The 67234-nt window shown below is 35.0% G+C and overlaps 2 protein-coding genes and 2 long non-coding RNA genes across 11 annotated transcripts; 2 read left to right on the forward strand and 2 right to left on the reverse strand.

Moving 5' to 3' along the window:
* Positions 1-13500: 13500 nt before the first annotated feature.
* LOC126755233 (facilitated trehalose transporter Tret1-2 homolog) lies at positions 13501-32824 on the reverse strand. Of its 3 annotated transcripts, none has more exons than XM_050467647.1 (7): positions 32343-32824; positions 18244-18434; positions 18044-18179; positions 15120-15314; positions 14888-15036; positions 14634-14793; positions 13501-14570 (listed from the first exon to the last, which is right to left on the reverse strand). In XM_050467647.1, exons 2-7 carry the CDS (start codon positions 18373-18375, stop codon positions 13681-13683), a joined length of 1662 nt encoding a protein of 553 aa, XP_050323604.1. In that variant the 5' UTR covers positions 18376-18434; positions 32343-32824; the 3' UTR covers positions 13501-13680. The 3 variants fall into 3 exon arrangements, with proteins under 3 accessions (XP_050323604.1, XP_050323602.1, XP_050323605.1); XM_050467645.1 differs by having other exon boundaries at positions 18244-18446; XM_050467648.1 differs by lacking the exon at positions 32343-32824 and adding an exon at positions 22224-22431 and having other exon boundaries at positions 18244-18446.
* A 1082-nt stretch (positions 32825-33906) lies between these two features.
* LOC126755251 (uncharacterized) lies at positions 33907-37696 on the forward strand. Its single transcript, XR_007666473.1, has 3 exons — positions 33907-33997; positions 34059-34290; positions 37460-37696. It is a non-coding gene; the product is annotated as an uncharacterized LOC126755251 (long non-coding RNA).
* A 2531-nt stretch (positions 37697-40227) lies between these two features.
* Positions 40228-53116, reverse strand: LOC126755234 (facilitated trehalose transporter Tret1). Of its 6 annotated transcripts, none has more exons than XM_050467650.1 (5): positions 52951-53116; positions 42272-42552; positions 42020-42211; positions 41413-41721; positions 40228-41240 (listed from the first exon to the last, which is right to left on the reverse strand). In XM_050467650.1, the coding sequence occupies exons 1-5, from the start codon at positions 52977-52979 to the stop codon at positions 40456-40458; spliced, it is 1596 nt and encodes a 531-aa protein (XP_050323607.1). In that variant the 5' UTR covers positions 52980-53116; the 3' UTR covers positions 40228-40455. The 6 variants fall into 6 exon arrangements, with proteins under 6 accessions (XP_050323607.1, XP_050323608.1, XP_050323610.1 ...); XM_050467651.1 differs by having other exon boundaries at positions 42272-42560; XM_050467653.1 differs by having other exon boundaries at positions 52814-53116.
* Positions 53117-53296: 180 nt separating this feature from the next.
* LOC126755253 (uncharacterized) lies at positions 53297-56837 on the forward strand. The gene is made up of 3 exons (XR_007666475.1): positions 53297-53469; positions 53647-53758; positions 56707-56837. It is a non-coding gene; the product is annotated as an uncharacterized LOC126755253 (long non-coding RNA).
* The last annotated feature ends 10397 nt before the right edge of the window (positions 56838-67234 follow it).

Below are 67234 nucleotides of genomic sequence, written 5' to 3' on the forward strand. Positions count from 1 at the left end.
GTGTATCAGGCGTTAAATCTGTAGCACTAAATTTTGTCAAAACATAATCCACTAACCGGGAATTTCGCTCTATTTTACATTTACGCCATTCTTCGAATAACTCCATTTTTGAAATAGAGCAAACTCGATCTGGAAAAAAAATAATTAAAAATAATGGGGGAAAGATGTGGTACTCGATCAAAGGTCATTGTATAGCTTAAGGTTGCCGTTATACAATATTCAAAAATTAGCTTGGATATATGTGGATAAAAAAAGTTGCATACGTTAAAAACTTGAAAATGAAAAGAACACAAACATTTTTATATGAGTTTTCAAAACCCCGTACAACGTATTAGCTAAAAGCAAACCAAGTACTAAACTGCATAAAATATACATACATACCTTCTAAATTAAATTCCATTTCATCAACAGTGGTGTTTTCCTCTCCAAACCGTGTTAAATCACTATTTATATTGTATATTTTATTTAAATTGAAAACATAAAAATGATAACACCGTATCACTTCGATTAAACTTGTTGTAGTTAACCGTATTAAAATATTTTGCGCATTTCTTACTTAAAATTGTGACATATAAAGAGTTGTTATAATCAGAGTACTGTCAATTATTTGATTGTTTACATTGACTTTTGTCCGCCTACTATGATCCAGCGAATCACTGTGCGTAGTTTCTAGGAATTATAGTAATTCGAAATTTCTTTGCACATCTTTTCAGACCGACGAAAGTCAAAAATGTAGCTGCGAAGGGTAGGTGTACAGCTGCAGCCTTTCCTCATTAAAAAACTTCAATAATATATTTTAAACCAAAACTTTGAAACACACCCTTACCAGAAATCAATAATATTATTAACAAAAATTAACAACTTAAGGAATTTTAATTTTTTAAACAACATTTCTAATTAGCTGTGCACTTAATTGACCTTCTACATAAGTATGTACTTACATATATCGTTACGCATTTACTATTTGGGAAAATTAAAAGAACTTTAACTTCACAACTACAAAACAGAGTGATTTTAGTACTAGATAGAGTAACACGAACGATGCAAGATTTTTGGGAATATAAATAACGGTATTTCAAAAATTTTTATAAACATACTCATCAGCCACCTACATACATAAAAGGGAACGTTTCTAATTGCTGTCAATAGTGTATATGATCAGGGTGACGAGAAAAGTTGAAATCCGGTTGACTGTCTGTCTGTCCGTCTCTCCGTCCGTGTAAGTTGTAACTTGAGTAATAATTTATATAACTTAATGAAATTTGGTGTATACATACATACATATGTACACATGTAGGTTTCTTAGCACAAAAAAATTTAGAAGTTCATAGGTCGCTCAAAAATCGCCATTAACAGAAAACCTATAAAGTGCCATAACAAAGCATTGAATTAAGATATAAAACTGTAATTTGGCACAAGAGACACCTGTGGATACAAAATTTTGAAAAAGTGAGCATTGCTCGCCCTCTAATACTATACCTAATAAGGAATAATACTTCTCTTGCAATAGTATAGTGAGCTTCCGGGTGACTTTGTGCCGCATATATGGGCCAATATGTGAGTTATCCTAATGAAAATAAGAAGGTTGTTTTATTCATAAGAGTGTATCCTAAAATAGATAAATTTGAGCGAAAACTTGACCTAGCCCCTAAGTAACTAATATTAGGATTTTCGAACATCCGGCTGACTTTTCTCTATGTGATTGATTTTACACCTTAAAGTGTTTCCCTGGTTTTGATTCTTGCAAGTTGTAAGAGTATACAATGTTCGGTTGCACCCGAACTTAGCCCTTCCTTACTTATTAATCCTTTGTTAAATTTTATTTTTTTCAAATTTGCTTTCATCGACTTGTACTTTTTTGCCAAGGCCACTAATTTTACCTGCCGCATCCTGATGTTCTATAAACGATTTCCTGACTATGTTTTTTTTCAGACATCTTCCTGCGATCAACGTGAAGGGTATCAAAACATCAGATAGAATATTTGCGGCAAAGGTACAAGTTCTTTGGATAGCGATATCGCGCAACGCTTACGGCATCTAAACGCATCGACAGTGCTATTTCTGACGAGAGAGAGAGCACCTTCGACAATTTATGCATTCTACAAAACTTCTCTGTTAAAATAAGCCCTTGCTCTTCAGCAAAGGCTATGCAGCGTCCCCGCGACTGAAACCTTTGGAATATTTTGGCGATGTTCTTTGCTTCAAAAGTAGGAGTATTAATATCCCTTAGAGAACATTGATGTTACAGAGAATGTTATACCTTCATTCCGCAGACTTTCATTCTTGTTTCAGCTGGATTTCAATTCGATTAATAATCAATGTGGTAAATTTTTTAATATTAATTTCTTTTTTATTTTGTATAACAAAGTACTTTTTTATTACGCCAACTTCATAGTGATTTCACAAAAACACTTTTGCTGAACTGTGCTTCCATTATCTGTAGTTTTTTACTTCCCAGAAATGTTTACATATGTATGTATGTATATAACAAATACAAAAACAGCAAACAACAATCAATCATGCGTCACTGTAACATCATCATAGCAGATGAACCAGAAGCAGAGACCTTGTCATAAATTTTCATATTTACATATGTATGTGACTCAGCTATGTTATTTACCATACTGGACATTGCTTATCTCAAAAGTTCAAAAACTATACGTAATACTTAATAAGTATGTATGTATGAATGTTTGTTACATATTTTGCTGAAAATATGGCTAGATCTGAACCAACTCCTCTGACACCCATTACTAGTACTAGTTCTACTAGTTCCAAAAAATGTAATTCGGATCCATACGAGAGCAACTTAATTCTCAAGCTGAAATATTAAAGTAGAAACAGTATATTTCTTATCAAATTATGAAGATTTTTAAAGAGTTTAACAAACAAATGGGGGGAAAGAGTGCGCTCTTGGTTAAGACAGCATTATAAGCGGTTTTTAGAATGATCGGAGTAGAATGGCTACTGGGCACTGGAGCGGGAAAAGTCCGGTATTTGGAACACATTATTGTGAAAAAAAGAAATGATCAGCTCGTGTCAACTGGTGTGGGATTGCTGGAGGATGGTGTTGGTAGAATCTTCGAAGGTCGGTAAAATACTGAAATTGCAAAGTAGATGTGTACGCTGTGCAAAAAAGTAGCTGAAAATTGTAAATAAAACGCAAAATATTTAATTATTCCTCAATATTTATTCTGTCGCCTTCAAAGTGATCCTCACCAGATGTAATATGTACTTATACCAGGGGTGGGCATATTAGCACTCAGTGGCATTTTGCACCGTGCACGCGTGCACATTTTGAGGGCTAGATGAGGGAATAATCGCGGTCAAAAATGAAGACGGAAGTGAGAGCAACGCATTATTGAAATAAATTATTCATAGGTGTAGGTGCTTTTTTGAAGCAAAAAGTTTTAAACCAGAATATTTCTTTAAACAAAGTTCCTTATAAAAAGTAATTTCAATAATAACTTCACTTTATGAACCACTGTTTCTTCAAACACATCCATACGCACAAATGAATCTTAAGAGAGCGCAATGTAATTGATTAGCCAACACCGCTTCTACCGCCCGCTTACCATAGAATTTCCAACGATTTGGAGTTTTTCCCGTAGAAACGAGTCAGCTTATTGCTCTCTCACAATGCAGGGTTGTTCAAATGAAAACGAGAACAAAACGCTTGTCGCTCGTAGCGAAGGGAGAAGCGGAATTCGCTGTTTCCGGCATTAGCGTTCGTATTCTATTTGTGTGCTTAGCCACTCTCAATTAATAATGCCATAACGCGCAAATATATTTTTAATTGGTGATTTCTCATTTTTTTGAAAATATGTGTTCCGTTTCTAAATAATAATACTTTTTAATACATTTCCAGAGCCGACATATGTACATAGATCTTTAAAATTTAACAAAACAATTATAGGAAAAAAACCTCAATTCTTTGAATATTTTTGTAAAACAACCATATCGAAAATATCACAAATCATATATGTACTTATTTATATAAACATTTTCATTAAATGGAACTGCTATATGTTTAAAGAGAATATATATTATAGTCACAAGTATATTTTCTTTTTTATACAGGATGGCACAAAAGTCAGAAAATGATCAGAAGATGATATAAATTTTGCAATTGACCTCTAAGTCAGTTCTGTTTTGACATTTGTGTAGTGAGCACATGCGAAGTACACGCAAATAAACAATGGTACGCTACACTGCGTGCCACAACCGATGTGCTGAAGGATGCATTTCCCGTTTTGGCGATTTGCACTGGCCAGCAAGATCGCCTGATTTGACCGCTCCAGACTTCTTTTTGTGGGACTTTTTGAAGTCGCGGGCTTATGTCAACAAGCCTCAGACTCTTGCAGCTCTTAAAGACAATATCCGTCAAGAATGTGAGGACCTATCGCCGGAAGTTCTGGCCAAAGTGATGGAAAATGCCATAAAAAGGGCTTAAAATGAAATGACAACCAGCTGTGGCGGTGGCCATTTACATGATATCATATTCTCGACTTGATGTAAAAAAAATTAAAAAACTAAATAAAAATAATCCCCAAGCGGAATCAAAGTTTTTCATTTTTTAAAAAAGTTTTTAATTTTCCAAAAACATCGGAAGGTAATTTTTGCGCCACCTGTTATATGTAGATACTTAGATAAAACTGCCTTACATATGTACATACGTACAAAAGTCCACAACTTGAGAAAAGTTTTCCCAATTGTAACTAAAATGAATTTTTACAACTGGCATCACCACCTTTAACTGTTCTATCACATGTACATGTACAGTGGTGTGAACAAAATAGGAACAACCATAAGGTGTTGTGAAGTTTTAAAATGTGCTATTTTCTTATTAAATAAAATTGTTTTTAGATACAAGTATAACTTATATAATTTTTTCCTAACAGTGATTTGAATTTCCCACCATACAAAGGTAAATAAAAAAATATTAATGCGAAACTCTAAAACCTGCAAAATCTTGTTACCTCTTTTTGTTCACACAACTGTATAATTCCGATATGAAGTAAATTTCTGCTCTATAATTTGTGTACTATGTCAGTATTGCCGCAACCATTCCATAGATAACTTGATAGGAATCTCTTTGGTTCGAGAGAGAGCTGTCAAAACTCGCATTTTTTATAACAATTGCCAATGACGCCACTACTGAAAAAAATTAGATTCGGCATTTTATAAACAACTTTTTGGTATTTTTGGTCAAATAATCGTCCTTCGAATATTGGATTCTGAGCCATTTTTGGTCGTCTGTCAACTAGTACTAGATTTCTTCAGAGCTGCATTTACCGCAGGAAATCTTCTGGACCATTTCGTTTTTTTTATATGAAGTTTTTACAATTCTTGAGAGCTGGATACTAAGCTTAAGATGTAAAACGTCAACCAGAGGATCTGAATCTTAGCAGTTTTATATACATATGTATGTATACATACAATATGTACATATGTATAACTTATACACCAACCTACATATTCGGCATACGATTTAGAAAACCCAAAATGATTATACTTAGTATATGGGAGTGGAGTCGATCCGATTTCATCTGTTAACTATCAACATGCCACATACTAAAAAATGTTCCCTGGGGTTCATTAAGGTACCTCACATACAATCACCAATCATACGGAGTAAAGTCAGCCGGATGTTCGAAAATCTTGGTAATAGGTATTAGGGAGGGGGGATGGTTGGTAGGTCAAGTTTTCGTCCACGTTCTGTAATTTTCGTTGCCATATCTGAAATATTGGCCGACAGCATAAAATCAAACTGAAGTTCGAAAATCTTTATTTTACGTAGTATATGGAGGTGTACATTTTTTTTATACACTGAATCACTATTTTCAGGAAAGAACTATACCTGCATAAGGTGGCATACCTTAAAGGGACTATTAGTGCTCAATTTTATCCCGTCATACATATTTATTATTTCGTGTTCTGCGTACTGGAAAGTGAAAGAATCAAAAGGAATTCAAAAATGTGTTATATGGGAAGTAGGCGTAGTTGTAGTCCAATTTCGCCCATTTTCACACTGTGATACAGGAATATGAGAAGAATGCTACATACATACTAAATTTAGTTGAAATCGGTTGGTTGATTGCATCAAAAAGTGGGCGGTGCCACCTCTCATACGATCTCGGATCTAAAATTGATTGTATCTGTCGTCATTAGTTATTGATTTATTGCGGTTTTAGTAGTTTTTAACAGTACCGTTATATAGGGAGTGAGCCGGGTTCTTTTCCGGTTCTTTCTTTTTTTAATTGTGTATATTTATGGTACTTTATACGTTTTCGGTTAATTGCATTTTTTGGGCGTAGCAGTGGTCCGATTACGCCCATCTACGACTCATCATTTGTTTCTCACTCTTTGAAAACAAAGAATAAGGAGCAGATCCGCTGCAATATTCGATTCTATAGGCGTGTAATATTTAAAGATGTATCAAAATTTAATATTACAGTGATGGAAGGGTAAAGATATGGCGCGAGAAAAATAAACACTACACGAACCTTTTGCCCACATTTAAACACGGTGGAAGTTCGATCATGTTCAGAATGTTTTGCTGCAGCTGGATAGGGAAATTTGTCACCTCACCGGAATGATGAACGCTAAGAAATTCATTGATGTGTTAAGAGTAAATTTGAATCTAATACCATGTTCAGACAGAAAATTTGAAGGGATTAGATTACATTCAAACCCTTCACTAATCAGCCCGTTCTCACTGCCGTTGGAAAGATGAAAAAAACAGCTGTTTTTGCCATTCAAGAATTCACATCGCTTAATATTTATAGGTTGGTACGCAGCTCTCAAGTAATTGCTCAAGAAAAAAAATACATTATTTCTCAAGTAATTTTGACAACTGGTTACGCATTGTGAATGATCTACATTAGAAGAGCAAGAGAGAATAAACAAAGAAAACAAACTTTGTGCGTAATATGTATGTGTGTATGTGTATGGTAACATAAATATTTTCATTGAGATTTAAGAAATGTTGTTGATGATTGGTAGGTTTTATATAACATTTCAATATGGAATTTGAATTTCCTTCAAGAAACAATTGTTGATTTGATGTTTCAGGTTTGCCATATTCACATTTTACTGAAAAAACTATCAAAAATTAGTACTAGATTTCTTGAAAGCTGCGTACTAGCACAAGTAAGTTTATCGCAGGAAAGTTTCTTGACCGTTTCTTAAGCGTTTTTTTATATGAAGTTTTTACGTTTCTTGAGAGCTGCGTACTAAGCTTATAAAAAGAAAATATTGTCATATAGTATTTTGTAATAAGAGCAGTCTTCTTTTAAATATTTTCCATATAATGGAAATAATGGACGCATTTTTTTATTTGGGAAGTCGATTTTCATGTGAAATTAGATTCATTGCTTTAAAAAAAAATTGTTTATTAACATTTTTTTTGTTTGTAGTGTCCAAATCAGCTGTGATAATGTAATAGATTTCCAAGGCTGACAAGTAGATGGCGCAAAATCAGAGTCGCACCAAGAGATTTACCGTGCGATTCTGTACTGTGATACAGGCTCAAGTCTCTAAATTTGAGATTTTAAGTTAGAGACAATTTTTGAGACTTGAGACGATTTTGCTATTCTGTAAGTGACAGTCACAAAATCTATTACATTTCATTATTCAGAGATGTTTTTAAACTTGAATGAAAATAAATATGTCGATAACAAATATTAAATTTTCTATAACATAGTCAAAAAACATAATCATCCATAAAAATAAAAATATATGTTGACTTTGTTTCATAATATTTACTAAATTTATGTAAAATTGATTTATTTTTAACCTTTTCGTGTTTGAGTTGCTTACAAAATATAAAAAAAAAACGACAATCGATTAATATCTATGATGATCTCTATTCAGTATATTCAAAATGGCAGACAAGAGTTCTTTTTAGTTTTGTGACCTGCTAACTACCAGGTCTCAATATTTTGAGACTAACGCTAGAGACTGTTTAGTGAATAGTAACTAGTCTCAAATTGAGACTTTGCCTCAAAATGTCTCACATAGAGACTAGAGACTGGTTACAGAATCCCGCTATAAGTGTCGGTCTGAACATGGTATAAGTGAGTATAAGTTTGGATTAGGGGATCGATATCTGTTTCAATAAGATAATGAACTCAAACATATTTCGCTGGATAGTCGTGTATGGATCTTATACAACTGTTCATTTTACCTAAAAACAAAACTGCAAAGCCCGGATATAAACCCAATTGAAAATTTGTGGTCAATTGTTTAAAAAGGGCTTAGAACTTAGATTATTAGGAACGAGAAACAACTAAGAAAAGCACTGCAAAAGGAGTAGAAGAAAACTTACGAAAAAGTTGGTGAAATCTATGCAACAGCAGTTGTACGCTGTTATTAAACAAAAGGATATTCCACTAAATACTAATTTACACTATATTTTAATTTCTGCTACTGCTATATATTTCAATTACTTTTAATATATATATATATATTATATTATATAGACTTTATATGGCACTACGTTTGGCCTTAATTGCCGCTTGGCTATCCACTAGAATGTTTATGGACTTGCTGCTTAGAGCAGAAGCCTACTTGGCACCTTCTGTTACGCCCACAATTTCAGGATTTCGCCCTGCAAAATCGAATTGTAGTCATTTAGTTTGAAACTACATTCCGCGTATGGATTACTACAGAAAATGTCCACTTTGTTCGCGTTTCACCCTTTGTTCTATCAGTGAATATGTGTAGATTTTGCCGTTGGAATGTCGATTACAGAACCGTTAGCCCAATATTCTTTACTGGGGCATGAAAACGATGTGTTTAGTTACTCGCCGGTCTCCTTTATCTAGTTGCATTGCCAGCTAAAGCCAAGCTAATTAACAAGGTCGCGTATGATGCCAGGCCCATAGCGACGCCTAGCTTGGCTCCAGTAGCCTAAAATCAGCCATCATCATCATAGAGCCAAAAGACTATATAGGGTCATAACCCACACTTTGGGCCTATGGCTCTTCTGCAGGAGCCTCAGATTCGAAGGGCTTTGGAAGCCCTGTTCTCTATGTATTTACTCTAGTTTAGTTTTTGTCTAGGATAACACCGAGATATTTGACCGAAATCGATAGTGAAATAGCTCCACCATTTAATGAGGGGAAATTGAATTGCGAAGTTTTCATTATTCTTGTGAAGAGACAGATTTCTGTTTTTCTTTGGATTAAGAGTTAGTCCGTGGCCCTGCGCTTAGCCAGCGGAGATCTCAAGAGCTTTTTCTGTGCCAGAATATGCGATTAAGATTCAACCCTGAACAGAGGACAGCGAGATCGTCCCAATATCCCAATAAAAGAGAAGTAATAATTCGGTGATTAAGGTGACCCACAGTAAGTGATCTTTTGAGTGATTTTTATACCTTGCCCATCTTATATTGCTTGTCTATTACTTAGCACACGACAGGTTCTGATTAATGTCAAAAGAACAACAGTGCAGCCGTGCTAGCGTTGTTGAATGTACCTTCCACGTGAATGAATGCTGCTAGGGTGGATTCTCGTTTTTTTAATAAACTTTCGATTGTCCCCGCTACTTCATGTAGGGCAGTATCAACAGCTTTTCCTTTGATAACATCGTCGCAGATCCTCACCATACTTTTGGTAGGAAAGATGTTAGTGTGACTGGTCTCTAAAATTTTGGCAAGGAGTATTTTGTTTAACGCTTTGATAAGAATTTCATGGGTGAACATGAGACCATCATACTGCCTGGGTAGTATAACAGTTTGAAAATTTCTCTCATCCGACCGTGAAAAATGAGTACATAATAATATCTTTGCATAATCCTCCATGTTACGTACTCTGCACTTCTGGGTGTGAACTATTAGCGCGGACTGCATGTGGTCTTTCTATAAAATTTTTCTTAAATTTTGCTGCACTACTTACGCTGTTTACTTGGAATGTAGTCTTATATGAATCCCAACAATGGTCGTTATTGAATCGCCTGGCTTAGTTCAAAGCCCTGCCGTGACAGGTTTCTTAGGTTTCATGGTTTGTCTATGATGGAACCCCCCCTTCGTAGGGGGCATGCTGTTTCAAACGCACCCATGACGCATTTTGTAAATTTTCCTACTGCTGAGTCTAAATCTGACACGGAACATATTCGGTCAGGTACTGAGAGTGTAGCTATAGAATGAACGAGTTCGGTCACATATTTATTCCAGTTTGTTTTGCATCTATGTATTTCTGTACATCGGTTGCTCTAGGCCTCCGATATTAACTTCGAAGTCAGTGTACCTGCGGTTGGAAAAGGAGTGCTCTAAAGAGACCCGCCAATCCGATATTAGGCCCACCGCACTTCTACTGCATATACATATATATATTTACCTTTATTCAATGTTAGTAGGTTTTTAGTTAATGTAGTTCAACATAGCCATTCCTCTAGCATTACAGCTCGAGCTACCCCTAGCTGTATGTACCAATAATAAGTTACATACCTGTGCTTTCCGCGTACTCCGTTATCTGCCTCAGCTCTTGCCTGGCGGCGAAGGATTGGGGGGAAACCTTCATGCCCCTTAATCTGCGAACTTTATGACATGGCTTCCAGGTGTACTCCCGTTGACATCGTGGCCGATGGCAGTTCCATCTGCCTTTCTTCACTTGCCTTTCCACAGTTGGCAACGACAGGAGGGCAAATCTCCGATGGAAGTGCAGTCGCAACCTGACGGTGACCAACCCTGAAGTGAACGGCGGAGAATAGTAGGTGTGCTCTGCCACCTACAGACTCTAGAAAAGAGGACGAGTCTTGGTCCATACCTCTGACAATACGTCAAACTTTGGGGTGAATATCGAACGAATATCTCCCACAGACTCGTCCTCAATTCCGTATTCTGTTTGGCCAAATACTCAATATCGACTCCGTGGGCATTACAGCCTCCCTGCCTTTAATCAAGATGTGAGCCTTTAGGGGTCTAGGGACCTCTTCGTTACGCAAAAGGCGCAGTTTGGAGCTGTATCATAGCTCCGGGAGACTCTCTCCGATGGAACGGATAGCTGTAACGTCTTTCACGATGTTGATGGCCAACCGGAAGATCCCCCTTTCAAAGCGAGCTATGTTGATTTTGAACACCGACCTGTTTAAGGTCGACGAAAGGATTAGGAACATTTCCGGGGGTTCCATCTGGAGTATTATTTACCTTATGCCTAAAGGTGGAAGGGCCTGTCAGAGGGTATTGTTCGCTTCTGCCTCCTACTTCCCGAGACGCTTACTAGAAGCCAATCCGAATACTTCAACCCTATGCAACCTCTACTCGACACCATTTTTTGCAAAAGATTCAGGTCTTTTGGTAAAACTCTAGCATTGAACGCTTCATACCGAAGCTAATATACCCTTCACAGGTGCATTTCTTTTAGTGTGTTCAGTTTGTATGGAAGCTATATGTAATCCGATCTGAACAATTTTTTCGGAGATTATATTATTACCTTAAGCAGTAATCCATGTCAAATTTCGTGAAGATACCACGTCAAATGCGAAAGTTTTCCATACCAGCCCTTGATTCCGATCGTTCGGTTCCCACTTCGTGGGAGGGTCAGGAAGTTTAAGTCTCCCCTATTGTGCGGACTGACGGATGCCTCATCTGTTGAAAAGTCTCAGTTTTGTCATTATGAAAACAGATGCTTCGCTAACAGCTTTCCATTTCACAGTCGACTGACACATGAGTGTCGTTAGATTCTCGACTGTAAAACTACCACCGAGTGTGGTTTTAAGTTTTTTCCTTATATTTGAAAACCGAGGGCAATAAAATAATACATGTTCAGAGTCTTCCATATACTCTGTACACGTTGACGAGTTCTGACTAATGTCATTGTGGAATCTGTAAAGGTAGCTTCTAAAGCACCCATGTTCATTAAGAATTTGGGTCAGATGGAAATCCTGGTCCCCATGTCGTCTGTCTATCAACGAGGAGTTGTCCGGAATAAGTCTATGAGTCCAGCGCTTTTTGAATGAGGATTGGCACCGCTGCTGCCACATTTTGATGCTCTTGTTCCCTCCTCTGTCTTTGCCGATACTATTTTAGACGCCGATAGCTGATATAATCGCACGAGTTCATCTGCCTGGATGGCAATGGGCGGCATACCAAGTGTGGTGAGTGTGTCAGTGTTGCTTTGTGAGTGCTGTGTTAGGTGGTGTTGTTATTATTTAGCCAGTTTTTCTTTCGATTCAGCTTGCGTACGCAATTCGAATGGACCAGTTTGAATCGAATTTTATATAATATAATAATTTTTTGAATTGCCGAATATGCCGGTTATCAATAAAAACTTAAACTTATGAAGGATAAATAATTTTTCCCACAATAAACATAAGTGATCGGGACAATCAACATTAATCATATAATCATTATAGGTACAGAGCTCTCCTTCTTCGGGTGTAACCGTACCATATATACTCTCGTAATTTTATGCTCTCGCAACTTGCAAGAATCAAAGCCAGGGAAATACTTTAAGGTGTAAAATCAATCATATAGAGTAAAGTCAGCCGGATGTTCGAAAATCCTGATATTAGTTATAAGGGGGCCAAGCCCAAATTTATCTATTTCAGGCACCAAGTTACACTGTCATGAGTAAAGCACGCTCTCTTATTTTCATTGGGATAACTAACATATTGGCCGATATATGCAGCACAAAGTTAAAGTCGAAAATCTTGATATTAAGTATGTATATGGGGGCTAAGGGCAGTATTGGTCCGATTCAACCCATTTTTGACATACAGACATAACATTGTCGGGAAAGGATTATCCTTGACAATCGACAATTTCGTTCAAAAGTCAACTATAGGTACCGGTGTCTAAATATTCGGTATCTAGGGGCTTGAACAGTTTTTATTGGATTTAAACAATTTTTGGTCATAAGATGGCACAGACTCAAGAGGTTATTCGTGCAAAGTTTTATCCCGTTATACTAATTACTTCTTGATTTGTGTACTAGAAACTAACAGAATCAAGTGGAATTTAAAACTGTGCTATATGGGAAGTAGGCGTGGTTGTTGTTCGATTTCGTCCATTTTTACAGTATGCATAGGAATATGAAAATAATGTCACGTACTAAATTTTGTCGAAATCGGTTGGTCGGGTACCGAAATATGGGATTTCACCAAAAAGTGGGCGGTGTCATTATCAAAATCGATTTTTTGAAGCTTCTAAAGCAGGCTCCCCCTTAAATGTACGTCTCACAAAAAACTATAATGCGAATTAAGCATTTTTTTCGATGGTGACCACTGAACTACTGTTTTCCTTGTTGTTTTGAAACTTAATAGTTTGCATCGCTGGTTTGACGTTGACGTTTGAGGCAATCTACTTGGAAATTTTCATTGGTGGAAAAGTAAGGATTCGGTTAAAGCCGGTACAATTATATTTTCGTTTATATTATTATGTATATACTTACATGTACATACATTCATATGTATATACATATATGTAACCTCGTATTCCGTATTTGGTTCTTTTTTCAAATAGATTTTCGTATAAAGTAAAATATCCACAAAATCATGTTGGATTTAAAAAAAGTCCTTTTACTTTTAGACCTTAAGTTTTACATCACAGTCTAATTATTAATACATATATTTACTTGAAGTACAGTTATTCTTATAAAAGATATGGCATTTTAAACTCATATTTAAAAGTTTCGACAAATATACTTATTTCCTGCCGATTTTCACTACTACAGTCTATCACTCTTTGGCGTCTAGTTTGTTTTCGCCGTCTTCGTCTACTTTACTTAATTTCAAGAATACTTCATTAAGTTCCTGTTCGGAACGGTATATTCCGGCAGCTTCCTCCATCGCTATTTGTGACTGCCGACGTGCAACTTCTGCATTACTCACTTTCCGTCCAGTACGGAAGTAGTTTTCAATCTCCAGTAATGTGCGGCCCTTCGTCTCTGGCACAATGAAATAAATGAACGCCACACCCAATAGAGATATCGCACCGAAAAAAGCAAAACAATTGGCTGTTCCTATCCAAGCTTCCGCGGTGGGATACAGCTTCACTACGCTAAAGGAGAACAGAAGGCCAACACACAGTGTGAACCCATTGGCGCTGCCACGTACACGTTGTGGAAAAACCTCTGAGATCATGAAGAATGGCAGGGTTAGCAGACCCATTGTGGAGAAGATTATGTGCAGCACAATGGCAAAAACAGACAATAATGGGACATGCTCGCCGATAACTGGCCACCAACCGTTAGCTGCAAGCAATGTCATGCAAATCGTCATTCCGGTCGCTGAAACTATACCCGCTGGGCGACGTCCCCATTTTTCAAAAATCATGCCCATGAAAAAAGTGGTAATTATACGTGCAACACCAACGAACACAGCCACCAGCAGCGGATCGGCAGAGACACCAGCGCGTGTAGCGATTTGTGCTGCAAATACAATCACAACAACAATTCCAGAGCACTGTTGAAAGAAAAAGAAGCCGATCATCATGAGCAGTGGTTTGTAGACCTCCGGTGCTCTTATGGCCTGTAAAATCGACTCATTGGCAGCGGCTGTCCGACTGCTGTCTGAGTTTTTCTTGATGAGTGCCAATTCTGTTTCGAATTCCTCGTAAATGTTATTATCTGTTTTAGCAAGAAATTAAATCAGAACATTTCATACATATACATAATGACTTTGAAACTAACCATTTTTTGAGAGACCCCGAAAATACTTCAGCGACTTGCGAGCCCGCTCCTCATAGCCCTTCTGTAGCAGCCAACTTGGGGATTCAGGCATGGGAAGGCAACAGCAGAACGCCAAGCATTGATAAACGACGGATATAATGGAGATTAATTTAAAGTTGTTCTGTAACGAAGAAATGTTTCAGTACTCTTTTAATTCGATTTATTATTAATTATTCAAACTAGATACATACTACGAGTATGTACTCAATACTCACCCGTATAAAATAACCTAACAAATACATAAGCAATATACCGCTGGCTATTGCTATCGATGTACCCATAATCAGACGACCCCTTATCCGTGGTAAACTAATTTCCGCCGCATACGAACCAATTGGGGACAGTGATAAGCCAATCATAAGACCTACGTATGTATTTACATTGACGATAATAATATTTGTTAGATGTTTGCATAATGTCTATTTACTTTTCTTTTCAGTAATTTACCACATAGAAATCTGCCAATGAGTAACTGTATATAAATAGCATCACGTGTGGTTTGGTGGGGGGCAGTGACAAGCAGCAATAATCCGATAATACCGACGAAATTCGTGCACAACATCGTATTTCTACGACCGATGCGATCCATGAGATAACCTACTAATAAGCCTCCCAGCGGACAAGCCATACTATTGATAGAAGCTGAAATTGCCGAGAAAGATAACTTAAACGTTAGGAATTAAAATGAATTTGTAACAACAACACTTGACACTTTTATGAATTTTGAGAAAAAAAAGTCCTAAGCCTTTATTTTTTCGTTCGACTGGCCAAATTTAATTTCAGCACTCATACTGTTACTCTCCATTATCATTTCCGTGTTATTTTTTGTAAACTTTGAATAGAGTATATTAAGTTTGCCAAGATGTTTGTAACACTTCAAAGGAAACGTTGAAGACTCTTTAAATTATGTAAACAAATGATCAACAAAACGAGCTGAGCTGATTTAGCCTTGTCCGTCTGTCTATCCGTCCATCTGTATATAACCAAACTAGTCCTTCAAATTTGCATTCGTGCTTTTCTTCCAAAGAAGCTGCTCATTTCTCGGAACCGCCGATGTCGGACCACTATAACATAAGTATATGTAGCTGCCATACAAAATGTACGATTGGAATTAAGTCCTTGTCCGGACAACTTCTTTATTTGCTGAAACATCATCACGTAATTTGGCATGAATTATTGCCAAGTCAACGGTATAGTCCCCAAAGAAATTGTTATAATCGGAACACTATAGTATATACTTTCTATACAATCTGATATTTTATTTGACAAGACATCTTCATGAAATTTGATGTGGATCATTGTCCAAAGCATCTCTAAAATTGTTCAGATCGTACCAATGAATCCTTTATTTCTTTATTTATCTTTTGTATTTGTAAACATACATACATTAGTTCAACTGTTTACGGTTTTTCGTATTTTTACTTCGTTTTTTTATACCCTGAACAGGGTATATTAAGTTTGTCACAAAGTTTGTAACACCCAGAAGGAAGCGTCGGAGACCCTATAAAGTATACTAATATAAATGATCAGTATGTTGAGCTGAGTCGATTTAGCCATGTCCGTCTGTCTGTCTGTCCGTCTGTATATATACGAACTAGTCTTCAAACTTCATTTTCTCTTCAAGAAGCTGCTCATTTGTCGGAACTGTCGATATCGGACCACTATAACATATAGCTGCCATATAAACTGAACGATCGGAATCAAATTCTTGTATGGAAAACTTTCACATTTAACAATGCATCTTCACGAAATTTGGTATAGATTATTTTCTAAAGCCACAATGTAATCTTCGAAGAAATTGTTCAGATCGGTTAACTATAGTAATACCATACAAACTGAACGGTCGGACTCTAGTTCTGGTAATTTGACGGGGTATCTTCAAATTTGGTATAGATTAATATCTAATCTCGGAAGAAAATGTTCAGATTGGTTAAATATAGCATATAGCTGCCATATAAACTGAATGATCGGAATCAAATGCTTGCATGGGAAACTTCCTCATTTGACGATATATCTTCACGAAATTTGGTATGAGTTATTGTTCATAGAAATAATGTAATATGGGAAGAAATTGTTCAGATCGGCTCACTATAGCATATAGCTGCCATACAAACCGAAATGTCACATCAAACTTATCATTAGTGTTTAAATACGCTTGTCTTTCTGAAGTACATAAGTACATACATACATAATTCGGCGATTCTTACGATGAGTGAAATTTTTCAACAAAGAAGTTGCATTAAATTTTGTGCACTGAATCAAATTTCTTGTACCTAAACGTCCAGAAAGTTGGATAAGGTGATAATTGTTTGTCGCGAACAAGTACATATACCTACTTATTTGATTGATATAAATTATTTAAAGAGTATCGAGAACGCGTTGATGACGAACCACGTCCAGGATGGCAATAAACAACAATTGATGATCAGCACGTCAATAAAATAAAGGATTTGGTGCTTGAGAATCGACGATTTACAGTCAGAGATCTTACTGGCATCATTGAAAATAAGAAGGATAAGTGAAACCCATATTGAAATATTATTTCGCATAAACGTCGTGGCACAATGCTTTCCGACTACCAGGAGGTCATGAAACGTCTTATTACTGGCGATGACTGAACCCACGCTTGCGACCTGGAAACAAACGATTAATCGGTCGAATATGGTGGCAAAGTTGAGCCGAAGCCGAAAGAACCATGTCAAAGCAGGTCAAAAATCGAGGTTATGTTGACAGGTTTCTTTGATTATCGAGGTGTGGTGCACTCCGAATTCCTTCCGACTCGAGAAATTGTCAACAAGGAATACTATTTGAGTGTTATGCGTCGTTTGGGCGAAGCTATTCGTAAAAAGAGACCGGAATTATGACAACCTTTGGTTTTAGCACCACGATAATACACCGTCGCATACTGCATTGATTCTTTGTGAGTTTTTCGCCAAATGCTTAACCAATATCGTACAGGTACCACCGTTTTCGTCTGATTTAGCCTCGAGTGACTTCTGGCTATTCAGCAAAGTCAAACGAACACTCCGGTGGAGCCGTTTTGAGTCAATTGAAGACATTAATCGTGAATCGCTATGCGCATTGAAGGCTATTGCAGAAATTGACTTTAACCACTACTTCGTGGATTGAAAAAAACGTCAGCACAAGCGGTTGCTTAGATGGAGACGACATAGACTTTCAAGAATAAATTATGAACAAAGTCTTACTAGTTTTTGCTCATGGTACAAAATACAACGAGTTACTGTATTGCCGAGATTAACGAACGATACAGAAACACCTTTGGATTGCGCTCAAAAAAAAAAAACATATATGTACATAGGTATCATTATTGATTTCCGAATATTTTATTACTACCCATCATATGTACTTACCAAACCAACTACTTTCCTCGGTGTTGAGATGGTAAATATCATTGGGATCTGTTAGTTGAGCGAGCGACACAGAAGGTAGAGCCACGGACATGCCCGATGCTACCACACACGTATTGCCAAGAAGTACCATCAGCTCCTATAACGATATTATTTTCGTACGAATTATCAATGTATTTGATTATTCTTGAGTTTTTAATTACCTGACGCAATACTGCTTTTCTCCGTTCGCCCAACGGTTTCGGTGGCTTTATTTTATCGAGTCCATTCACAATTAAAACTTTTTGTGCTGAACTACCGTTGTGCAATTTCACCAACTCAGAGTGATTCGTCATTTCGAGTGTGACGTTTTAATATTACTTTGATTGATTTACGTATTAACTGCAATGTTTATCTGAAATGATATCTAATAAAATCAGCATATAAATCGTAATGTATATTCAAGTAACATAAGTATGTAATATATGTATGTACATTAGGGTGAATTAAAAAAATTTTTTTTTTTTTTTTCAATTGGTACTCGCAAAAATAGGTTCCTAGACACCTCTAAGAAAGCTTCTCCAAATATGAGTTTTTAATTGTAACGGGAAGGTCCTCCGCCTAACGGTTTTCTATTTTTTCTTATTATCAGATAGAAAAATTTATATCTCGCTTCCAACTACTTGAAAAAATATTTTGTTAATTAGGTTTTGTAGGAAATTGAATGCTCTAAAATATGGTCTCTTATGATTTTTTCGTAAACCCAACCGTTTAAAAGATATTAACGGTTGAAATTTGACTATTTTTGGCAAAATTCTTTATTTCTTATTAATTTTATAACTCAATGAAAAAAAATTATTATGAATAGATTTTTGGAGAGGCTTTCTTAGAGGTGTCTAGGAACCTATTTTTCAGAGTACCAAACGAAAAAAAAAATTTTTTTTTTTGATCCACCCTAATATGCATTGATGTTTGACGATGAATATCTCGTAAACGCTTAACTTAATCGAAATATCATAGTAGACCATTTTTATAGAGCAGTAAATTTCCTACAAATCTATGTGTTTCATCATTCATAGTAATTTTTTTTCATTGAGTTATAAAATTAATAAGAAATAAAGAATTTTGCCAAAAATAGTCAAATTTCAACCGTTAATATCTTTTAAACGGTTGGGTTTACGAAAAAATCATAAGAGACCATATTTTAGAGCATTCAATTTCCTACAAAACCTAATTAACAAAATATTTTTTCAAGTAGTTGGAAGCGAGATATAAATTTTTCTATCTGATAATAAGAAAAAATAGAAAACCGTTAGGCGGAGGACCTTCCCGTTACAATTAAAAACTCATATTTGGAGAGGCTTTCTTAGAGGTGTCTAGGAACCTATTTTTGCGAGTACCAATTGAAAAAAAAAAAAAAATTTTTTTTGAATCACCCTAATGTACATACATATGTATGTATATGTGTGTACAATGTAATAAATCAGTTCATAATTTGGAATTAAAAAGAAAGGTGCAAGGTTTCGGCTGCAAGCGAAATTAAAACAACGGTGAGTACTAGAGAAATTTCAAATAAACCACAAATTTACATAAGTATGTATGTATGTACATATAAAATATTTTGAACTCTTTGTCCCATGAATCTAAGTAGAGCTATAAATGAAGGTTAGACCCTCTGGCGACCACGTTTCATAGCCACTTAGACAGAATTCCTGAACGATCTTATCTACAAGTATATTACATAAGTATATGTATTTCATGATAAGACTTTAAATAATGCCGTTTTGTAAACATTAATTGCTTGGATTTGACTTCAACCACTGTTAGATGTTACGTCTTTTAATGTACTTCATGTAAATTAGTATTCGGTATGACAAATAAGTATGTACATATACATATATATCCAAATTTGCTCCGGACAAATCCCTTAAGCACCCCTACCTACATATATTGTAAAATTAGATGAAATCGGATAATATGACCGACCACTCCACATATACGTAACGGTTTTGTTAAAAAATATTAAAATTGCGATAAATCCATAAATAAATGCGTCAGAGGCATACAATTTTAAGCCCGAGATGATAGAAGAAGGCTTTAAAGGCGAGGTACCGCCCACAATTAGGTGTAAATCCTTATCTCGAGCCTTGCTCGATATACTAACATTATTATATTAAGGCACGAAAATGGGCGATATCGGACCATACAACCACTACTACACCTACTTCCCATATAACAATTAATAATTTCAATTCGTTCTGATTCTTTCAATATCTAGTATACAAAGCAATCACCAATGAATGTAACAGGGTAAACAAACCATTGTCCAAATCGAACTAAAACCCCAGTTCCTCTTGCGAACTTTTTATCGGAGAGTTTCCTTTTCTAATAATCATATGAGTATATGTCAATTGTGGACTGAATCAGATCAATAATTCCCTTAGTCCCCATAACAATTTTTCGTGTTTCCGGCTGATCTTTTACCGCGTATATCGGTCTATATGTAAGCTATGTTAATAAAAAAAGAGTGTTTTTCTAAAAACAATGTAGTATGTATCTTTTTGCTGAAAAAGAAATAATGGTTTGGGCCGCTGTCACCGCAGATGGGCGCTCTCCAATTGTTTTCATCGAGCCGTGGGCAAACAAACATTTCGGTCGCAAGCCATGAACGTTTCAACAAGACTCAGCACCGTCTCACAAAGCGCGAATGGCTGAAAACAACAATCCGAACTTCATTACGACCACACAATGGCTCTCGAATTCACCAGATGCGAATCCAATGGATTATTCTCTCTGGGTCATTTTGGAGAGCAAGGTCCGAAGTAAAAAATACACCAGTCCCGAGATGCTGAAAAAAGCCATTGTCCGTGAGTGGGCCAAAATACCGGCAAGTCACATTCGGGCAGCTTGCGATCCGTTTTTTAACCGTCTCAAGGCCATAGTTAAGGCAAAAGGTGGTCATATCGAGCAAAAGTGAATTTATCCTGAATTTATGATTATTTTCACACATTTTGTACTTCAAAATAAATAAAAATAATTTTCCAAGCCAAATTTATGGCTTTTTTAATTGGTTACACTTCGAGTGTCGGACCCTGTAGTATGAATTTGAGGGCTAGGGGAAGAATGAATAGATGTCAACCATTTTGGGTCATAAATCAGAACCGTTTTTAGTACTCTACTGCATTACATATCTTTATTCTTGAGACATCTATTACAAAGTGAAGTATGCTGATGCATTAATTTTTGTTTTGTATTGAAAGTAGGCGTGATTGTAGACCGATTTTGGTTTTTGTTGTGTCAAGTGAACGATACAATTGCACAATATCAATCACTATTTCGCAAGTGCTGTTTAAATTGATCGGGTAGTTTGAATGAGTTGAATTTCAACATTATTTATTATTTAAAGTGATCACAATTTTTATTTTCTTTTTTTTTAGCTCAAATAAAAGAAAATGCTTTGTAATTTTACTCATAGCGTGTAGTCCTTGTAATTATTATGTTCCGTTTTAAGTATTTCTGTGATAAAATCACAGGCATTGTTTGCACAAAGTTGTAAGCAAATAGAAGCTTTTCTCGCTAAATGGGAAGACGCCGAACGTCCAAATGGTTGTGGACCACTTATGTACATATGTATGTATATTGCATTCAATGAAAGATTATGATCATTCTTTGTATTTACTATAAATGCAATAATTAAATGCAAGCATTTTAAAAAAAAATTTTCAAATCTGCACTTTCCGGTGTGGATTTGATGACCTTTACATAAACAAATTGTGTTTTTTCCGATTTCTTAGAGATTTTAATAAGTTTCTATGTAGTATCTTTGTTGTTGCTTTATTTGGCGTGTTTACTTTGCTTGCATATATGTAAGTACCTACATATTTTTTACATGCGTATGTATGTATGTATGTGTGTGTGCAATTATATGACATTACACTTTGCAAACAATTCTCGTAGAATTTGTTAATTTACGAGTGTCATATCTCAGCGAAAACCATATAATTATTTTAACAAATTATCACTTTTACGTATTTTAACTAACACATACTTACATACATATGTATGTATATAATTGAATAAATTCTTTTTAATAATTATTGTTAATTATTAAAAAACATGTCCGAGTGTTATATGATTTTTATAACTTTGTTACACATTGACGCCACTTTTTATATTTAATTGATTTATTAATTTGTCTCTTTACCGTTATAAGTACGTGAAAAAATTTGAAACTTCAAAATAGTCCAACACACTGAACATGAATTTATGGTCGAATGCGCAATTGTAAAACGGACTTCTACATTTCTACTTCGCCAAATAAGTAGCTATTCAATAGTGAATATCGCGAAGGAGACTCTATTTGTCAGCCGAAGTAAAAACTTTTAAGTTTGATGATTTGCTGAATGCAAGCCGGCTAAATAATATGTGTTACGACTTTGGTTTTCTGACGTAAACGAAGTGCGAAGTGCACACGAAATTCTATTCTTGCTGCTTTTGCATTTGTTTTGATTGGAATTGCTACAGCTAATTGAAACAGCTGTTTCTGTATCAACAAACCGTTACCTGATAATATGCACTTGTGGTAAAGCCATGGGCAGCGAAATAGGAAGATTTAGTTAAGTTGAGTGCATTTTTATTAGGTAGAGCAAAATCAATAATAACAAAAAAATAAATAACTATAATTCTTTCGACTAATGTGGATTATGAATTTTGAATATATATTAGTTTCATATAAAATATATATATTAATCTTGCAAATGCATTAATAAATTAACAAAAATATTTTCTAAATTTCAAAAAATTACTTTAAAACTATTAATCGTCAATCTGAAGTTTGAATAACTATAACAAGTGGCAATAATAAGCCTAATTATACTTAGTTTATGCACACACTTTATGTATGGCGACGGAGGCTTTGTTATAAAAATCTTTTATCTTAACACGTTGACTGCCAGTGTATTACCGGCGATCGCGGGCAAAGAGGTGCCAAGCAAAAAAGTTCATTGGCGTGTATCATCGGTGATACATTGGCACCTATAGGTAATTTGTTGTCGTAATCACCGATGATACTCTGGCAGCCAACGTGTTAAAAATACCTACTAATGAAAATGTACTTTGGATTTAAAATAATATTTAAAGAATACATTAAAAAAATTTAAAAATATACCTTTCCTCATATTATACATAGTAATGTGGTAAGTGCTGTAATAGGTAAAGATATACATATGTACGTACATATGTACATAAGTATGTATACAATATTATTTAACAAACCGCAATTTGAGCAACATGCAAACTACGTGACGTCTCAGAGTGGCTTGAAAATGGCTTATGACAGCTCCTATTACATAATAGAAACAAACTCGTAAAAATGTAAGTATGTAGGTATGTAAGTGTGTTTAACCAATAACAAAAATATTGTGTTTTACATTTTTCATATCATATATGGTAGTACCAAGAAAAGATTCACTAAGCTCATATTTACATAAGTACATAAGTAGTATGTATATACCCCTGTATAGGCTGAATAAAATTGACTATTTTTTCTTTATGATCATACGACATACATACATACAAAAGTATATACTTACATACAAGCATATCACAACTGCAGTCATTAATTTAAACTTCTCCTACAAAAAGGCTAATTTCATTTGCATGTATTTTTCTAATGTGAAAAATGAATTCCGTTCATACATACATAAATTTTTCTTAAAAGACAAATGTAATTGAAATAAATACATACATACGATATATTACATACATATATACATATGTACATATCGTCACCTAAAGTGCAAAAAAACGTAATATTTTCGGAAATTTACAGGAGAAAGAATGAAACACGTTATAAAATGGAACATGAGTTAAACAAAATTTAAATATTGGCAAAAACTGTGTAATATCTGATAGCAGAACCTTAAAATATTGTAGAAATGTACTTACATAAGTATGTATATCTATGTAACTTGAAGTAGTGGGTCGTAATCAATGAAACACTCAATTTCGAATTTTTTGATCATACATACATACATACGTTATTTTGCATTTTAGGTGACAATATGTATATCATTAAATCATTTTTTTATAAAACTCTCCCTCACTTACTTACTCATCTTTATCAACCATGCTGTTAGACGACAATCGACATAAGTATGAACATATGTACATCTTTTTTTAAACATGTGATTTTGAACAGTTTTAATAGTATGGCCAATTATTTAGTTTTATTATAAAGACAAAGGTTGGTCATTATCTTTTATAAATGATATCCAGGAAGTGACTTGCATGGTTGGCTCGAACAAATTCCAGCGAAGAGGCTTAATTTTCCCAGGAATTTCGCGCCAAATATTTTCTTCCAAGATGTCAAACGTCTCGGGCTTGTCTGCAACTTCACATAACCACACAAAAATAGTCTAGCGGCGTTAAGTGGCACGATTTTCCAAGCCACACCACAGACCCACGATACGAGATAAAGCGCTCACCAAAAATTTCCTTCAATAAATTGAATAAGAGGTCGTCTAATCAATATCATTAATTCTGCCAAGAGAAAGTTATTCATTGCCCATTGACTGTCACATTATGGCCGGCTTAATTTTTGAAGAAATATGGAGAAATGATTCCTCTGCCCATAGATATTCAGCATGCGCCAAATCTTGGAAAAGACTCATGAAAAAAGAATCGACACTCACCACCTCTTCATCGATCACGAAGCTGCTTTTGACAACACGAAAGGAAGCTGCCTTTATACCACGATGTCTGAATTTGGTATCCCCACAAAACTAACACGGCAGTGTAAACTGACGTTGAACCATACCAAAAGCTCCGTCAGGATCGGGAAGGACCTCTCCGAGCCGTTGGATATCAAAGGATGTTTCAGACAAGGCGATTGCCTATCGTGCGACTTCTTCAATCTGCTGCTGGAGAAAATAATTCGAGTGGCAGAACTTAATCGAGCAAGTAGAATCTTCTATCAGAGTGTACAACTGCTGGCGTATGTCGATGTTGTTGATATCATTGGCCTCAACAACTGCGCCGTTAGTTCTGCCTTTTCCAGAATGGATAAGGAAGCGAAGCAAATGGGTCTTGTAGTGAACGAGTGCAAGACGAAATATCTTCTGTCATAAAACAAACAGTCGTCGCACTCGCGACTAGGCTCCCACGTCACTATTGACAGTTATAACTTCGAAGTTGTAGATAATTTCGTCTATCTTGGAACCAGTATTAACAGCAATAACAATGTCAGCCTCGAAATCTAACTGGGTAGGCAGTTGAGAAGTAAAGTCTTCTCTCGACGAACAAAAACAAAAAAAGTCACTTAGTCGATGTTACGAGTTTTCGACAGAAAAGTTCGACGAAAGATTTATGGTCCTTTGCCTATTGAATATCGCATTCGATAGAACGATCAGCTGTGTGAGATACATATACTTATGATGACATTGACATAGTTCATCAAATTAAGAAACAGCGGCTAGGTTGGCTAGGTAACGGCGTACGAATGGGCGAAAACATTTGAGCTCTGAAAGTATTCGACGGAGTACCCGTCACTAGGAGGAAGACTGCCACTTCGTTCGAAAGACCAGGTGGAGGAGGACCTGGCTACTCGTGGAATCTCTAATTAGCATCACATTGCGAAAAGAAGAATCGGTGTCTACGCCAGTAAAGAAGAATAACATAAAAATGTCAGAGAAATGCCACGTTTAGTCGAAATCGGTCAGGCGGGTCCCGTGATAAAGCATTTCACTGTAAAGTGTGTGGTACCACGCTTATTGTCCAATTTTTATAACGGCTCCCATAAAACTTTCCCACACCATCTCGGATGTAAAATTTTATGTCTCTGGCATATTTAGTCATTGATATATGGCACTTTTTGTAGTTTTTAGCAGTACCGTTATATGGGGAGTGGACGACGTTATCTTTCGATTCGATAATTCATTCCATCGAGAAGAGTTCTTATCGTATTTGTGCTAGGCAAAATTTGTTGTTGTAACTTTAGTGGTTATGGAGATATGTACATTAAACTTATTGGAGGTGTGACATCTGCCAAATTAGAGTTTTGTATCCTAATTTAGCGCTTTGTTATGACATTTTATAGGTTTGCGGTTATACTATGTTCGGACCGACAACGAAAACATGTTTTCGTAGGAAAAACTGGTTTTCGCACGAAAACTTGTGTTTTCGTCCATGTAAAATTTGTCAAACGAAAACACAGTTTTCGCTGAAAACTACTTGAAAACTTACATTCCACTCATTATAATCGGTGCCTGCTCTAGTTTAATCGATGTTTTTGGAAGACATACATATTTTGCCGGCCCTAAATTGTCACTTGATATTTGTTTACATTTCATATACAAAAACAGCTGTCGCTTGATATTCTCATATTAGGGGGATTCTCTTGCTCTTGCAAAACTTTGCACGGTGCAGAAATTGGAGAATTTTCCTCTCAAATTATTTGCAATGGCTATAAATATGTCAGACCAAAACCCACGTTTATTTTCGTGCCATCATATATCACTAGATTCTGCAATGGGTGCTCTCTTGGCCTTGCATATTTCGGTATAAGATTTTTGCATTTTGTGTCATCGTGCAATCTTGCAAGAGCAAGAGAATGCCGCTATTGATAGTTGTCAGTGAAAACTCATCGAAAACACACATTGTCGGTCCGAACGACTTAGATTCCACAACATACAAAGGTGTTTTCAAAATGTTTTCAATGTCGGTCCGAACATAGTATTAATGGCGTTTTGTGGGCGTGGCAGTGAACCAATTACACCCATCTATGAACTTTTTGTTTTTTACCAAGCAACGCACATACCAAGTTTCATCAAGATATCGCAATTTTTACTCAAGTTACAGCTTACACGGACGTACGGACAGACAGACAAACACCCTGATTTCAACTCGTCTCATCATCCTGTTTGGTGAACAAAATTATTATACTCTGTAGCAACATGTTGCAAGAGTAAAAAATAAAGGTTTCAATGAAGTTTTTGCATTTAAATCCGCTTTCAATGACTTTCTATAAACATAGTCTTTTATGTCAGGACTGGATATACATATTTTTTTTGTCCAAAATTTAGTTTCCTACAACTTTTCTTTGGAAAGTTTTTCGACAAGACCAACCGTTTACTAAGTTTTTCAAAAATCAAATCAAATTTAATGGGTAAATTTTTCAGGTAACTTTTTTTTCAACATAAAATAAACAATTTTTATGTGTCCACAAAGGAATAAAAATGTCTGAAATTGCACATCCTACTACTTACATATATATAAGTATGTACATACAACTAATCGCTAGCCACCTTAAACTGCTGCTTCTTTTCATGATTACAACTTTGTATGTATGTAATTGCATAACCGAACTGATCTATAAGTAGTCATAAACACGTAGGTAATAATGTAAATATTTACATATGTATGTACGTATAATTACGTTTAGAATATTTGTATCCATGTAAGCTAGACTAATTAGTTAAAAGTTATTTATTTTTTGTTTCGTTGATCGCTTTCTCGTGTAACAAAAATGTCAGGTTTTGCACGTAAAAAGTAATGAGGTAACTTCGAAATTATCTCATATTTTCGTCTGAAGAGAGTATCTGAAGTTTGCAATTTCGTATAAAAATATTACTCATTATTCTTTAATTCAATAATTTCTAGAATAAAAGAGTACACAAATTTAAAATAAATATAGTTAAAAATAAACTTCTTCAAACAAAAAAGTGAAAATTAATTACTAATATTGTCAGACAACAATAATAAACGAAAGGTACGCTGAGAAACACGTGTGTTGCCCGATGTGCGCAAATATGGCGTAATAAGAGTACTTTTCGTCAATTATTTTTGTTAGGTGATACAGTAATTATGTCTCTATTTTTAGTGTACTTTGCTTTTTATACCTTGAACAGGGTATATTAAGTTTGTCACGAAGTTTGAAGCACCCAGAAGGAAGCGTCGGAGGCCCTATTAAGTATATACATATGTATGTATATAAATGATCAGTATGGTGAGCTAAGTCGATTTAGCCATGACCGTCTGTCCGTCTGTCTGTATATATACGAGCTAGTCCCTCAGTTTTTAACACTTTGAGCCCCGCGTGCCCACCCGTGGTCATTTTTTTCCTGTACCGGTGGACCGCATGCTGACGAAGGGTTGTGCTTTAGTTGACAAGTTGGTTTGTTTGTTTTTGTTTTATTGATTGTTTACTTAGTTTTATTGATTTTTTGCGATTGAGGTGACTTTGTGATATTTATTTTTGATAAACCAAATGCATTTTTGTTGTTTTTTTTTTTTTTTTTGTGACCACCGGTGGTCACATTGTCCCATAATGAAAATCCACCAATGTCCACGGGTGGTCACATTGTCCCAAATCGTCAAAACATAAATGTCCACCGGTGGTACACGCGGGGCTCAAAGTGTTGAAATATCGTTTTGAAATTTTGCAAAAGTTATTTTATATAAATGTATATGTATATAACATCTAGCTGCCATACAAACTGAACGATCGGAATCAAGTTTTTGTATGGAAAACTTTCACATTTGACAATGTATCTCCACAAAAGTTGGCACATGTTATTTTCTAAGATAATAATGTAATATACGAAGAAATTGTTCAGATCGGCTTACTATAGCATATAGCTGCCATACAAACTGAACGATCGGAAAAAAGTTCTTGTATGGAAAACTTTTGCATTTGACAAGATATATTCACAAAATTTGGTATAGATTATTTTCCAAGGCAACAATGTAATCTCCGAAGAAATTGTTCAGATCGGCTTACTATAGCATATAGCTGCCATACAAATTGAACGATCGGAATCAGAGGCTTGTATTGAAAACTTTCGCATTTGACGTGGTATCTTCACGATATTTGACATGGATGACTGCTTAAGGTAATAATATAATCTGCGAAAAAAATTTTCAGATCGGATTACTATAGCATATAGCTCCCGTATAAACTGAACACATGTGTAGTTACTAAAAGAAATGCGCCTGTGAAGGGTATATTAGCTTCGGTGCAGCCGAAGTTAAATTTTTTCTGGTTTTAAACTAAATTTGTTTTTCACTTATTAGTTTAATGTGCTAAAATATGTCTTTTAGGGCTATTTTGATTATTTTTTCAGCGATATATTCTTTCAGTACAAACATACAGGAGAAGCTAATAAAATCGTTATAAAATCAGCCACATGCACGGGAGTTCAAATATATGGATCCATCAGAATTTATAGTCCGACTTAGACAATTTTTGGGCGTAAGATTAAATATCTTAAGAGGACTTATTTAAGGTTGTGTAAGATAAGGTTGTGTTATATGGGAAATTGACGTAGTTGTTGATTTTCATAGTGTGTGATAGGGTAACCTCTCACGCCAAATTTGGTTCAAATTGGTCAAGTTGTTCCTGAACTTTTTACACCTTTTCCTGTAAAGCTCTTCTCCACCATATTGGTTGTAAAGCTTAATGCTTGTGGCGCATTTATTCAGTAAGTGAGTGCAGTAGTTTCAACATGTCATATGGCGAGTGGGTGTGGTTATAATCTAATTTTGCCTATTGTCTGAGAGTATAGAGAGATGCTAAAGAAACTTCTTCAAAACAAAATATTGAAAACAAGTGCCTCTCATCATTATTAAACGAGTAAGTTAAGTATTAGAGTTGAAATGTCTCAGGGTTATAAGTCATAAGTTGGAGTTTTAATAAACACTGAATCAACACTTCTATTGCATGTACCTTATTCTTTGCATAAATTTAGTTTTTTGCAACGGATTTAACAAATATAATCATTATCTTTGATATCAATTTGGTTACATAAATTTGATTGTAATGAAATGTAAAATTTTTGATTTTGCACCTTTCATTTTTCCTTTAATAACATTGAATCAGCTGTTTCGGAATAAAATTTATCATACAAGAGGTAAGAAAAAAGCAGTTAAGCCTTTTAACGAAGTAAGAAACATATTAACATTTCTGAATACTATTATCTTTGATATCATGGTTACTTGTTGTAATGAAAGTAAAATTAAGTCCTTTCTCCAACGCAAATAAGAAAAGGCAATTCGAAGTAAGAAACTAAGCCATTTTGAAACACTTTGCAGTAGGCAGTCTTCAACGAAAAAGGTAAATGTTATAACTGAACTCGACTCATTAATATTTTTTTTACGGCTCTCGTTATTGTTTGATGGCCGGTTACTTTAGTGGAATAGTGCGAAGAAAGCCATATGGTACTTGATAATGCTCCACAATATGTACTTTGTATTTACTATCAACGAGAGGTTATTCAAACGCAAGTTCTTCAACTTTAAGGATACTCAAGTTTCAAGAGCATTCTTAAAACGCACAACAATTTAAATGTTTAAAGCAAAAAATATAAAACAAATACATATGCAGGGGCTTCATATAGTCTCATAAAGTTATAAGTTATAACGAACCGATAACCTATCGTTGAGAATTGTAATTGCGTAATGTCATTTTTGTAGGTAATCCAACAACATGTTTTTAAACAAGCGTAAAATTTATAATTTTATGATTTTGTGATGCGTTATGACAAGTTGTGTGCCCCGTAAAAAACTATACATCTCTGAGTGTATAAAGCAAGGGTATAAAAAGAAATGTATCTGCATTTTGATCGGTCAGTTGACGTGGTCCGATCTGAACAATATTTTCGGGGATTATATATATCAGATAATAATCTATGTCAAATTTCGTGACGATACCTTGACAAATAAAAAAGTTTTCTATCTATGGGCTTCAATTTGAGCGAGCAGTTTGTATGTCAACTATATGCTATGTATAGTCGTCCGTAATATAATAACATTGAAATCTATACCGACTTTCTTGAAGATACCCTGTCAATTAGAAAGGTTTTCCTTGCAAGGACTTGATTCCGATCGTTCAGTTTGTATGGTAACTATATGCTATAGTGGTCAGATCTCGGCTGGTCCCAAATAAACAGTGTGAAAAATTTTTGGTCGCTATCTCGAAAACTGAGAGAGTTTGGGTATATGCAGACGAACGGCTTGGCTTGTCAGACTGATTATTTTTGCATAAACTTTATACAGCCTTCCACGGCCTTTTGGGTGTTACAAACTTCGAGGAAATATATCAATATATCCTGTTCAGGGTACCAAAAGGAAACATCAAGAGTATTGGATTTTGACATGGGTTGTGCGACAAAAAGAGAGGATATCTCTTTCTGAAAATAATGTCTCTTGGTGCTAAAAATGGATAAAATCAGTTCAACTTCTTCCATAATATAAGGTTTTCCAAACTTTTGGTCGACTGCATACCATACACCCGTATACCCCAAATATATGTATAACGGTCAACGCGCTCAAGCATTGCTGAATGTTATAACAAAATGTAATAAGGTTGGACCTTCTTTTGCCCTCAATACCCTCAATATACTCAACATAGCAATTTTAAATTTTTCACCTTACTTTATCCAGTTCATATTGGTCAATATTTATATTAATTATAATGAATTACTCTGGTTGACTTTTCCTTCAAATAATCTAAAATATTAAATTTCGTTTCTTTATTTGAGTTCATATCGGATATATCTAAATAGCAGTTAGCTCGACAGAATTAAGCGAGAATATGGTAATTAGCATTAGATCAAACGGTACTTAAAATTATTCAATTGCAACGATGAGATCGGATCATTAAGTACGAAAAATCACACAGTGAGAATTAATAAGAGGTCACAAAATAAAATGTTTAATTGAAATTGAAAATCTTTCTAATTATTCTCATATTCAATCCAATTCCATTTTATAAAAGTAGAGTCTTGACTATGTGTGGTTCAAACTGCTTGTTTTGTTTAGCTTTTAAACTCTTAATCAAGACTCGAGTTAACAGCATTCCTACAGCGATAATAAATAAATTAACGTTTGAACGTATACTTAAGTATGTACATTTGTATGTATGTATGTGCATAATTGAATCTAATTTGCAGTTCTTTGGCAAGATTTTGAAGTCTACTTCTGCTGGAAAGATTTGTTAAGAAAATCGTATTTTTATCGGTGGATGGTATGACAAAATCTCCTTTTTGAAATCTCTTCTACTTGAAATCTCGTTTTTCAAATTTTGCTTGCTTCAGCGTCACTTACTAAGCCATATCCCTTTCAGTTTTTTGAGAAATACCGTTTAATGGGTATCATGAAACTTTGTTTGCAACCCTTTGGAATAGCATTTTTTATTCATAAGGATATAAGCAACACTATAATATTAAAAACTTATTTTTTTATTGATATTTCAGTTCGTGATATACAAATAACTAAGTGTATATGACTGCAAAAACTAAAACTTTTCAGTAAAACTAGCAATATTCACCTTCACTTGGTCCTTTAAACTGGTCTGGATCGTAGTAGTATAATAAAACCGTTTACGAGTAAATGCACATTTGAATGAAAAAGCACATGAATTTCTTTGGACTATCACCTAAGTGTAAACACTTTACTTTTAAAAACTTTCCGCGTTAGATATTTAATTTACATTTAATTATAACTTATGTCCTTATATCCTTTATTTGAACATATTTTCATGTAATGTCATTGTACAGTTCAAGTTCAGTGGCAAGAAGTCCTTACTTCGCGGCACTTGTCTAGTCCAACGGATGTGGCAGGATATTAATATCCTTCAGATTCACTTAATTATATTTCCCACACCGAACGCAACAAACTTAAAGGACTTGTGTTAACACACATACAATGTTACAGGAACTTGATACTGTCAGTATAATTATGAACGTTGCCGTTAGCATTTGCCGCTAAGCGTCCGCGTGCTTCGAGCCGTTTTTGAACAATGGCAAGTCGCCTATGAATTGCTGTAGCCAAAGTGCAAATCGAATCGTCAGCCAATACCGGCGAACAAATTCAATTCGAACAATTGAACGATGAACAATGAAACAAATTGCAGAGACACCCTACATAGCGACATACTTAAGTACAATATACACATACTTTTGTATGCACTTGCTGCGGGTTCTTATTAGCCGGACTCACGCGACATAAACGCTACTTTGTTGACCGTTCAATTGCTGCGAATCAAGTCACCAGCCACAAGTCACTCCACCGGTCGATTACATACAGACGCATACACAGTCAAAAATTTAAGACTCACTTTGAAAATTTTGAGCTTCAAAGCAAATTAAAATGCTTCAAACTTAAAATAGGTAAAATAATTACTCAAACATTTTTGAAAAAAAAATATTCGGTTGCACCGAAGATACCTCCACAAATAAGTACAAAATATTCCTTACAGGAACTTGATTTTGATTGGTCGGTGTGTATTGCAGCTATGTCCTATAGTGATCCGATGTGATCAATTTATTCGAAGGTTAGACTTATACCCTATGACAACTTTTGTAACGATATCTCGTTAAGTGAAAAAACTTTCGATAAAAAAGCTTAATTTCGATTGTTCAATTTGTATGACAGCTATATATAGTATTCCGATATCGGCGGTAACGGAAACCGAGCAGCTTCTTAGGGAGAAAATGATGTGTTCAAAATTTCAGACCGATATCTTAAAAACTGAGTTATTAACAAACAGACGGAGGGCTTTAATCGCCTCAGCGCGTCATGCTAATCATTTACAGTGAAGTTTCTCACCGTGTATTATGCACGCTAAATAATATAAAAACACATTTGTATTGAAGTATATATGTATGTGCATAAACAGTCATAAATATAATAGACAAGACGCTGCACTGCTGGCGTACCGGATTGTTCATCCAATAAACAAATTGCAACTTGGTAATTTATGCAATTTCGCGGCTAATAGTCTGTCCGATTTCCCATTCACTTAATATCGCGGTAATCAGTAACGCGTTGCCACGCGAGCCGACGCGCCACTACATTGTACTTTGCTGCGCTTAGCTCTGCTCCGCTGCATTCTCAATTGCTGGAAAATTGCGTCAAACTTACGTTTCGTTTCACAGCCCAATACAAATAATTAATACAACGTGAATATATGTATGTATGTATGTAAGTATACACAAACATTTGTTAGAAAAATTGCAATTTAATGAAATCAAATCATCGTCAGCAATCCTCGTCTCACACGCGGAACACTAGCAACTTTAACTGAAATGTATACAGAAATTTAACAGTTATTGCTTACATTAACAGCAAAGCGGCAATACAATTTGTCACTGCTTCGACACAAAGCAAACACCTACTTGCAATATCGGTGGCATAACGAGCGCCCCACACATTCTGTCCGCTCTGAGTTTTTCGCTGCCTGGGTGTGTGTTGACCGATTCGAACAAGTATCGCACGTATGTAAGTATTTAGACATTATTTAGTAAATATGTACGCGGATGTCGGTTTGTAGCACCGTTCGTTGTCGTTCGTTAGCCAAGTGAACTTGACATTGGCAGCAGCCAAAGCACGAGCGTTCCCTTCGACGCCTATACGCTTGCATGCCGAAGTAGTAAGTGTCTTGGTTTAGAATTAACGCCGATACAAATAATTATGAATATGTATTTCAAGTTAAAATTTTATTTGGGTTAAGCTAAACTTCCTGTCAATTAGAAAAATAGAAGTTCCTATTATATAAGTGAGCACATTTAATGCTGCGCAGCGGAAGAACAACACGGTTAACTTTTGATCAAGTAAAAGTTTCAATGTTTTTCTTTTTGTGTATGATTTTTCATTAAATAAAAAATATTGCGTTCAGAAAACAATTTTTTAAAGCGATTGAGAATGTAATTTTAATTGAATTGGTTTAAGAAAATTGTTTTTAATTTCTACAAATATTGTTATTTTTAAAAAATTAGTAATACCAAATGGAAGAAGACATTTTCATCGATTATAAGAAATCGATTAGGTATGTTAGTTGGTTATTAATTCCAAATGGGAAAAAATATAAATGTTTTTTTGATAATTTTTGAAGTTTTCGAAAGAAAAAACCGCCGAAGTTGTATTTTTTATTTATCGTGTAAAATCAAAAAACGTTTGCTGTACGAGAAAAGCTCGAGCATCGAAAAAAAGCAGTTACACTTAGTAGATTTTGTTCTTGTAGAAATCAATTGCAATAAATATTTATTGGAAAAATTATTTTCCCGCCCCCCAAAAAATGTTCACGAATGTGAATCAAAAAAATCATACTGTGCGCCGATTCGTGGCGGCAGTGTGTTGATTCGAATGTTATAAATTTAGTTTGAACGCCACACAAAACCACAAACGCAACCACCTGCCCCTGCCACCAATGTTCATACCGCGCTGCTCCACATACTACCTGCGCCGCCGATAGCGAAAAACATCGACTTTTGCTTTCCTTCATTTCGATTATATGTTGCTGTATGGTAACAGGTTTTGTTGTTGTATGTTTGTTTTGTTGTATTTATTTTGGTTTCTTATTTTCGTTGCAACTGTAGCTGGGTCTTTGTTGTTCCGTTCTTTAATGACTTTAGTTCGTTTCTTTCCGTTGTTAAACATTAATTAGTGAAACTATGCAACAAAATAAAAAATAACGAAAATTTAAAATATATAGTTTATGTGCACTTTGTTGCAAACTTATAAAACCGATCAAATAATAGCTGTTGAGTGTAACAGTTAAGATTGGTTTAATTTAAAGAAAATTTAGTCCATGAATATTGTATGCTAACATCTAGTGATGCGGAAACATATAAATATGCAACTTTTAAAAAAGGGAAAGAAAGTGCAAAAAACGCGTGTTAAAAAACTGCATATAAGACTTTGCTTTTGCTCTACAGACTCTTATATTTTGCTTTTAGCTTGAGAGCCTCTGGATTCAAAGTCGTAAATAACGATTTATTTGAAACGCTGACGGATAAAGCAGTTATTACAGTATCAAAGTCCAACCCTTCTGACTCCTTGACTATGGGCGCTTTAAGTTCTTCTGTGTTATTAAATTGGCGATTTTGAATTGACGTCTGGCGAACATGCCGGCCACTCGAGTACGGTTATTGAAATCCGGGCGATTCAATCTTTAATTTGCCTACTTACATGAATTGCCGCATTGTCTTACTGAAATATTCGTCATCTTGGATACTCATTGAGACCAAACAAAGCAGCAGTTCCAAATTTTGTTTAGAAGAAATAGCTCTCAAAAAAATCTTAAATTTAAAGTGGTTCTTTTCGAATATCATGACAGTATGGTATTCATTAACGTCCCTAATTTGATCGGTCTTATAATTTTGCAACAGAAATTACAGAGGAGTTTTGCTAAAAGTCAAATTAAAAATTACAGTCACTAAACTTTTGTTTTTTTTTAGAAATCAAGGCGAAAGTAAATCATTAATATAAATTTTTTGCTACAAAGTGTTAGGTTTTTAGTTTGTAGAAGAAGGAGATTTAATAGCGATTTGCCCTGTTATTTTTTCGCTCCAAACATCTTCAAATAATAGAACGAGCAAAGTTCGTTTTAAACCTTTTAATGATATTAAGAAGTGGGCTTGGAATGTGTTGCCCTATTCTTTATTGCTTGAGAATTTTTTTCCAGTTGTAAATAATAAACCTACACTAACAGTGACCGTTAAAACTGACTGCAAAACTTGCCACACTTATATAGACGATTATTACTCTCAACTATTTGCATCATGTGATAACTTAATGATGAGAGATAAATCTAATATTATTCTATTAGCTTTTAGAACTGAACTGGACTTGAGAAACATCCCCAGCCCAATCTAAATCTAATTAACCTTGATGTTAAACTTTAGCGTGGTTTTGAACAGTGCCTTCTTGTACAGCTCCAATTAGATCATAAGCTATTATTAATTAAGTAAATAATAAAAATATATTTGCCCTAACAACCTCATAAACGAATTATTTTAAGAACTCTGTGATGTGAAATTTACGAGGAAAGCTAACTGATTCACTGCCAAGTAATTTATATAATATTATTGAAGACTTATTTCGACCAATTTTTTAACTTCTTTTATAATATATTAAATTATTATGTCCTAGCCAACTGTGAGAAGAATTAAAGAAGGATACTCGCCTTTAATTTTGATGAACACTATAAGGATGTTCTACATAAGTTTTGACATTTTCGATAAATAAATGTTGAATTTGATACTTCTATTCGTTGTCTATATATGTACATAATTGGTTTTAATCGCATTTGTTTCTGAGATCAGAAAAGTTGCCCACTTAGTTTTGGGAAGATCTCAAAACTTAAAAGCCGATAAACCAAAGGATTCCAATTTTTTGGTGGCGCCGCACGAGTGGGAGATTGCGTACGTCGCTTTAAGACTCTGTAGATCACAGTTCATCGTTCTTAAATTATTCTGTTTGGACTTATCAGCCAAGAATTAGGTAATACAGGGAAGCTCCAATATTTTTGTTGCTCTGTGAAAGAATGTTAATAATCTATAACATACTTTAATGGATTCTGTAAGCAGTTTGTTTTCCAATACATATTGTATATTAAACGATTTTTTTTTAATTCTCTTTTCCGATGCAAAAAATGGCACGCAGATCGAACACAGTGTAAGCAACGGGTGTTTCCAAAGAGCGTCCACCACGGTAAATTAGGTAATGAGGCATTTACTTGTTTATGTCCTGCAGAAATATGCAAGTGGAATTCTTTGGTAATATTTGTCAAGGTATTTCCTATTAACTAGTATTTAAGATAATATCACTCCTTATCAATTTAATTAGATTAGTATAAGGGTAATGGCAAACTTATCCACCAATGATATTATTCAAATCATAATTAATGTAAGTATGTAACTACATACATACATTTGTATGTATGTATAGACATGTAGAACCTTATAACTAGTGCTGCGTTTAATAAATTGCCAAATATATTAGCAAATTTATTGAATTATGTTTCCATTTGAATATAATGACGCCAAACGAACGCTAGCTTCTTCATGGTAATCATCGTATTAGTTGGCATTTAGTAATTAGGAAATTACAAATTACTGATCAGCTGTAAGTAAAAGGCTGCCATCCCTGTGAGAATATTTTACCAATAATGCCCAAATTAATTAAGCATCTTTGACTATCCCACGGTAGATGGCGCCTTGATAGAACTAATGTTTTATCATTTTTATTCGAAATTTTTTATTTTCGTTATAGTAAATATAATCTTCAAACAGTGTTGTATAAATGTATTTAGCTTGAACTAATTTAACCCTTTATGTAATGCTATTGTCTAAGATGGTTGTGTCTTCATCGAGAATACATATGTATATACATGTATTTTGATGCAGTTTAAAATAGGACTTCCGTATAAATTTATAGTAAATAGCAGAGGCTCTTTCAACAAAGCTGACAGCATACGAGATGTGAATTGTGAGTCTCGCTCTCAAGTTCATAATATTTTTAGAACCTTTAGATATATTGGAGTAGAATAGAAAACTTTCTCGTAGGAAGAAAGATCTCAAGTGTGACGATCTTTTCGCTTCGAACTAAGATAATATTCGATCAAATATTTATTTGATATAGAAGTTCTGAAGAGATTCATGAATGAACGAAGACTAGATGTACTTATACAACTTGTATCGATGGCAGAATTTTGTGGCTATACCAAAAAGTTGGTATCAGAAGCGCTTTGAAAATTACAAGAAGTGTTTCGGCCAAAGTGTGTGTCGTAATTGAGTGTGCTTAATTACTGCAAAATCATTCATGAAATACGTTAAATACCTACATATGTATGTATATATAAAGTTTTGTACAATGTAAATGTACAAAATTCAAAAACCTCTGAAAAATTGGTTCGGCCCCACTCACTATTTTGTTAAGAAATCATATTACTTAAACAACTTGAGCTGTCTTCGTCATAAGCTTTATTAGAAAATATGTTGTCAAATAAGGATGGTATATAAGGTGTTGCAACTGTTTACTAAAATTGCAAATCTCAAACACGAATTCTAAGTTGTGCATTAATATGTATGAAAAACGAAGTTTGGTGTACCCATTATACTAATGCAACCAGTTGCTCCAGAGTATGATAGTTTTGTTCACCTAACGGTTGTACGTATCACCTAAAACTAATCGAGATAAGTATATGGTTATGTACATATGTATGTATATATGATGATAAAAGTTGAAATCCAGTTGACTGTCTGTTTGTCCTTCCGTCCGTGCAACCTGTAACTTGAGTAAAAATTGAGATATTTCGATGAAACTTTGTAAGTGGGTTTCTTAGTACAAAAAAATTCGAGTTTGTAGATGGACGTAATCGGACCACTGCCACGCCAACAAATAGCCCTTAACCGAAAACATATAAAGTGCCATAACTAAACACTTAATTAAGGTAAAAGCTATAATTTGGTACAGAGGATCACAGTAGCAAAGGGCATCTGTGGGCAAATGTTTTTGTAAAAGTGGGCATGGTCCCGCCCTCTAACAAGTCTAATATACATACATACCTCCACTTAAGCTACAACAACCAAATTTACTGCGTTCAAATTTTATAAGAACCTCTATCGACTCTGTGAAAATGGACGAAATCGGAGGAAAACTCTGCTTACTCCCCATATAACGGTACTGTTAAAAACTACTTAAAGTACTTAGCCCTTCATTACTTGTTCTAATATACATACTTATATACATAAGCTTACTGGATACCGCTTCTAATATTTGATTATCGTATTATATTAAAAAATATGGATTTTTGATTAATTGAATAAAAGTGAGCGTACAAAGCTTAAGGTGTAAAAAAATGAGATCGAGATAAAGTAGGATCTTGCAGTCGCATAAGTTCTGGTTACTGGCCAGCATCTGAAAAACTTGCGGGATGTCCACAGTTCCAAAGCTTGAGCGCAAGAGAACAGCGGTGTACTGTCTTATCCCCAACCTAACCAAATTAGTGTAAGTGGAGCCTCTCATGCTTAGCAGTTTCCAGCGAATCCATTGTAACCCTAACATGTCGGATAACAAAGTAGCTGGATGCTACCGAACTGTAAGCGAGCTCAAGATTCATTTTGCTCTGCTATCGGAGTGAATGCACACCTCTATAAAGGAAGCTGCACTTCGGAGCTGTACATCTGCTGATTCCTTGATGACAGCCATCTACGATTAAATTACAGTCTGGTAGAGTTAATGGAAAGCATCCGGTAGTAGATTTTCCCTCCCGCCTTTCTCCTAGACTTCAATCCGTTAAATATATATTAATTACTATATTGTTGTTTTTTTTATTATATTCTAAATGTATTTAGTTGTATATATTAAATATTAAATTTTAAATCACTAAATGTAATAAAATCTTCTACCAGAACCAAAATCTATCACAGTTTAAGTTTTACATATGTAAATTTTATTCTTTTCGAAAGTTTTTTCTTTTTGTTTGCGTCGAATATTAAATTCAAATTGGTTTCAGTTAACTGTTAAGCTACTTATAGAGATAATTTGTAAAGCGCAACAACTCAATACAAAAGCTTTCATTAACAATTACTTTCACTTCCTTAAATTAAACAAAGAACAAGTAATTAATTAAAGCACTTTCTCTGCACTCGATTGGCTCATTTCACGGACACTTCCTGCATTTCTACTGGAGCGGCTTGATAACGCTGAGATTTAACGCCAGTACGGAACTGGTCTTCAATAGCGAGCAGTGTTCGTCCACGTGTCTCTGGCAGCACGGCGTATACATAAACTGCCGCTATGAATGCCATTATACCGTAAATAACGAAACAGTAGTCTTTATCTAATGCATTCTTCATCGCCGGATATGTTTTAATGCAGATGAAGGCGAAGCACATGCCCACCGCCACTGTCAGGCCCGAAGCTGCTCCGCGCACTTTCTGCGGAAAGAGCTCCGATATCATGAAGAATGGTAACGTGTAGAGCCCGAATGTGCTTAAGATAATGAAGGAAATAATTGCAATGACCGGCAAATATGGTATTAGTTGTAGCCATGAACACCAGTTATAGCCGGCCAATAGGAACATGCATATGCACATACCAAGCGCCGATACAATACCCGAACGACGACGTCCCCATTTCTCCAAAATGATTCCAAGAAGAACTGTGGTTGCGACTCGTCCAACGCCGATCAAGATAGCGCACATAAATGGGTCTATATTGACGCCAGCCTCTTGTGAGATTTGCACAGCGTAAACGACAACAACAAAGATGCCTGTTAACTGTTGGAATGCGAAGAGGCCCATGAGTATTAGAAGTGGCTTGTAGACCTCTGGTTCGCGTATGCTCTTCAAAAATGGCGGTTTCTTTACACCTTCACCCAATTGGATAGATTTCTGCAGTAAGTTATATTCGGCAACCACTTCCGGATGAGTGATTTCGTCTGGAATTTGGGGAGGGAAAGCAATGAAATTAAAACTAAATGTCAAGTCATTAAGACAATTTTATTCACTAAATTTTTAGAGGTTTGTGAAATGCATAATAATGCCTATATTTACGAGTGTCCCTCAACGTCAATTGAGTGATAAGCAAATATGTTCTTTTCAAAATTTTACCTGTTTTTTCCAAGCCTCGAAAATAATTGAGCGCTCTCTTCGCTTCCTCAAAACGCCCCTTAGACACTAGCCAACTGGGCGATTCGGGCATTGGAATAACGCAAAGCATCGCTACTATTTGATAGGCACAGCAAATCATTGAAATTAACTGCCAGTCATTGCGAATGAAATATCCCATTATATACATCACTAGAATACCCGCAGCAATTGATACCGATGTGCCAAGAATGAGTCGTCCACGTATGCGCGGTAAGCTTATTTCGGCGGAGTAGACACCGACTGGTGCGCTGGCGATTCCCATAGCAATACCTTGAAAGAGAAATTCATAACTTTAAATTTAATACCTACATACATATGTACATATATTAGGAGCTCATTTTTAAAAGCAATAAGAACAAAAAACTAGTGTGAATGAATCCTGGAAAATCTTAAGAAAACAAACGGGTGAAGGCCAAATGTCAAATTGTATATTACAATTTTTAAATGATAAAAATGTAAATTATTGATATTTGTTTATTATAGAAACTGTTTTTCATAAGTGAAATTATTTAATTCCTAATTTGTAGTTGGACGATAAAAATATAAGTATGTGGTCACTTCTACTCACCTATACAAAATCGCGACACCATCAGCTGTATAAAAACAGTATCGGCATTACTTTCCACCGCTAAAGCCATCAGAGCCCATGAAGCGAGCGCGATGCCATTCAACACATAGAGTGTGTTTTTGCGACCCATTTTATCCAGTAAAAATCCAGAGAGTAGACCACCGAGTGGGCATGAAAGTGTGTTGATGGAAGCTATAGATTGAAAAAAAAATCGAAAATTGGCCTGTAAGCAATTCATACGAACTATTTTACCGAACCATGAAGCCTGCGACTCGCTGAGATGAACAGCCTCATTGGGGTCCATCAGCTGTCGCAAAGTGACTGTTGGCAAACTCAGCGCCATTCCGGTAGAGAGTAATCCAATATTACCAAGTAGTACCATTAATTCTTGACGTCGTACTGCACGACTCTGTTCGCCCAGCGGTACTTTTTCTGTGGGTCTATTAAGACCTGAAACAATTTGCGCTGTTTTACCATTTTTCGTGGTCAGAGATTCCAGTTCCTCTGATTTGGCGGGATTATGTTCGGTCATACTGTTGTGCTGACATAAAAAGGAAAAAATAAATAAATAACTAAATGATAATCAAATATTACAAAAGTATTAAATTATGTAACCAATCAAAATCGAAATCTTTGCACGTATGGTAAGCATTGAGTACCAGAAGACGTTTTAGATATAATATACATACATAATTAATAAATCAAAATATTTTGTGGCAATTGGTATGGAAAGAGCAATTAGTCTATGTTCGGTGATTAATCTTCATTGTAATTATCAAACGTACATTTGCACGGAGGGGTAGTCTGGCAGCACTCAAGGGGTCTCGTCTTTGTTGAAAATATCGTTGATAGTCCTATCAGCTTACCTAGCGTTCACAGAGGTATAGCAGGAAAAAAGTTACCATATAAACGTATAAACCAAAAACATAGAAGTAAAATAATCAACCTCTCTGTAAGTAAGGATACTGATGAAAACATAAGCACGCTTATGCAGACTCAGGTAGCATTTGAACGATATCGTCCGTTTACTCTCGCCTCGCCTTTCGTTAAAATCATTATTGATTTGCATATGCAGAATTTTATATACATATTTACATACATAAATCAGATGAGTCAATGGTAGCAACAGAAGTCTATATGATTTTCAAAGGTTTCGAAAGTTTTTTCTTAAGAAATATTTGTTTTAAGACAAGAAAATCTTATGTAGATCCTTCAACCGAGGTTTCAATAAAATTTGTAGAACCGCTTTCAAGTGTTGCAAGCAGCAAAATGGTTATAAAAATGTATTTTAGTAATAAAAGTACATACATATGTATGTATATTAGGGCGGGTCGAATTTTTTTCGCATAAAGCGGCTAGCAAAAGAGAAAACTACAGAAAATTCTAAGAAAGTTTTGCCAAGAAACCATGGGTCTAAAATTAACTCCCAGTTCGCGCAGAGCGACTTTAGATTTTGAGGTCCTACTTATTAAATTGTACTCAAAAACCTATAGTTTTAAAAATAATAGCATGCCATGCAATTAATGCAATAATAGCAGGCTTGTGTAACTTATTTTTTTTTTTACGTGGCTGAGCAAAAAACAACAAAAAAAGCAATCGTACGGTACTCTTACCACACAACACTGCGAGAAATTGTTAACACTGTAATCCAAAATAATTCATACTTCGCTCATCCTGAAATATATTTTACTGGCAATGCTTTATGATAAGAGAAAAGATGTTCGCAATAAATTTTGAGTGCTCAGACTACTTTGATCTGGTTGACCTAGATGATGACAGTGTTTTGTCTGAGCCTCCATTCTCAGCAAACATTCCATACGAACACTTGTTGCAGTTTATTGAGTCTGATGATCCGTCGCTTCCGAACCCAGGGATTCCATGTCGTACCCAAGCAACTGAGAGTTGTGTACAGCTTCTGACAACAGTTTCCCGACGCGCTATTGCAAAGAATAGAGACGATATCATGGCCGTAACTATAGAAAGTCGTACTACAACACCACGCATGGAATCCAAAAAAGACTTTAAAACCTAAAAAACTAAAACTAGAAAAGATTCCCTGTCATCAGCAAAAAAACCAATGTCTGTAACTTGCACCACAAAAACATTTAATTTTTTGAAAACTTAATTACAATAATAAAATTTTATTTTCGATCCACCGTATTTTCCACAATTTTAGAATTTTTTAAAAAATATGGGAATATCTGTATGCTGCATACATAGAACCACAAACTCTCATTATAATCGAAGAAACCAAGCACAATTTTCCGGATCGCTTCTTATGAAAGTATAGGTTTTTGAGTACAATTTAATAAGTATTACCTCAAAATGTAAAGTCGCTCTGTGCGAACTGGAAATTAATTTTAGACCCATGGTTTCTTGGCAAAACTTTCTTAGAATTTTCTGTACTTTTCGTTTTTGCTAGCCGCTTTGTTGGTTTTTTTCCACCCATACAAATCGACCCGGCCTAATGTATATACATACATAGTACCGTAACATCATACCAGCTCAAGCCTCCGCGGACCTCCAGAAAACATGTTTTCGGACGGGTTTAAATAATCAAGTTATCGAAAACTAATGCCCGATTTCACAGTCCATACTTAAGTTGTGCTTAAGTACTGAAAATGGGAGACTTAAGCAGTGCTTAAGTAACAGATGATTTTTGTTTTGAATTGAATTGTGAAAAAATATAGAATCGGATTGGGATTTCCACCAGTTTCAATAGGTGCTCCGACTCGCTAGCGGTGAAATTCGGGGTTCTTTTGTTCGATGTAACTTTCCTGGCAAATTTATGTATTGCCTGTTATAATTTAAATAATTCAAACATATTTTTATGGATGACATTTGTAAAACATATGTATGTTGCCCACAAAGTTACCATATATCATAATAAAATTCCTTAGAAATTAAGCATTGACTGTGAAAAGCTAACGACTACTCAGTCTGCAACAATGCTTAGCTAAGAGAGCTAAGCCCAACTTAAGTATGGACTGTGAAACCAGGCATAAGTTGATCAATAAATATTCCAATTCCTGAATTTTTCAAAATGTTCGTTTTGCTTTTGTAGACTTAGTATTTATCGGTTCACACCGATATACATACATATGTATACTATATATAGGTATAATTATGTAAGTAGGGTACTTCATGCACTGATTTTTTTATATTTCAGAGAATTTATAAAAATACATAGGTTTTTATGTACGTAAATCAATCGATAACAATTGAGCGGCGCTGAAAGTAACTGACAGTTATCTTCGTACATTTAAACCATATGTTGCACAAAAGTATACTTGTAGTTTGTAATACCACGATACATACAGGTATATCGAAATAGATATAGGGTAGTATACACATACATACTTACATACTTATGTACATGCATAATTGAACAGGATGGCAATACCTGTCAGACCGTTTGATTGATCGAGCAGAGGATAACTCTCGTAAAAAATTGTAGTATCTTGAGTAATAGACTTATTCCTTATCACCTGGACTCACGTGCATATATTATTATATAATGCATAAAAGGAGAAAGAAAGTCTTTTAATTCGCTGACCTATGTCAATGCCGTCGTATATCTCGTACAGCTCTTCGTTCCATCGAATGCGATATTCGCCGTGGCCAACGCGGAAAGGACCATAAATCTTGCGCAGAACTTTTCTCTCGAAAACTCGCAACGTCGACTCATCAGTTGTTGACATCGTCCAAGCCTCTGCACCATATAGCAGGACGGGAATTATGAGTGACTTATAGAGTTTGGTATTTGTTTGTCGAGAGAGGACAGCACAGATAGATCCATTAAATCTGGAATATGAACTAAGTAAGTTGATCTTGTCGCTCAGTGAAGAGTTTTTTATCTAGACTTTCGTATTTTTATGGTGATATTATATTAATATATTCATTTAATAATATTTAAATTAAATAGAAGTTTGTCAAAAAGTCACCGTTTTCACCCTAAGGAGAGATAAAAACTTCTATAATCAAAATGTTTGTCTTCTTTCTCTTTTTTACAACATTTTTCATTCGGTGTTATCTGCAAAGCTCCATGGCAAGTGGTCGAACAGCTGCATATGCAAAGAGAGTAAATCTTGTGTAATAAACAATTAATTTAAAATCAATCAACATTAATCAAAATGTTGTACACCACCACACCAGCGCGTTACGCCAATGATGCGGAGCAGCGGTCAATATTGGAGCGATATGATAATTTATCAGCATGTCGCTTTAATTGATTCAGTAAACATTGGACTGTCTAGAGCTATTTACAGTTCATACATTGCGCAATGTTGTGAAAGATTGAGTACACAGTGGTGTGCAGAAAAGATGGGAGTGGGAAAACATGAATAGAAAGACTGCTAATTAAGATTCTTTAATAAAACATAAAGGAAAACATTACATATCCATCGCCATAAAATCGAGCTTTAACAGAATGACTATTGTTCCACTGAGTTTAAGTTTTTAATGGAGTCAATGGAGTACAGACATTATTTAAACGAACTATTTACCGAATTAAAACGAGAATATTAAAAAAGATTGGTGAACAATGAAGAGGTATATTCATATATATATTCGAGTGTTCATTTGGAATCACGTTTTTGGAATTAAAATCAAAAACATATGTTTATAGTTGTTTACTTTTGTTAGAGCTTAGTAACTTGAATTATATTACTTTTAATGAGGATATGTTTCTTAAAAAAATATTTAAATGTGCAAAGATCACAAAATGCCAGTTTCTACTCGCTCGAAATAGTGAAGAAAATATAGCAACCGTAGCTGAGAGAGTACACGAACACCGACTCGGCGGCGTTTGCGGCAACTATGTAAGTAAAGCGTACAAAATACAGCTTATCCAAGCACAAGCGACATCGTCTCACTCTATGTGCTCTTGAAAAGTTCCAAGAAGATCCAACGTTTTCGAGCCAAATTTTGTTCAGCGATGAGGCCCATTTCTGGCTCAATGGGTATGTAAACAAGCAAAATTTCCGCATTTGGGACGAAAAACAATCTGAAGAGATTCAAGAGCTGCCATTTCATCAGAAAAAACAACGGCTTGGTGTGGTTTGTGGTGGTGAAATATCGCGCCATGATAACCAGCTATTTGATGCCTGAAATTGAAGCTCGTGATCTCGGCGTCATTTGGTTTCAACAAGACGGCGCCACTTCTCACACGTCGCATCAATCAATGGATTTATTGAGAAAGCACTTCGGTGAGCAGATAATTTCACGCCTTGGACCGGTCGATTGGCCGCCAGTTACCAGTTGAAATGCTCCAACGAGTCATCGAAAATTGGACTCAAGGAATGGACGATCTGAGACGTAGCCACGGCCAAAATTTGAAAAACGTTATTAAAAAAAATTAATGTCAAAGAATGTACTTTCGAATGATAATAAAGATTCTCCATTAAATTTGAAGTTTCTGGGTTTTTTCTTTAAAAAAGTAGGAAACTTCGAAATGGATAAACCTTTATAAAATGTTTGACTCTTTATCCTATTCAGTTTAACGATACAAAAAATGGTAAACGTGGGCAAAGTTTTCTCAGAAATAATTAATTTCTTATAGAAGTTGTGGCATGTTTTGTATTGATATAAAAAATTGAAACAGGTGAAATATTTCAAAAATATTTTCAACTGTACATATGTATGTCTTTTGGCTTGTTATATAAATAATTGATTATTATTAAAGTGTTAGAACAGTCGATCTCGTCAAATATATATTTTTAAGTGTAGGAGATGTTTGTTAATTATTAATCAAATTGACAATAACAACACTGAATATTTTATAAAATCGATGTATTCAAATGCTATATAATATACATACATAAGTGAATTTCCTCAAGTAATACTCGGCATTACTTGAGATTTCTCTTTATTTGTAATTAATCAGCTCGGCGCGCACTTCACTTTGCGCATAATTTCCGTCCAATAAAAAAAAACACAAGCAGTTCTCACATGTACTTCAAATCAGTGTTGGGCGACACTTGCTGAAACTGCGTTCACGCGAGCGCTCTTTTGTCGCTCATTATAGGTAAATTCTCTTTTGCTGTTGGTCATTGCATTCACACGAGCAACACGAGTCCGAAAACTTCAGTCGGCCAATTTCCTTATTAATATTTTATAAAATATTTCACCATTAATTTGCATATTTGGGTATTACAAACAAAAAAATAGATAATAAAATTGACAAGTAAGGAAGGGGTAAGTTCGAGTGCAACCGAATATTTTATACACTTACAACTTGCAAGAATCAAAGCCAATGAAATGCGTTAAGATGTAAAATCAATCATACTTAGTAAAGTCAGCCGGATGTTCGAAAATCCTGATATAAGTTATATAGGGGCTAGGCCAAGTTTTCGCTCAAATTGATCTATTTTAGGCACAAAGATACACTCTTATGAATAAAACACACCCTTAGAAATTCTTTATATTAAGTATATGCTTTTTGATTACATTTTGATATGCAGACCTACCAATATAAGAAAAGGATTATCCCTTAATTTCAGTTATATACATATGTATATCACACATTGAGCGACATTTTTTTTATCAAAAGGCAACTATAGCTACCGGGGTCTAAATATTCGGTACCTAGGATCTTGAACAGTTTTGGTTGGATTTGAACAATTTTTTTATCATAAGGTGGCATAGATTAAAGGCATTATTCGTGCAAAGTTCAATGCCATTCTATTAATTGCTTCTAGATTTGTGAGCTGGAAAGTAAAAGAATCAAGTGGAATTTAAGATTGTGATATATGTATGGAAAGAAAGACGCCTACTTTATTGTCCGAAGTGACATGGGAATATGAAAAGAAGAAAGTTGGGACCCGAGATATGGGATTTCGCCAATAAGTGGGCGATGCCACGCCCATTGTCGAATTTCTACCCCGGTCCTTGAAAACTTTTCTCATACCACCTCGGCGGTAAAATTTAATGTCTCTGGTGCATTTAGTTATTAATTTATCGCGCTTTTAGTAGTTTTCAACAGTACCGTTATATGTGAAGTGGGCGGGGTTTTCAACCGATTTCATTCACTTTTCACACTATCGCTAGTAGTTCTTGTAATATTCGTGCCGGGCGAATTTGGTTTTTGTAGCTTTAGTGGTTTAGGAGATATGCACATTAAACATATTAGGGGGCGGGGCCGCGCCCACTTTTTCAAAATTTTTTATCCACAGAGGTCCCTTGCCAATGTGATCTTCTGTGCCAAATTGCAGTTTTGTATCTTAATTTAGTGCTTAGCTATGGTATTTTATATGATTTCGGTTAATGGCGATTTGAGGGCATGGCAGTGGTCCGATTACGCCCATGTACGAACTCGAATTTTTTTTTGTACTAAGGAACTTGTATACCAATTTTTATCAAGGTATCTTAGTTTTTACTCAAGTTACAGCTTGCGCGGACGGACGGACAGACAGACAGTCAACCGGATTTCAACTTTTATCGTCATCCTGAACATTTATATATATATATACATATGTATGTATATAACCCTATATCTATCTCCATTAGCTTTAGGATAAGAACAGAAACCGAGCCGCACAAGCAGAAGCGACACGGTCTTTTTTCGTCGTCCCCTTTACAAAAAACGGGTTTTGGCGGCAAAAGAGTCCTCATGTGAACGCAGTCAAAGCAAGCGAGGCAAATACTAGCATTCACCAATCTGCTTATTTGTTATCAGTACTTCACAACGTAACGTTGATAGAGGTCAAGTTATCTGAGCTATAATAGTCTACACATTTATAAGTTTGCACTTTGTTACTTCAGCGACTAAGTGAATGCGCATATTAAATGCGAATATTTGTATAGGAAATATAAAACAGTTAGTCAGCTGTAAATATACCTACATACATACATATGAATATTTGTACAGTTAGAACACTGCTGACATAAGATTGTTTTATCTGAGATTATGTGTAAGTACTTTTGCATTAAATTTGTAGACGTTCTTAGTTATTAAAGTAAATATTATTGTTATCAAAAACAACATAAAGCTGAAAAAGTTGCACAAACTCGAATGGGGGATTTTGGCACACTACTTAGTACACTTTATTATCTACAATTTCGAGTTATGAGTACCTCCAGGATATTAGTTCCAGCGCCCAAGAATTGCAAATTTCTTCAGGGTTACATTAGATTATTCGAACAAAGAAGGTCAAATTGCTTTATGTGCTGAAGTTGGTCAGGACCGATTTGCTACTGAAAGTTTCGTCATTGCGGCCGCTTGATCTAAATCTCAACAGCCTTGAAATCGCTGCCCTGTCGGAGACATCATAAAATCTAATAATTAAAACCGTATTCATTCTAGTTTCATATTTACCCGCACAGATGTTTCTATAAATTATATACATACATATCGCATTTATTAAACAAAAACCGATTTACTATAAATCAATTAAACTTTCCTTCAAGAGGCTGAACCATAAATCAAAGACGTTAATTAAGTCATTAATGTAATTTCCTTTCTAGCCACTTTATGCTAATTTTGAATAACAGTATTAGAAAATTATCACGATTAGAAGTAGGTTTTATAAAAAATTGTATTGAATTAACTAACTAAGAGTAATTCATACTTATGTGTTTATGTATATACATATGTATATTTAAATATAAATAAGTTAATGATAGATGTTTATGAATATGAATTGAAACTGATACAAATATAAAACTTTTTTCGGTTTATGAACGAGAACAGGATGCAGTTAAAGATAGTGTGGTCCGCGATGTGACACAATCGCTAAAGATGAGCTCTAGTTTAGTTCAAGCTTTGTGGTGAACTTAGTCAACACATCAAAAGCGGTCTCCAAACCGAGAAGATCATTCACACTTGTTACAAATAATACAACCATCGAAATATATCGGAATACCCAAAGGAAAGGGCAAGGTAGCATTAAACCGTATTAAATTTTACTAGTGAACAAGATTCTATTTACGCTTTTAAGTCACTACAGCATTACCGTTAGACTTTAAGGGTATGCTAACTCAAAAGCATGCCAATTCTTGATTTAATTTAGTCTGGGCGATGAAAATAAGTAACAAAAAATGCCGAGTCCAGCAACCAATCTCTGAGTCATGTTAAGAAATTTTAGATTTATTTTTACTTATATCCTGAACTTTACTTGGACCATTATACCTACGCATAGTGAACATTTTCGTACACGAAGTAAACATTTAAAATACTTTTAAATTCCGATTAAAGCGTTAGAGTTTTCTAATTAGATCATTATCAGTATTTGTAGTATCAAACATATTGCTTTTCTTTCTTTTGTTTATATAATATGTGCATTAAATCGGCTGTTATCAATCTAAGCGACCTTCTTGAGAATAAAACTGCATTGACGTCAAAAGCCCTCAAATTATGTAAACAAAATACACGTAAATAAATTTGTTTTTATATTAATTTTAGTTTGGAGTATAAATCAGCGAAACTGAAGTAATGTATCATACTACTCCATCTGTAATTCCAGCAAATTGCTTAATTCTATTTCAGTGAACTATTTCGGCAACCTCGTTAGTCAAATTTATATACAATTCCACGAAAACCGTTATTATTGCGTTAAATGCACCCAAACAATATCTATGAAATCTATTCTATTTATCTTTTATCAAACATTAATAGCGGCTAATAAAAGCGCAGAGTATTTATCATGTATCCACGAGCACGAAGTATTTAGACCACAACTTTGTTAAACTTCGAGTATATTTGTAGAGTTCGTCTTTATTATACCCTGAACAGGGTATATTAAGTTTGTCACGAAGTTTGTAACACCCAGAAGGAATCGTCGGAGACCCTATAAAGTATATACGTATATAAATGATCAGTATGGTGAGCTAAGTCGATTTAACCATGTCCGTCTGCCTGTCTGTCCGTGTGTATATATACGAACTAGTCCCTCAGTTTTTAAGATATCGTTTTGAAATTTTGCAAACGTCATTTTCTCTTCAAGAAGCTGCTCATTTGTCGGAACTGCCGATATCGGACCACTATAACATATAGCTGCCATACAAACTGAACGATCGGAATCAAATTCTTGTATGGAAAACTTTCACATTTGACAAGATATATTCACGAAATTTGGTATATATTATTTTCTAAGGCAACAATGTAATCTCCGAAGAAATTGATCAGATCGGTTAACTATAGCATATAGCTGCCATACAAACTGAACGATCGGAATCAAATGCTTGTATGGACAACTTTCACATTTGACAAGATATATTAACGAAATTTGGTATATGTTATTTTCTAAGGCAACAATGTAATCTCCGAAGAAATTGATCAGATCGGTTAACTATAGCATATAGCTACCATACAAACTGAACACATAGTTACTAACAGAAATGCACCTGTGAAGGGTATTTAGCTTCGGTGCAACCGAAACATTAAACTGAATTATCCAAATCAAAGGACGATCGCCTTAGTCGAATTCCTTGAAGAAATGATCACTTGTGATCACTTGTAACAACCGCATTTGGTTATCGGTTACGATTAAGTAGATAATCTCAATCTTACAACTACACATACATATGTATAATTGGAATATATTTGTAAGAGTTTATCAGCTGTTTGGGTCGTTGGGCATAAGCCGCTCGACAAGTTCATTATTGTTTTTCTATTATTGAAATCAAAATGTACAAATATATGTGAACCGTATTGCACCTGATTAAAATCAACGCGGAACATCAAAACTGGATAAGCAACTTCAAGATACGACTGTCAAATATTAAAAGAAAAATATTGCGACAATAAAGAAGTAAAAAAAGCACTGACAGTTCACGACACCAATTGTATATACATACTTCGGAGTGGGTACGGTCACTATCGCCGTAGTCCGAGTTGAAAAATTCAAAAACTGGTTTTTCCACTAAAGTTAGCTGAAAGCGACAAGCGAACAGCTGTTCTCTACACTTTTGAAGTTCAAGTTTGTCACATTTACCATATGAATCCACCAATAAGGCAGTTCATTCGAGCGCTTTCACTACCGACTGCACTAAAATCTGTGCTGGGACACGACGCGTTGTACTGAATGGTTGTACCGACGAAATATCCGTTTTATGTCAGACGGTCCGATTTGAAGCAGTTACGCCAGCCGACTAAAGCACAAATGTCGCATAGCTAAGCGTTAAAGCGACATTCAAATGCCTCTGTGAGCCGCTGCCTTCACCACTACTCGATCATTAGCGCGCTCAACTAACCCAAAGGCTTGTTTAGCAGTGATGGGCTATCCGATGACCATAAAAACCTATTTAACAAAAAAGAATGTCAGATTTCTCACGGCATTGCACCGCACTTTGAGATTATGAGACGCACACAGTAACAAAGCTTTGGAGTGGCGCCGTCGACATCTATCGATATTAGTGCTCTTGCCTTTACGCTATCACAACCGTCACAAAGGAATACTAAAAAGAGTAAAGAAACGCAAAATTGGCCAAGCGGAATCGCAACGAAATCAACTGTGAGTATTTGTTATCATGAATGGAGCGTAGCATTTTATACCATTAGAGTATTGCGTCCGATTAGTGTTGGTAGGATCGTCGCTAGCTTTGTATATACTTATGTATGTATGTGTTGTTGCGAAGTTAAAAATCATTCTGAAAGACTTGCATGCTTATCTGTATTCTTGTAATTTCAGCTCTCGGGGAGCAAGACGAGGTTATCGTTTGTGATTGCAGGCATTTGGTTGGCCCCCTTTTATTCGCGTGCCATCAGCGATGGGGTTGAGGTGAACATTCTCCCATTGTTTGGTAAACAAAGGGCATATTACAGTGGTGGTCACGAATTAGTGCACTTGTTTTGTATCCATCTGAAAATCAAATTTATTTCGATAACACAAGTCTACAAATAAAAAGCGAAAAAATGCAACTGTCTTGGCTATGCGTGCATCGTTATCTTTGAAGGTTCCTAAGTTTGAATTAGAAGGTAAAAAAAAAAACATCACGTACGTAGTTTTCCAGTTACATCAAAAAAAGTCTCTTTGAAGAAATATTTGAAAAATGCCCTGTTGACTAATATACTGATAAAATTTAAAAATAAAAAAAAGTTTTTACTTTATGTAAGACGTTTATTATATCGTGTATTAATTACATATAACTATTGAACCTGTTTTGTAGATTTCCTTTTTGCAAATGGCGATTTTTTCTTGTATTCTCTATTACTTTCTCTCATTAGGAACCAACAATAATCCCCCATCATTGCAGGATCCCAGCGCCTTGATATCTCTGTTCCATTGTTAAAATATCTTGGTGGAACCTCTCTCCCTGTTCATCACTGACGGAACCCAAATTTTGTGGAAAAAAACTCAAATGTGAATGTAAAAAATTAATTTCTAGTGACATTCTGCAATCCATTCTTTGTGATGAGTCTATGAATAAACACCACTCTTCTGGATTATGTTGATAGCCTAACTTCTCCATAACACTTGCAGGATCAGTACAAAAGCAAATTTTATCTCGTAATGTAAAGAAAGAGGCAAACTCTTCATTACGGTATCTAAACGCGGTGACCTTTGTACCTTTGGCCAGTAAATTCCACTGCTGTAACCTTGACGCTAAAAGTTCTGCTTGTTGTTTAGATAAGTTAAGGTCAAGCACTAAATCATTAAGTTCAGGCTGCTCGATCAAAGGTGTTTTTTTCTTTTCTTCTTCATCTTCGGAAATCTTATACACAGGAGACTCTTTGCTTCTTTTACGGGATATAATATTCTCTTCTATAGCATCATCAACAGCACAACGTCCAAGTTCTGTATCTAAATCCTGTGGCAATGGTGAAACGGGAATTGGTAAATTTTCGCCATGAGGAACGGGTCGTTTAGCTGAAGATATGTCGGGATGTTGAATTTTGTGCTTATTTTTTTTCCAAAAACGCAAAAGCAAAAAAATTAAAATCCACATACGTTTGTCATACAAAAATAGCAATCGGTAGCATGGTTTGTCGGCTCACACCAGATCATCGGAATAGCAAAGGGCATTGATGATCTATTTCCATTAAGCCAGTGGCTTAAGTTTGACATACAAGTCTGGCAACAAATATGAGGAGTCCAATTCCGATCTTGATTCACTATAGGAAAACCAAAATACTTGAGATATGCTAATTCAGTCACTTTAGTTATTAATCTGGCATGAGATTTAGGTGTATACAAGCCACAAACATAACAAAATGAATCAGTCGATGTATTACAACCACGTTTTCGTACTTTAGACATTTTATTCAAAAAATCTCACTTTCCACGGCTATCGCAATAAATATACAACTACCTTCAAGTTTTAAATTGATAAACAAGAAAGAATACAGATAAGACATACGAGAAATGTCATAAATACTCTCGACTAACAAATAACTGAAAGTATAAATGGATTTGGCGCAAGTAGAACAAAAAATTTACTTAATACTACGTAAAAAAATAATTTTTAAATTCTTAAAAATCTTACGTGATACGGAATTTTTAAATATGAATTGATTATTAGTACACCTAATTTAATATAAAAACACCAATAGCCAATCAGTTGCATATTGCCTGTAGACTAGTGTAATTAGTTGAAAAGTTTTAAACTACCTACCTTGACAGAATTCAATTCTTATTTTAATATTTGGTTGAAAATAATCTATTTTTGATAACTTATGTATATCTGCTACTTAAACATTCAACTAAAATACCGCATCGTCTCTTCGGAATTGCATTCCAAGCCTTCCTTCCTTCTTCTAAGTTCTTCGGTTTTCAAATTCTTTATTGAATTGAGATTAGTAGACTAAGCCAGCCACTTCAAAACATTTTTTTTTGTTTTCTAAGGAACTCTTCAGGGGACGGGAATTATGTTTTCGATCGTTATCTCGCATAAAATCTACTTTAAATTCAAATTGTCTTCAGCGAAAGGTATCACATGGTTCTCAAGTATGCTCTTTTACCCATATTGATCCATTGTTATTTTCAGATCCAAATCTATAAAATTTCAAATCATTGGCTTCCAGAAACTGAGTGGTTCCCAGTGTGTTCTCTTGCGAAAGTAAGCGTTTAAATTTGTTTAAAACAAGAGGCTTTCACTGGGTTATGTATCTTCTCTCAGTTCTACAGGATGCAGCAATAACGTAATTTACCTTCTTTATGTTCTTGTAGTTCCTTGGAGGTCCTTAATAGAAATCCTTCGAATTATTGCGTCTTTCTTTGGAGACACTTTTTAACGGCCGTGGAGTCTGTTTCTGTTGTGCCAAACTTTTGTTAATGTTGTATGGAGTTGGGCACCTTTTTTGTGGGCATTTCACTTAAGCTCTTGTATTAGCTTCTTCTTTTGTCTTTTGTCTTTTGTCTTTTCTAATTTCAGTCGGCAGTATTTATAATTTTTATAATTTCTCAAACTTATTTTATAATTACCTCAAATTGTGTTGTCCACACCGAAACTAAAATCGCAAATATCACCAAACTACAAAATGTGCTAAGTGCGTGTTCACCTTTAAATCATCACTACTGACAACATTTGCGTTTTTTTTTATAACGGATGAAAACAAAACCTTGTAAAAAGTAACGGAATTTGACAATTTTGTAAGTGCCAGCTAACAATATTTTTGTGGGTGTTTTAGATCAATGGAAAACAACCAAAGCCAACTAAAAAACATGAACGTGTGTACTAAATTCGTGGCAACCACTGTGGAATGTTGAATAAGTTCATTGGTTGTTGGACTTTGGGGAATTCTCTTTCAGTTCCATCATTAAGCCGTGCGATAAGCCTACATCAGTTGAATATACATACATACATACATACATATAAAAGAGATCACATAAGAAGCAGTAAAGTTCATGAGTGGTCAGTGTTTACTTTCAGAAAGGTGATATGCTTAATATTTACTAGTGCTTAAACACTACTGTATGGCAAATACATATATACAGTTATGTGCATATTAAAAGCAGCGCAAGTTGGAATATGCTTCAATGCGAAAAACTGATCTATTTGTAGTAGCAATTTACTTAAAATTACTTAAAATTGTGCTTTCGGAGTGCTGAACCGCAATCAGTTAGGATGATAGATGTATGGCATTAATGGAGGTCCTGTTGCGAAGATGTACCGTCGATTTCCGGAATAAAGCGTATTCGTCTAAATATTAGTTGGATTATTAAATTAGTGTTGTTAACTATTTAAATTTTTGTTTAGTTAAATCTAAGTATTTTGTAGTTAGTTTTACTGGGATTTATATGAAAATATGTACATACATTTTCAAATATTTTCTCCTAACCTTGAAATCGTATTAACTTTGTAGAGAGAATGTAAAGAAATATAATGAATTTTTTTATTTATTTCTTTATTTAAGTATACATACGCCAAACGGCATTATACAACTAAAAAATTTAAAATTATATAATATTTGTTCTGTAATTAAGAGGGAGGGATTAATAGTATTTAATAATAGTATAAATAAAACTACAAATTGAACAAAAATTGTAAGAATAGCAAATTAGGAAGGAAAAAGTGGAAAAGGTGAGACTTGGGATATTGCAGTAGACGTGATTTGATATCTGGGATGAAGGCACTGAGTGATCTGCTATAGAAGTCCACATCACTATGTAATGAGTTGACGAGCCTGGCCAGACGGTTGTGAGAACCATTGAAAACGTAGCTCTGGGTAGTTTTCATAGTCTTCAGGAGACGGTTACGTCTCAGTGAGAGACCCACTGAGGCAAATTCGAAACTGCTGAAGATGTCTGGCGCATCGATAAGGCCGTTCACGACTTTGAAGAAAAATATCATGTCAGCTACTTGACGACGTTCTTGCAGGCTGTTGATGTTATAGTGTTTATAGAGATCAGACACTGTGTTGTAACCACCAGGAATACCGTATCGATAGGCAAGACATTTACATAGCTTTGATTGTATTTTTTCAATACGACTAGAGGCAGCATCGGTATAAGGCGTCCAAATTACAGTGCCATATTCTAAAATTGGCAGAACCATTGATGAACAGTGAGTTGGGATTCATGAAATCCTTACTAGTTCTAGTAATGAATTCCAGAACTTTTAAAGCTTGGAGAGTGATCTTCGCAATATGCTTGTTAAACGTCAGTTTATTGTCTATGATGATACCCAGATCCTTTACATGATCCACTTCACTTAACAACTCATCGTTTAGATAATAATTAGCTGGTATTCTGATATGTGACAGTGAGTAGGATACAGTTACACATTTTCTGACATTCAAGTCCAATTTGTTTAATCGGCACCACAACGAAAGCTTGTCTATGTCATTATGAAGAACTCGAAGGTCTTGCTCACTGGTTATCATTCTGAAGATCTTCAAATCGTCTGCATAAAGCAAAAATTCTGATTGAAAGTTATCGCCAATATCGTTTACGAAGATATTAAAGAGAATAGGCCCCAGATGTGACCCCTGAGGTACTCCTGAGGTTACATTATGCTTAGCAGACAGGTATCCGTCTATATCCGTCCGTATCTTCTAAGTTTGTTTCGCAGAATAGTATGATCCACCCTGTCAAAAGCCTTGCTGAAATCGGTGTAAATGGTGTGAGCTGAGTGGCCATTGTTTAGGGCATTTGCGTAGATAAACAGGTTAGAGGAAGTCGACCTTCCGCCGACGAAACCATGCAGCTTGTTGGTGATAATATTTGTGAAGAATGCAGTGAGTTGTGGAAGAACTATGTTCTCGAAAAGCTTGGCCAAAGCTGATTGGATGCAAACTGGCCTATAGTTAACGACCTCAGACTGTGGACCGTCCTTGTGAATCGGACAGATGTAGGATGATTTCCATATAGTTGGGAAGACACCATTTTGTAGTGAGTAACTGAATAAGTGTGTGATACATATAGTACATAGTATGTGTATTCGTCCATATAATAATTTCCAAAAGCAAGTTTATTTAATCTTATATTCCTAGCTATTTTTTTGAACATAGTTGTATATGTAGTATATACCATATATTTTGAGCGTAGTCCTCTGATATTCAATGGAATCATTTTACTAAAATTTAATTTTTTTCGAAGAGGATAAACGCAGTAGACGTTCCCAAAGCTCCGTAATGAAAAAACACAATTTTTTTAGGTGACCGTAAAATTTATGTGTTAAATAAATGACATTTAAATGATTTGCCATATATGAGGTAGAAATTTTAATTATTTTCTTTTTAATTTTGGAGTATTGTGTTATTAAATTATGAATATTTTTGTACTCATTGTTTTGAGTGCTTAATGAATTGTATCTAAATCACAAGTTTGCACCTTAATAATATTTTTAAAATTTTTTAATAAAATTATTGAAAAGAAAATATGTCAAGAATAGCGTCGACGCTCGATGCACTTCCACTGAAATTGCACCACTTGCTAAATATTACATGCATTATCTACAAGTATCTTCTATATTTATACTCGTATCGCACAATTACTTAAGTAAGATAACGGAATTAGACATTTCTTAACGGTACTTCAACGGAAACTGGTAGTCATTTATAAATAACAGTATATTGCGATCTAAGCTGCAAAAAACAGAAATTCTTTGAATCACATATTTGTATGTAGTTAGCTTATATGGCTATAAAATAATTATGAAATGCAGTTCAAATAATCTCAGTTGTTGTTTCTCTATAATTCAACATAATCGTGAAATGTTGTAATAAATGTAGTACCGGGTATTTTTGAATAAGGATTACTTTTTCGCATCATCTTCGGTTTTTAATTCGCCACTTTTCTGTTGAATTGCTAAAGATTTACATGTGAAATCAAAAACACAATTGAATGCAATGCAAAAAGTATATGTGACCTGGTCTACGGAAAGGGGGCTTAGGTGTCAAAAAAAAAGGAGAACAATTAATGAGATAACGAGAAACTGACGATTATTTTTAACAGCTTTTCCCAGAAAACTAGTTTTCGCAGAAAACTCCCTCTTCGTAGACCAGGTGACCAGGACCAGGTCACATATGGGTATTTCACTGAAGTGATATAACGTCTGCCTTTATCTCTATTTATTTATTCCCGTCTATTTGATTTACCTTGTTTGTTTATTAACATACGGTAACTACCGTATATATCGAATCAAAAGTTCTTGAATATATTCGTACATACATACATACATACGTCAAGATATCTTAAAGAGAAATAGTTTTGAGTTTGTCCACTTTTTCTTCTTCTTTAAAAAAGCAACGTAGTATTTCACTATTCCACGATTAGCAAAGCTTTTATTTGTTTGAAAAAATGGGCGTTTTTCATAGGAAATCTTTCCAACAGGTAAATCATACCTACTTAATATTTCTGGGCTGAACTTTGTGATCTTTCTGACACTCTAAATGTAACTTTTCAGTATTGAGCATTTGTCGTGCTACCATTAATGTATGTATACACAAGTGTTTTATATGAACTCAATTCAGTTTTCAGAATTCATTAGAAAGACGGGGAAATCTACTTCGGGTAAAATGGAATCTTGTCTTAATTCACTATTTCGTATATAAGTCAACTCTTTTAAATATAATAAAGGGTAGTAATACGCGGTTCCTCTAGCTTAACTGACATATAAGGTACACATGAACAGAAGTATTCGTAATTTTGCACGGAAAAAAATTGTAACAATAAATTCTTAATTGTTCACAGGTGCTACCAATGCATTCATTTCACTTTAGCGCAACTAACATTTTCATTAATATTTTATTTCGCGAAAAATTTGTATTTAAAGAAAAAAGAATGGAATCAAATGGACCATTCAAGACCGTTTAGACATTTTGTAAAAATTGGGATTTTATGGTCGCGTTTGAAAAACGAAAAATAATTAGAAAGACATGAGCAATATTAAGGAAATAAGTGAATTACTTTGGAGATTAAGTATCACCAGCAATATTAATCACCTCAAGAATTATATGTATTTTAAGAATAACTCAAGAAGGGAATGGTTCCTTGCACTTATGTAATACACGAACTTGAAAGATAAGAAATTAACTCATTCGAGCACTTATTCTAAGTGATAACGCGCCTCCCACCCAAATGAAGCTGAAATGATAAAGCAAAATTGGTAAAATGTTTATTTCATCACATGTTGAGATTCGTAGATGTGGGCAAATCAATGTTTCCATGTGAGTTATTGACAGTTTTGTTTTTCGATCAACCGTACATGAACGTCATGAAGACGTTCTCGAAAATGGCATGAATATACCGATACTTTCACAAGAGAAAGCTGTGGACGGATATTGGCATACAAAAACACGTTACTTAATGGTATTTTTTATGCCCTGAACAGTCTTCATTGAGACCCGACTAAATATGAAGTATATGTACATAATCATACTTAGGTCTATACGCGACCTAGCCCCTCAGTTTTTGAGATGTCGGTCTGAAGTTTTGCACCGATACCAGACCATAACATATAGCTGGCGTACAAACTGATTGATCAGAAGTCAGACCTTTTTCATTTGATATCTTCACGAAATTTGGCAAGGTTATTGTCCAAACCCCGGTATAATCTCCATAATTGTTCAAATCGGACTACCATAGCATATAGTTGTCATACAAACTGATCGATCAAAACCTAGTCCTGCTGTGAAATTTTTGTTATTGTGAATTAACCGACTGTTTTTCAAAGCATTTTTTTAAGCAACGTTTTTAACAGGTCTCATGCGATGTCAATACGATGATTCTTCTGATCAAAAGTACTCACTGTGAGGAAGAAAACTGCGTTAGCAGATGCTTCACGTCTGAATTTGCATTGCTGTTTTAGCGATTCAATGATTTTCTATTTCTTGCGCTTCCAAACTTTTATTTTTTGTTTAAAATAAAACTATCATATACCACTGTATATATTTCGTATTTATGAAAAGCTGCCATTTGACTTTAAATGTCCGCGCATTTCCGATTTATATGACCATTTCAAAAAATTAAAAATACGCAAGTGGGAAGTGGTAAATTGTAAAAACCTTTTAAATCTTATCGTAATCATATTTTATACTCTCGCAACAAAGTTGCTAAGGAGAGTATTATAGTTTTGTTCACATAACTGTTGTTTGTAAGTCCTAAAACTAAAAGAGTCAGATATAGGGTTATATATACCAAAGTGATCAGGGTGACGAGTAGAGTTGAAATCCGGATGTCTGTCTGTCCGCCGTCCATCTGTCCGTCCGTCTGTCCGTCCGTCCGCCTGTCCGTCCGTCCGTCTGTCCGTCCGTGCAAGCTGTAACTTGAGTAAAAATTGAGATATCATGATGAAACTTGGTACACGTATTCCTTGGCTCCATAAGAAGGTTAAGTTCGAAGATGGAAAAAATCGGCCCACTGCCACGCCCACAAAATGGCGGAAACCGAAAACCTATAAAGTTTCATAACTAAGCCATAAATAAAGATATTAAAGTGAAATTTGGCACAAAGGATCGCATTAGGGAGGGGCATATTTGGACGTAATTTTTTTGGAAAAGTTTTTTGTACATATCTCGGAAACTACTATAGCTATGTCAACCAAACTCTATAGAGTCGTTTTCTTCAGGCATTTCCATATACGGTTCAAAAATGGAAGAAATCGGATAATAACCACGCCCACCTCCCATACAAGGGTTATGTTGAAAATCACTAAAAGTGCGTTAACCGACTAACAAAAAAACGTGAGAAACACTAAATTTTACGTAAGAAGTGGCAGAAGGAAGCTGCACCCAGGCTTTTTTTAAAAATTGAAAATGGGCGTGGCGCCGCCCACTTATGGACCAAGAACCATATCTCAGGAACTACTATACCGATTTCAATGAAATTCGGTACATAATATTTTCTTAACACCCTGATGACATGTACGAAATATGGGTGAAATCGGTTAACAACCACGCCTTCTTCCAATATAACGCTATTTTGAATTCCATCTGATGCCTTTTCTGTATAATACGAGTATATACATTAGGAACCAATGATGATAGCGGAATAAAACTTTACACAAATACGGTATTTGAAAAATATGTAAATGACGTATAATGAAATCTCGATTATCACTTTATCATGCGAGAGTATAAAATGTGCGGTGACACCCGAACTTAGCCCTTCCTTACTTGTTTTGAATACAAATCAGTGAGAATAGCTCACCAATGCACATCAAAGAAATCGGGAAATCTGAACTAAAATTGTTTGTAATTGTCTGTCGAAAATTGAACGTCATTCAAAGGTTTTCTGTAGTTCATATACGTATGTATGTATATACGAATGACATAAGATTGCGGTCATTCATCTTTATCCAGTGTGGAACCGCAACCAATTGATTGCTCCCTTTTATGCATTGCCCTTGGTTTATATTTGCATGATTGTCATGCAATGACATGTATGTGTCTAAATTATGATACTTGAATCGATCAAATAAATTAGAATAATATGATACATATGTGGATAATTATATACACCCTCTCAGTTTTAGACGGCGATACGCCACGCGTTGTTAATAGTCAGATTTTGTTGGGAAATATACCAGTCTCATATTATTTCAACATACTATAGATAGAAAAAAATCCTAGTATGACCCAGCTTGGGTTAAAAAAATTATGAAACTAAATTAAAAATCGTTTTATACGTGGAACAACTTTGGACTTTCTCAGTATATTTCATTTTAAGTACACAAATTGTAATTTGGACTAGTATCTTACAGATCAGTTCGATTCCGGTTAGGATTTTACAGTAGTAAACCGGTATTTTTGCCTGCACAGTTTGAAGTTTCACTGCAGTGTATTTTCATTTGTATGTACCGGCATATCGACACTCAATTAAGCGCATCCGTTTGTTGATCCAACTGCTAGTAGGCCTTCCAATTAAACTCATTTGCCATGCGCTCGAAAATAAGAATTACTGACTACAAAAAATATCTCTCTGAAGCGCCACGTTTTAATAGTATTCTTGAGCAACCCTTCGTTTGCCTATTTTTTGGTTGAAACATTTCTTATGACAATTTTCAGCACGTACCAAAAAAAGACTTTAACTTCGGTTACATCAAAGCAGTAACACCCTTCACAAATACAAAAGGTTCTTTACAAGAATTTGATGTATAGTATGGCAGTTCAGTTCAGTTTGTATGACAGCTATATGCTATAGTCACCCGATCTGAGCAATTTCTTCAGAGATTGCATTATTGCCTTATGTAACGATTCATGCCAAATTTAAGATATCTCGTCAAATAAAAAAGTTTCCTTTGTATGTATGACAGACATGTGATATGGCGGTCCGATATCGTCAGTTTCGACAAATGAGCAACTTCTTTGAGAGAAAAAGGCAGGTAAAAAAATAATTGTTGGGTGTAAAGAAAAACGATGGTTGGCTGACTAGTTGAGCTTGGAGTTTGTATTAAGATTTTTATAACTATTTGTTTTTATTTGGGGTACTCACAACCCGTCGTAAAGCATCGTAAAATCGTAAAATTATAAATTTTTACTCTTGTTTAAAAAAATTGTTGTTGGATTTCATACAAAAATGAGTTTACACATTTACAATTCTCAATGCTATATTTTCGAATCGTTATAACTTATAACTTTATGAGACTTGTGAAAACCCTAATTATGTGTGTAATTCAGAACAATTAAAGCGTGTTGGCAAATTTCTCGCGTATAAGGTAATAAACCAAAGGTAAATATTATAAATTTGATAAACAATTGCTCATAAGGAAGTGTTTATGAACGGCCTTTATGTATGTATGTGCAGATTTGTCAGTAAATTGCTTATAACGGGATTTAAAACTAAAAAAATTTATGATTGGGTAAAATAAGGGGGAAAAATATCAAGTTTTTTGTTTTTATCAGTGCGATGTCACAAGATAGTGGGATGCTGTTGAATAAGTAAAGACTTCGCAAATACATTTTCAAATATTATCTTCAAACATGATCTTGAGATTCACAATACAATATTCAGTTAATGGACTGAAGACTCTTTGGCGTAATGCTATTTCGTTGGAAAGGCGAATTGTTATCGGACTTTGTGCATTAGCTTCATCAGTAGAGTACAGACCAGTGGAATTGGTGGAACGACAGTTGGAGAAATAGTGTTTGAGATGTGTAGAGAAATTAGTACCGTTTTCGGAAAGATAGCGCTGGACACGTATCCTCCAATAGAAGCTAAAGTAGGAGAGATTGTAAATGAATTATCAACATAGAGTATCTTGAAAAAGTAGCACATGAATAACGAACTGTTTAAAAGGCATTACAAATTCATCGAAGGCGTAAAAGTAGCGATCTTATTTATTGGGGATTTAGCGTTTCAATTTCATGAGATACCAGGATGAAATATAATGGTATTGTTACCAGCAGATACTATAATGCTCACATGGTAAAGTGCTAGGATAGCATAGCATTGTGTCTCTATCTGGTGTTCGTTCGTAGTATGGCATTGTTACAACATGTCTGTCACAAGCATAAAGGAATTGTCCACTTTCAAATAAGTTTCATCTTTTATAAAGGTGTCGTAATAAAGTCAAGGCATTTCAAGAAAACTTGGTGAGAGCCTTGTATTCACCACCTGATAGCATAGACATTAGCTTATAAGCACACCGACTACTTTATAACAATATTTTACCTTGTGCTACAGTTAACAAATCAGCGCGAAGTGGTAAACAAGTTAAACTTTGGCTGTTACACCTGGAAGAATGATAAAAATAAGTAATTCCTCCCTGTACAGGGTATACTAAGTTTGCGAATGTTTGTAACATTCAAAAGAAAACGTCGGAGTCCCTCTAAAAAATGTATATGATATGTGCATAAAAACGATCAACGTATTGAGCGATCGAAGCAAATTTTTGCACACGTTTTTTTCTCCTTAAGAAGATTTGTCGGAACCGCCGATAGCAGATCACTACAGAATATAGCTGCCATAGAAACTAAACAATCAAAAAATATTGTAAAGAAAGGATGAAATACCAAGAGTTTTCTCAATTATGCCACTTAAGTTGGCGATAATATTCCGAACCAATGACATATGACATTCACTTTAGGCGTAAACAACATGCAATTTTTCACTCAAAGTTCTTCTTCATTACTTCAATATGAGAATCACAGCTGAAATTTATCGTATTTTGGTGCCCTAGCTGATAGAAAGCACCAAAAGTGGTTTGAACGATTTAAAAATCATGTTTTTTGCCTACACGATTAAGACTGTTACCACACAAGAAGAGTTTGAGGAGTATTTCAAGCAGCCAATTTCAAAGAGCTCAAAAGAGCCGGAATGTTCATAAGCAAGAAAATTAGATGTCATGTGAATTAAAACCAAGAGACGTTAAAGTGCGATTTTGATTGTCAGAAGTGCTGCTTGGATATTACAAAGAGAAGCAATTTTTCCAGAGAATTGTGACTGGTGAAGAAAAGACATAGATCCATTAAGAAAACCCTAAACGCAGAAAGATTATTTGAAACCTGGAAAACCAGATAAATCATGCGCCAAGTTAATGCTCCCTAACAGACAGAAAGTCATGCGGAATTCAACTCGTCCCGTTATCTTTATCATTTTGATTATTCTATAGCTATCTCGTTTGGTTTTAGGTGTAACGAACCATCGTTAGATGAACAATATTACCGTTTTCTTATGACGCGTAGAGAATACAACTAAACCTTTAATTTAACATAAAACAATAATATTTTTATATATGTACGTAAAGCAAACTCGTTAAACAAACACTGTCTAAACAAGTACGGAAGGGCAAAGTTCAGCTTCCACATCCACTCTTTCAAATTTTTTAGACTCTTGCTACTGCGATCCCCTGTGCCAAATTAGACCTTTATCTTTTAGTTTACTGCTTAGATATGGCACTTGCTTTTCGGTTAATGGCGTTTTGTGAACAATGCATTATTTCGATTACGTCCATCTACAAACCACACACCTTACTTTTTTGCCAAGGAACATGTGCACCAAGTTTCCTCAATATTTATACCCTGAACAGGGCATATTAAGTACGGACGGACAGACAGACGGACAGTCACTCGGATTTCAGTTTCTCGTTATCCTGATCATTTCCATATAAACATATGAAGGTGGGCCAAAAAAAATTTTATTTTATTTTTCTTAGTTACCATGAAAATCTCATCCGAAATGACTAAAAACAAGTTCTGGTAAGACCTGAGCTCTTAATATTAAAATTAAGAGGTGCCTCATCGACATTTTCGATTTCCCATATAAATAACACAGGAAATTTTGTTTTTTTTGTTTGGAGTTTTAATGTACACAAACAAATAATTGGTAAGTGAGGGTCAACACTTATTTTTATAGGAAATTTAACGATCTACAAAAAACCTAGAACTATCTAGAA

This window comes from Bactrocera neohumeralis, chromosome 4, assembly GCF_024586455.1.
Source record: "Bactrocera neohumeralis isolate Rockhampton chromosome 4, APGP_CSIRO_Bneo_wtdbg2-racon-allhic-juicebox.fasta_v2, whole genome shotgun sequence".
NCBI classification, from domain to species: Eukaryota; Metazoa; Arthropoda; class Insecta; order Diptera; family Tephritidae; genus Bactrocera; species Bactrocera neohumeralis.

Bases quoted from the DNA above. Each gene is read 5' to 3' on its own strand.
- LOC126755234 (XM_050467649.1), bottom strand. From the start codon at position 52,697: ATGTTCCGCGTTGATTTTAATCAG. The intron at 41,722-42,019 runs GTGAGTAGAAGT...TTCTCTTTCAAG, and splicing joins GGTGTCGCGATTTTGTATAG to GTATTGCTATGGGAATCGCC. The intron at 41,241-41,412 runs GTAAAATTTTGA...CCCAAATTCCAG, and splicing joins TCGAGGCTTGGAAAAAACAG to ACGAAATCACTCATCCGGAA.
- LOC126755233 (XM_050467647.1), bottom strand. From the start codon at position 18,375: ATGACGAATCACTCTGAGTTGGTGAAATTGCACAACGGTAGTTCAGCA. The intron at 15,315-18,043 runs GTAAGTACATAT...CGGCAATTTCAG, and splicing joins CGAGGAAAGTAGTTGGTTTG to CTTCTATCAATAGTATGGCT. The intron at 14,794-14,887 runs GTGAGTATTGAG...TCTTCGTTACAG, and splicing joins TGTTAGGTTATTTTATACGG to AACAACTTTAAATTAATCTC.